Genomic DNA, 72,089 nt, shown 5'->3' on the forward strand with positions numbered 1-72,089 from the left:
GGGGACTTATCTATTTTTACGCTTTCCAGAATTGCTAACACCTCCTCCTTATGAACATCAATACCATCCAGTCCAACAGCCTGCATCTCAGTACTCCCCTCAACAACACTGTCCCTCTCCAGTGTGAATACCGACGAAAAATATTCATTTAGTGCCTCTCCTATCTCTTCCGACTCCACGCACAACTTCCCACTCCTGTCCTTGACTCGCCCTAATCTTACCCTAGTCATTCTTTTACTCCTGACATACCTATAGAAAGCTTTAGGGTTTTCCTTGATCCTACCCGCCAAAGACTTCTCATGTCCCCTCCTGGCTCTTCTTAACTCTTTCTTTAGGTCCTTCCTGGCTAACTTGTAACTCTCAAGCGCCCTAACTGAGCCTTCACGTCTCATCTTAACATAAGTCTCCTTCTTCCTCTTCACAAGAGATTCAACCTCCTTAGTAAACCACGGTTCCCTCACACGTTTGCTTCCTCCCTGCCTGACAGGTGCATATTTATCAAGGATGCGTAGTAGCTGTTCCGTGAACAAGTTCCACATTACAATTGTGCCCATCCCCTGCAGTTTCCTTCCCCAACCTATGCCAGCTAAATCTCGCCTAATCGCATCATAATTTCCTTTCCCCCAGCTATGACTCTTGCCCTTTGGTATATATCTATCCTTTTCCATTGCTAAAGTAAACGTAATCAAATTGTGGTCACTGTCACCAAAGTGCTCACCTACCTCCAAATCTAAAACCTGGCCTGGTTCAGTACCCAGTACCAAATCCAATGTGGCCGCGCCTCTTGTTGATCTATCTACATACTGCGTCAGGAAGCCTTCCTGCACACACTGGACAAAAACCGACCCCTCTAAAGTACTCGAACTATAGCTTTTCCAGTCAATATTTGTAAAGTTAAAATCCCCCAGAACAACTACCCTGTTACTTTCGCTCCTATCCAGAATCATCTTTGCAATCTTTTCCTCTACATCTCTGGAATTTTTCGGAGGTCTATAAAAAACTCCCAACAGGGTGACCTCTCCTTTCCCGTTTCTAACCTCAGCCCAACCTGGTGTTGTTAGACTTCTTACTGTGTTTACCCCAGTCCAACGTCGGCATCTCCACATCATAACCAGTTTTCTATCCAGGTCAATAAATTTCCCCCAATACCATGAGCTTTAATTTTGCTCACTAGTCTCTTGTGTGGGACCTTGCCAAAAGCCCTTTGAAAGTCCAGATACACAACGTCAACAGGTTCACCCTTATCCAGTCTAATGTTCACACCCTCAAAAAAGTCCAGAAGATTTGTCAAGCACGATTTCCCGTTAGTAAATCCATGCTGACTTGGACCTATCCTGTCACTGCTTTCCAAGTGCTCAGTTATTACATCCTTAGTAATTGACTACAGCATTTTCCTTACCACCAATGACAGGCTAACCGGTCTATAATTCTCTGTTTTCTCTTTCCGTTTTTTAAAAAAAAAAGTGGGGTTATATTATTTACCATCCAATCCATTGGAACTCTTCCTGAGTCTATAGAATGCTGGAAAATGATCTCCAATACGTTCACAAGTTCTAGGGCCACTTCCTTAAGTACTCTGGGATGCATAGCATCAGGCCCTGGGGATGTATCGTGTTTTAATCCCAACAATTTTCGGGATTTGGGGTTGTACTGAGCATTGTTTATGGCACAGCTGGAGTACTGTGCACAGTTCTGGTCACCTCACTATAGAAAGGACGTGATAACGCTAGAGGGGTACAGAGGAGGGTCTCCAGGATGCTGCTTAAGAGCTTTAAGGAGAGAGCAGATAGGCTTGGATTGTTTTATTTAGAGCAGAATAGTGTAAAGGGAGGACATACTGAGGTGTGTAAGATTATAATGGGTAGAGAAAGGGTGAGTAGGGAACAGCTGTTCCCCTTGGTTGAGGGGTGAATCACGAGGGGACACGGTTTTATGCTAAGGGGCAGAAAATCCAGGGGGATTTGAGAAAACACTTCCACTCAGATGGTTATGTGAATCTAGAATGCACTGCTTGGAGGCCGGAAATCATACAAGCTTTAAAAATATATATTTGCCAGAGGGCTTGAAATATAATATTCAAGAATATGGGACAAGTGATGGAAAATGGGATCAGCACACCTTTAGTGGTAGATATTGTCGTTAGAAACTTGATGAACCACAGGGCCTTTTCTCCACTACATGGATGGGGGTGTTCTGGTCATTCTTACCACAAGGCTTGAAACTCCTGCCCGAGGTCAACAAACCTTTGCATGCCCTGCGAATTTTCTGTCCCACCAGCTATGATTCCTGTGGCTGGCCAGATGGGAAAATTCTGCCCTAAGACTTCATGATTCTATTCCGCAAAAATACTTCCGACAGCAGGAAAATACTTTAACAGACAGAACAAAAATATCTCGACACATTGTTCAATGCAATTATCCTAATTATACCTCCATTTCAGGTATCGTGCCTCTTGTAGCCCTCCATCTCCCTCTCTTGCTTAATTGTGGACGTTACACACAGGAATTTTAGTGGGAACGGAAGGAAATAACACAGAGTGCCGTTGCTGCTGAAATAGGCACAATTGAAGATGTTGGAGCAGGTTACTGTGATAGAGAAAATGGAACATTGGAGGCGGTCATGGAGATTTGGGTTTGTAGGCGATGAAGGAGGTTTCTGTGATAGAGAGGGATTTAGTTTGCGGAGGAGGTTACCAAGATAGGGAATATTGCCACGAATGGAGCAGGTTGAAGAGATTGTATTTGCTGCACTGACTGGAGGAGGTTAGAAAGATAGGAATGATTGGAGAGGATGGGGCAAATTGTAGTACTTGGGAGGGCCCGAGTGGATGAAGCATCTGACATATATAGTGAGGTTTGTAATATTTGGAGAACGTTGCAGCATTACAAAGGGATGGAGGAGTTTTCCAGTACAGCACATTAGAGAGACTCGAGGCTGTTACAGATATAGAGACTGTTGTAGGGACTGGATGAGATTAGGTGATCGGGAGGGATATTGGAGCTAGAGAGATGGCAGAGCTAGATTGTTGTAGGTGCCGGAGGAGGTTGCAGAGGAAGAGGTTTTGTAAGAGCTCAAGTTTTCATTGCGTTGCTGACTGCCCTGGCTAGGTCATCTTTCATTCGCAATCTCCAAGTGCCTTGAGAACATGGCAGAGAGAAACCTTCTTCAACTACAGTCCATGTCATAGACTTATAGACATGTTATAGGAGGAGGTTATAGAGATAAAGAATGTTGATTGAGATAGAGGAAGACAGACATTGAGTTTACTCGAGGAGTTGGAGGAAGGTATAGAGTTTGGCAGGGTTGTATTAGTTGGAGGAAGTTGTTGAATTAGGGGGCTGGCGGGTTGTAGGGGCTGGAGGATTATATTGGCATGAATAGATAATTGGCTAACTGACAGAAGTCAGGTTGGGATAAGCGGGGCGTTATCAAGATGGCAACATCTCACTAGTGGAATATCACAGGGAGTAGTGCTGGGGCCACAATACTTACTATATACATTAATGATTTGGACAAGGGATGTGAATGTACTACTGCCAAGTGTTATGATGATGCAAAAGAAAATGGGAAGATAAGCGATAAGGAGGGATTATAAGGAGGTTCGGTGAGTGGGTAAAAACTGTGCAGATTGAATACCGTGTAGGAAATTATGAAGTTTTGCACTTCGGTCTGAAGAATAATATTATTAATATTATTTAAATGGAGAAAATCTGCACGAAACAGCAGCATAAGTGATTTGGGAGTCCTTATTCAAAATAACATCACAGCTGGCATGCAAGTTCAGCAGGTAATTGGGAAGGCAAATGGAATGCTGGCCTCTATTTCAAAGGGAATGGAGTTTAAAAATAGGGACGTTTTGCGAAAACTATCAATGCCCAAGTTAGACTACACTTGAAGAAACATGAACAGTTTTGTTCCCCATATCTAAATAAATATATAGTGTCATCGGAAGTAGTTGACAGAAAGTTTATTAGGTTGATCCTGGGTATGAGGAAATTTTCTCATGAGAGATTCAGTAGGTTGTGTCTGTATAATTTGGTTTTTAGAAGAATGAGAGGCGATCTTAATGAGACATATACAATTTTCAATGGAATTGACAGGGAAGATGCTGAGTGGTTATTTCCCCTTGTGGGAGAGTATAGGGCCAGAGGGAATAATATCAGACTTATTGGTCGCCCATTGAAGACACAGATGAGGAAGAATTTCTTTTCACAAAGGATAGTAAATGTGTGGATTTTTTTTTCTGGAAGGAGCTGTAAAAGCTAAATCGTGAGGTATGTTCAAGGCTGAGGTAGAAATATTTTAAATCAGTAAGGGAATCAAGGGTTCTGGGGATAAGGTGGGTAAGTGGAGTTGAGGGTTATATCAGATGAGTCATGATCTCATTAAATGGCGCAGCAGACTCAATGGGCTGACTGACCTTCCGCCGTTCCTACGTATTATGGTTTTGTGGAGGAGATTGTGGCTGCTGGGGCTGGAGGTCATTAGAGGTACATGGATTGGTGGCTTGAAGTGATTACAACAATAGGGAAGGTTGCAGTGATTGGAAGAGTTTAAGTTTAACTAGTGCTGGATGAGGTTTCTGAGATAGGGAGACTTGTAGGCCTGGCAGGATTGTAAGGAATAGAGTCACAGTGTCATACAGTGCAGAAAAGACCCTTCAGCTCATCGATTCTGCACGGACAATAACTACCATAAAGGCGCACTAATCCTATTTTCCTGCACGTGTTCCATAATCCTTGAGTATTGTGATATTTTAAGTGCTCATCCCAATATTTTTTAAAGGTTGTAAGGTTTTCGAACTCGATTACTTTTCCAGGTAGTAGATTCCAGATTCCACAACCTTCTGAGTGAAGGCGTTTTTTTCTCAAATCTGCTCTAAATTTGGAATGGAACATGTTGCAGAGATTGAGTTTGCTATGGTGTGTGGCTGGGTGTTTTGTCGGGGTTCGAGGAGGTTCCAGAGATACGATGGGTGCAGGTGCTTGCAGCAGTTTGAAGAGGTGTAGTGATGGGGGAGGTAAAGAGATGGGAGGAGTTGTAGGGGCTGCAGCGGTTTACAGAGTTGGGAGGATTGTAGGTGTTGTGTGAAGTTGCAGCAACGGGGAGAGTTGCATAGGCTGAAGGTGTTTAGTGAGTTAGGAAATGTTACAGCTGGAGAATACCGCAGTTATCAGGAGCATTGTAGGAGCTGGAGGAGATTACAGAGTTTGAAAGCATTATAGGATCTGGAGGGATTTACGGACATCTGCAGGGTTGTAGGAGGAGTTTACAGGGTTTGGGAATGTTGTAGTGGGGAAGAGGTTATAGTGATAGGCATTATCGTCGTCTCTGCAGGAAGTTATTGAGTTTTGCTGGTTGGAGGAGGTTACATAAAGGAAGAAGTTTCCTGATGCTGGAGGAGGTTCCAGAGTTAAGGCGGATTATTGGCAATGGAGGAGGTTACAGTCCTACTGACAATCGAAAGAGCTGTTGGAATTGTTTTGGAGATCCTCTGTGGTGACTACAAATAAATAAACTCGCATCCATGTAAATCTAACATGAAAGATAACCCGGGAGCTGCGTGAAAGTAATTTTATAGGGTCTCTCACAATAATCCCTATTTTTCCACACAAAATTTCATGTGTACATTCAGTGGTATTAAAACACAAAACTATTCAACTTGTAAAAATGTATACCACAGAGACAATCGCATGCTCATTGCTTTGCAAACAGTTCAATGGAGAAATAGAAAGGGTGAGAGAAAGTGAAAGAGAAACAGTAAGCGAGAAATATCGAGGAAAACAGAGAGAGGGCGATAGGGAGCAAAACGGAAACAATGAGAAAGTGAAACAGAGAGCAGAAGTAGAGCAGGAGAGAGCATAAAGGACATAAACAGAGTTAGGGAGATGGAGGCAGAAGGAATAGGAAGGAGAGAGAGACAGCTGGAGTATACAAGAGCAAGAGGGAGACAGAAAGGACGAGAAACACACACACCCACACAGATAGAGATGACAGAGGTATAGGCAGAATAATGGTAAGTGACAGTGAGAGAGTGAAACAGCAAAAAGACAGAGCTAGAGAAACAGCGAGAGAGAGATGAAGAGAAAAAAAGAGGAAAGAGTTGGGAGAGGTCGTAAGAATGAGGGAGATAAGCAGAGAGAATGAGACAGGTACAGAGGAGGCGTAGAGAGATGTTGTGTTATTTTCTTTGTGCTTACGGTGTAGAGAGACATCAATGCACAAACCACATATAAGGTATAGGTTCATACAAAAATATACCGTTTCTTTTAGTCAGGATAAGAAAAGCTGGTAGCAATTTTACACAGTTGGAAGACTCTTAAGTTTCGAGCTCCTTGATAATTAATTGAGACTAAAGCTGAATCATATGATCCATGCTATCAATTCAACTCTGGTGATGTATACATTATTATAACCGCATCCACTGAAAGGTAAACAACAACAGGGAAAAAGGGAAGCGAAACAGAGAGAAAACACAGGCCGAGGGGACTGCGTGCATTCTGTTGGTAGAGACAAGACGTGTAGTGTCCATAGCGCTTGTGTTTGTAAAACTGCAGTAAACGAAAAATACCGAGAGCAACGTGTGACAAGATACAGAAAAGTGATAATGTAGGAACTGAGTACGTTCAGCAATCACAGGATGGGGTTAGGTAGAGTGAAGTCTCTTCGACACAAGTTCCATCAGGCACTTACAAGTGTGTGTGAGGGCGGTGGGGGGGGGGGGGGGGGGGGCTTTGGAGAGGGGGTGGGGGTGGGGGAGAGGGGGAGCACAGCTTTCATACGGAGCAAAATACATTGTGTACTGGACTCTCAGGAGATGGAAAATATGTAGTAAAACTCACTTTATACTGTCAGATCAAAGTTGACAAGATGGCAACATGATGCAGTTGGATGCTGTGTAAAGCCAATTCTTCACTGTCGCCATCAAAACCTCCCAGGGCAGATACAGAATGGGTTTAGACACAGAGTAAAACTCCTTTGAGTTCTGATGAAGGGTCATCCAGACTCAAAATATCCATAATTTCTCCTTTTACTGTCCATAAACCAAAATACGTATTAAATTTGAGATACATTGCTGAAACAACGTATATGGGGGCCAATCATTCATATCTGGATAGAGCCCATTTTCTGTACTTTTGCTAAGTCGTTGGAACGATAGCAGCCCAATTTTACAGCTCCAGAAGGTAACAGTACATGTTCTACCAAATAGTGGGTGGGGTGGGGAGCGAGGTGGGGCGGGGGGCGGTGGTGTGTGGAGTTGGCGGGGGTGGGGGGAATGTTTTCACATTTCTCCAACTCCTGTGCTTTGGCTTCAGTGCTTAGGCTTTGCAAAGGCAGGACCATACCAGCGGCATTGGTGGCACAGGGGCAAGGAGCTGAACTTCGAGTCCTCAGCATCGATGCTGATCCCCATGGAGTCTCATGTTATCAGATCAAATATTGGCAAGTAAAACAGCTGCTGTTTACCACATACCACACCCACCACACACCATCCCCACTCAGGCCCCACCCTCGCTCTCCAAACCCAATATCCTCAGATGATGGCACATTGCTCCGCTATGTTGAATTCCAGTTGGAGGAAAACCTGATGGTGGCAAGAGCACAGAATGCAGTCTTGATGCGTGACCTCAATGTCTATTACCAAGAGCGGTTGGGTAGCACCACTAAATAATTTTTCTGAAGGTTATAGCTGCTCGACTGTCTGTGGCAGGTGGCGAGAAAGTCAATACGAGGGAAAAATGCTTGACTTCGTCCTCAACAAACTGCCACGGACGCATCTGTCCATGAAAGTATGAAAGTAGGAGTGACCACTACACAGTTCTTTTGGAGATAATGGGTGCGATTCTCTGGCTGCGCTCGCCCCAAAACTAGATAATCCCGCCCGAGGACAATGGACGTTTGCATGGTCCGCTGCCTGCCCGGTACGATTCCTGTGGTGGGCGGGATGGGAAAGTTCCCCCCTGTGTCCCATCTCCATGCTAAGTACATTCCCTATCTCATGCATGCCATGAACACCGTGTGAAATAGGATGAATTTTGAACAGATTCAGACTGGCCACACATGAGGCTCTTTTAGGGCCATACGCAGCAACCTCATGGATCGGCAGGGATCAACATGGGTTCAATTGTAAGTGGACGCCAGAAGGAGCTCCAGGCATCCCTAAAAATGAGATGTCTCTACCTCAGGGTTCCCTGCAACCATTTAGCATCAGGGTGGTAACACACCATCTGGGAGTCACGCTGATGGCAAAGTGACTCTTATCTATTTCCCTCACTAGGAATCCCTATTGTCCTTTTGCTCTTCTTCCTCTTCTGAACAGACAGGTTGCTTGCGGTGCCAGAAGCTTGGCTCCGTCTGCACTCTCTGAACTAACCAAGACCCTTATCAGCATCCAAAATGGAATACAGATTTCTGAGCAAGATCGCAGGAGAAACCTGAACTATCCGCCTGTTTCACTTTGACTGCTTGTCGGTCATCCATTCACTTCCTTCCTCAGGGCCCTTCCGCTGCGGTCTGAGAACCTCTCTAAGCGTGCTATCCACAATGTTTTCTGACCCGTGGATGTTCCGCAGTGCTTGCATTCACAGCTCAACCTCTGAAAATCGACCTTCCAGGAGCTGCTACTGGACACACTTCCTCTACACATGCTAGCCCGGGCACTGGAAACGTGCCCAGCCTTCCACATGGAGCAAGAGGAGTAAAACACGGCTTTGAACACTTCAGCCACGATACACCCTTCAAAGTTAAAAAAAAACTTCATAAAAGGAACTAAATCAAATCTGTCGCTACCCTAGCTTAAACAGTGACATACAGTTTAACATAGCTTGGAAATTCCCACCAGAAGTTACTGATCAGCTTCTCCAGTTCCACATCACTTTCTGAAATGATCTACTCCTGCCCCCACTGGACCTGTGGAGGTCGTGAGCGAAACAAGACACAGCAATACCTCTCTTCCCCACTTCCATAAACTCCCATACTTGACCCTCACCGTCTCACTCTCTGCAGCTAACTCCGTGCTGGTTGCAATTTAGGCTTTGTTTTTATAGACGATGCCTGCTCTGCTTCAAGAATCAGATTTAACTATTTCACCTAATTAGCTACGCCCCATGCGCCATGGCACCAGGTCAGCTTGTTTTACTTTCTTTAGGCCTGAGCAGTTTGGAAAGTGTCATCATGAGACCTGATGCGTTGGAGGTGAAGGAACTGAGAAATTGGGGCTGAGTCCTTGCAGGAAGAGGGGGGGGGGGCGAGGGCGGCCGGGGGAGGGGGGCGGGGGGTGACGGGGGGGGGGGGCGAGGGCGGCCGGGGGAGGGGACGGGGGGGGCGGGGGTGGCGGTGGGGGGGGGGGGGGAGGTGCGGTGAAGGGCTGTATTTGAGGTAACTCTGGGGTGAGAAATTTATTTTCATTTCTCCTATCCTTTCATTTTAACACCTTTCTTACATCTCACTTTCCATCTTTTCCCCTCACTATTGTCTCCCGTGCCCCCAGTCCACTAGGTCCATTTGTTTCATCTCACAATGATTCCTTCAACACTCTGTTTGCCTTTGCTCTTTATGGGCCACTATCAGCGCCCTTCCTAACCATGCTCACCAGCATTTGCATTCCCTTTGTATTTTTGACTGTGACATCTTTGTCAGCTCCCCCACCCTAACACTACAAAAATCATCCTATTTTCTATTGTCTTCAGCTTTGACAAAGGGTCACCGAGACTTGAAACGTTGGCTCTGCTCTCGCCACAGATGCTGTCAGACCTGCTGGGATTTTCCAGCAATTTCTCATTTGGCACAGAAGGAGATATTTGGAAGGTGGCTGAAGGTTATGCCGATGTAGTAAGATTTACGAAGTAAATTCAGGGAGGTTGGAGAGATGGAGTGGCAACGAGATTTATGACGGAATTTGCAGAGGGTCGGGCTTAAGCAGGGTTGACAGGGATATGAATGTTTGAACAACGAAACCTGGGATTGTCCAACGTAACAGACTTGGAGGATTACAGTTACCTATTTTTTTTATTCATTCGTGAGGCATCGGCGTCGCTGGCTGGCCATTTATTGCCCACCCTAGATGTCCTTGAGAAGGCGGTGGTGAGCAAACGCTGCAGGCCCCGTGCGAGGTTTGTGCTGTTGGAGGGGAATCCGGATTTATAAAGGGCGATGCCATGGGGAATTTTTCAGACAAGGATGAGGATTATAAAAAGTAAGCAATGTTTGACTTGGGGACACCAGAAAGCACAGACACGAGAGAGAGACACTTCTTACTGTAGATAACGACACAGGGAGCAAAGATGTGAATGAATTGAACTTTAGAGAGGGCTGAATGTTGGAGGCCAGCTGGGGCTCTACTGTGATAGTCAAAGTACAATGTCGTGGATGTTGGATTCAACAGCAGATCAATTCCAGCGGTGAAAAGTCGAATGGCATTGCAGCAATAGATAAAGCCGACCTCGCGATGGTGCCGATATGTGGTCAGTAGCTCATTGTGGGAGCAAATCTGATACCAAGTTTGCAACCGTCCTTGTCTGGTCTCTGCAGATTCCTCAGGGGAGGCATGAATTGGAGGGTTTAAAAGTAGGCCGCACTTTTGAGCGGGCAGCGTCGTTAGCGGGCAGCAGAGTGAGCAGGAGGCAGAGTGAAAGCAGTAGGGCTTTGGCTCACAGGGCTGGGGTGAGTTAATTCATTTTTTGCTGTTTCTACCTGGTACTGGCAGGGTATCTAGAGAGGATGGGTGTGAAGGCAGTGCAATGTTCCTCTTGCACTATGTTCGATGTGAGGGACGACGACAATGTCCCTGCTGATTACACCTGTGAGAAGTGCATCCATCTGCAGCTCCTCCAAAACCGTGTAAGGGAACTGGAGCTGGAGTTGGAGGAACTTAGGATCATTAGGGACGCAGAGATGGCCATAGACAGAAGCTTCAGGGATACAGTTACTCCGAGGAATGAAAATAGATGGGTGACGGTGAGAGGGGCTGGGAAGAAGCAGTCGGTGCAGGGATCCCCTGTGGTCGTTCCCCTTAGCAATAAGTATTCCGCTTTGGATACGGTTGAGGGGGACGACATACCAGTGGTGAGCCGCAGTGAGAGGATCTCCGGCACTGAGTCCGTCCCTGTGGCTCAGGAGGGTAAGGAGGAGAGCGGGAGGGCAATAGTTATTGGGGACTCGTTAGTTAGAGGGATAGATAGGAGGTTCTGTGGCAGCAAAAGAGACTCGAGGATGGTTTGTTGCCTAGCGGATGCCAGGGTCCGTGACGTCTCGGACCGTGTTTTCCGGATTCTTAAGGGGGAGGGGAAACAGTCACAAGTCGTGGTACACATTGGTACCAACGACATAGGTAAGAGAAGGGACGGGGATTTAAAACAGGAATTTCGGGAGCTGGGCTGGAAGCTGAGAGCAAAGACAAAACATGTGGTCATCTCTGGTACGCTACCGGTGCCACGTGATAGCGAGTTGAGGAACAGGGAGAGAGTGCACTTAAACATGTGGTTGCAGGGATGGTGCAGGAGGGAGGGTTTCAGATACGTGGATAATTGGAACACGTTCTGGGGAAGGTGGGACCTCTACAAACAGGACGGGGTGCATCTGAACCAGAGGGGCACCAATATCCTGGGAGGGAAATTTGCTACGGCTCTTCAGGGGGATTTAAACTAATTTGTCAGGGGAGTGGGAAAAGGAGTTGTAGTCCGGAAGTCAGTGTTGAGGGTGGTGAGATATTGGGGAAGGTATCAAGGTCAAGGGTGGGTACCGGTAGACAGGAAGATGGGTTGAAGTGTGTCTACTTCAATGCAAGGAGCATCCGGAACAAGGTGGATGAACTTGGGGCGTGGATTGCTACTTGGGACTACGATGTTGTGGCCATTACGGAGACGTGGGTAGAACAAGGACAGGAATGGTTGTTGGACTTTCCGGGGTATAGATGTGTAGGGAAGCTGGTAAAAGAGGTGGAGGAGTGGCATTGTTAATCAAGGATAGTTTAACGGCTGCGGAAAAGCACTTTGAGGGGGATATGCACACTGAGGTAATATGGGCTGCAGTTAGAAACAGGAAAGGAGCGGTCACGTTGCTAGGAGTTTACTATAGGCCCCCAAATAGTAATAGAGATGTGGAGGAAGAAATTGCTAAGCAGATTATGGATACGTGTGGGGGTCACAGGGTAGTTGTCATGGGGGACTTTAACTTCCCAAATATTGATTGGAACCTTTGTAGGTCAAATAGTTTGGATGGGGCACTTTTTGTGCAGTGTGTGCAGGAGGGTTTCCTGACACAATATGTGGATAGACCGACAAGGGGTGAGGCCACATTGGATTTGGTACTGGGAAATGAACCGGGCCAAGTGTTAGATTTGGTTGTGGGAGAGAACTTTGGAGATAGTGACCACAATTCGGTGTCTTTTGTTATTGCAATGGAGAGGGATAGGGCCGGACGGCAGGGCAAGGCTTACAATTGGGGGAGAGGTAATTATGATGCGATTAGGCAAGAATTAGGGGGCATAAGATGGGAACAGAAACTGTCAGGGAAAGGCACTGATGAAAAGTGGAACTTTTTCAAGAAACAAATACTGGGTGTCCTTGATAGGTATGTCCCTGTCAGGCAGGGAGGAAATGGCCGAGTGAGGGAACCGTGGTTCACAAAAGAGGTGGAATGTCTTGTGAAAAGGAAGAGGGAAGCTTATGTAGGGATGAGGAAACAAGGTTCAGATGGCTCGATTGAGGGTTACAAGTTAGCAAGGAATGAGCTGAAAAAGGGGCTTAGGAGAGCTAGGAGGGGACATGAGAAGTCCTTGGCGGGTCGGATCAAGGAAAACCCCAAGGCTTTTTACTCTTATGTGAGGAATAAAAGAATGACCAGGGTGAGGTTAGGGCCGGTCAAGGACAGTGGTGGGAACTTGTGTATGGAATCAGTAGAGATAGGCGAGGTGATGAATGAATACTTTTCTTCAGTGTTCACCAAGGAGAGGGGCCATGTTTTTGAGGAAGAGAAGGTGTTACAGGCTAATAGGCTGGAGGAAATAGATGTTCGGAGGGAGGATGTATTGGCAGTTTTGAATAAACTGAAGGTCGATAAGTCCCCTGGGCCTGATGAAATGTATCCTAGGATTCTTTGGGAGGCGAGGGATGAGATTGCAGAGCCTTTGGCTTTGATCTTTGGGTCCTCGCTGTCCACGGGGATGGTGCCAGAGGACTGGAGAATGGCGAATGTTGTTCCTCTGTTTAAGAAAGGGAATAGAAATGACCCTGGTAATTATAGACCGGTTAGTCTGACTTCGGTGGTTGGTAAATTGATGGAAAAGGTCCTTAGGGATGGGATTTACGACCATTTAGAAAGATGCGGATTAATCCGGGATAGTCAGCACGGATTTGTGAAGGGCAAATCGTGCCTCACAAATTTGATAGAATTTTTTGAGGAGGTAACTAGGTGTGTTGATGAAGGTAGGGCGGTTGATGTTATATACATGGATTTTAGTAAGGCGTTTGATAAGGTCCCCCATGGTCGGCTTATGATGAAAGTAAGGAGGTGTGGGATAGAGGGAAAGTTGGCCGATTGGATAGGTAACTGGCTATCTGATCGAAGACAGAGGGTGGTGGTGGATGGAAAATTTTCGGACTGGAGGCAGGTTGCTAGCGGAGTGCCGCAGGGATCGGTGCTTGGTCCTCTGCTCTTTGTGATTTTTATTAATGACTTAGAGGAGGGGGCTGAAGGGTGGATCAGTAAATTTGCTGATGACACCAAGATTGGTGGAGTAGTGGATGAGGTGGAGGGCTGTTGTAGGCTGGAAAGAGACATAGATAGGATGCAAAGCTGGGCTGAAAAATGGCAAATGGAGTTTAACCCTGATAAATGTGAGGTGATTCATTTTGGTAGGACTAATTTAAATGTGGATTACAGGGTCAAAGGTAGGGTTCTGAAGACTGTGGAGGAACAGAGAGATCTTGGGGTCCATATCCACAGATCTCTAAAGGTTGCCACTCAAGTGGATAGAGCTGTGAAGAAGGCATATAGTGTGTTAGCTTTTATTAACAGGGGGTTGGAGTTTAAGAGCCGTGGGGTTATGCTGCAACTGTACAGGACCTTGGTGAGACCGCATTTGGAATATTGCGTGCAGTTCTGGTCACCTCACTATAAGAAGGATGTGGAAGCGCTGGAAAGAGTGCAGAGGAGATTTACCAGGATGCTGCCTGGTTTGGAGTGTCGGTCTTATGAGGAAAGGTTGAGGGAGCTGGGGCTGTTCTCTCTGGAGCGGAGGAGATTGAGGGGAGACTTAATAGAGGTTTATAAAATGATGAAGGGGATAGATCGAGTGAACGTTCAAAGACTATTTCCTCGGGTGGATGGAGCTATTACAAGGGGGCATAACTATAGGGTTCATGGTGGGAGATATAGGAAGGATATCAGAGGTAGGTTCTTCACGCAGAGAGTGGTTGGGGTGTGGAATGGACTGCCTGCAGTGATGGTGGAGTCAGACACTTTAGGAACATTTAAGCGGTTATTGGATAGGCACATGGAGCACACCAGGATGGTAGGGAGTGGGATAGCTTGATCTTGGTTTCAGATGAAGGTCGGCACAACATCGTGGGCCGAAGGGCCTGTTCTGTGCTGTAATGTTCTATGTTCTATGGTCTATGAATGTGACTGGACTCGGATTCGCAACAGGGCCACGCAATCGCTTCCACTTTCCCGTTATTGAATGGGAAGGCGGACACTTCGCTACATGTCGAATAAACAGTCCGACAATTGAGCCATATTGGAGGAATGGAGAGACGGAAATGGGAGGTAGTGCTGGGTGTCATCAACACACTTGTGAAAAGAATTGCTGTGTCTTTGGATGTAGCCGAAGAGAATGAAAATGGAAATAGAAAGGGAAAGGGATAGGTATTTCGTGTATTTAATATGTTGCCGATTTTGCACTTAGAATTATATTTTGCACCTAATTTTGTGGTACCTTGTGTTTGCCGTGTTTAATATGCCATTGTAGAGGGATTTGTAATCCTTGTCCAGCCTATTGCCTTTTATGTCCTTGCAGTACAATATCGAATATTCTTAAACAAAATGTATTTCTAGCATTTGCAGCAATAATCTCACAATAATTTGATGGGACGATGTAGATGGGACATTAGTCTATATCTAAAGCTTTGCCGTGTTGGCCAAGTGAATGTTTGAAGTGTAGTTTGAGGTCTACTCTGTAGCAAACCAGTACAGCAAATATTCTTGGATACTTTGCTTGGCAATATGGAGAAATCATTGACGACATTGTTGACCACACAATTCCCCTTCCTGGATCCCATGTTAACTGACATTGTTAACGCTTCTTTCAATTGATGTCCTTTTCTGTGTTCCTGTTGTAAGCCAACATGTGCAAGCAATAAGCAGTCAAAAAGGTAGCCAAAGACATATTCTGTCGAGGTACAATGAAAAGGAGGCTCATTGAATATTGAAAACTACCAGCGAGATAAAATAAACTCCGGCAAGAACGAAGGTTTGCGTGGATATTTTTACTGCTCCATCTGCCTCAAATTTTCTGTCATTTCCTCGCCTCGTGATCCATGGCGCTTCTTCGATTTCCAAGATGCTTCCTAATCCCACATCTCTATTTCCTCTGAAGAGTTTTTGAATGTACTGTGACCTTTAAAGCCGAGGAATATTCGCTTTTCCAATGCTGGCGCTTCGAATCCCATTGACTTGATTCTGCCCGTCGTTGAACAGCGTGCTTCCTGCGTTCAAGACGTCAAGGCTTCGGTTCCATCTTAGAATCTTTCAGCCTCGACCTAATTTTCCTGTTTTATGATGATCCCCAAATTTATATGTTTATCCTTGTGTCTCTTTATATATCTGAGTGCCTAATTTATGTTCACGCGGCTCCAATGAAGAGACATGGATCATTTTACTATATAAAAGGTGCAATCCAAGTTGCCGTGAGGAATGATTCTGTGAGAAAGAGGCGACGACGGCGAATTGAGGGATGCAGAGTAGAATGTAAGGCGTGGCAGGCGAGCGAGTGGTTGATATGAGAAAGAAAGGGAGGCAGAACGATTCAGAGAGAGTCTGGGTGGGAGGGTGGCAGAAAGAAAGAGAACGAAGTGGCAACAGTGGTACGTCCGGCAGGAAAGTACATGAAATTTAAACTTAGTGATCCAACTGAATGTGTTAAAATAAAGAAAATGTAAATATAAATGTGTGGATTTGTAGGTAAATGTTTCATCTACATTTATCTGTCAAAGTGTTATTAAGTGCTATTAAGCAAGTTTTCTGATTCAAAGAATATGTGCTGACTTAATAGTTACAGTGAAGCTCTATCCCACTGATTGCAAATATGGGGAAAGCGTATGTGGGAGGGTCAAATGCCAACTCTCAATCCCTGGAGCAATAACATTACGGAGAAAATATCTCAGCAAGCGCTTTTAGTTTTATGTGTGGCCACTGTGCAAGTGTTAATGATTATGAGGTCGAGATAACATTTTGGAATTTACTTGACGCCTCGATTATAAGCTTGTGTTTACTCATTTATAACATAATGCATGGACATTGATGTTTAATGATTAGTTTTAGTTTAGTTCGCACAAATTCGAAGTATGCCAACCAGTATGGTTTTATGCTGTATTCTGGGACACAAGCTCATCGCATGAATTGGTTGAGGCATCATACAAAAACTTGACAATAGACAAATAAACAAATAACATATGGCTTAATGTGGTGATATAAGACGTCATGATTCGAAAAATATATTTCCATGGAGCTATCTAACTCCCTTGCCATTAAAATTATCAGCTCAGCTTTCTAAATTCAAGCCCTATTGTGGAAATGAGAACAAGTATAAGATTCAGCCTTTCGTATTATATCAGTGAAGTTTAACGTATAATGCTGAATACAACCTTCGATTTTGTAAGTTTAGTTTTAAGTTCTGCAATCAACATTTGTTTAAAATTAGTCTTGTAATTTTAGGATCTGTTGGTTGAATGTACTGTATAATGCATTGTTTAGAAGACCAATCACTTTCAAACATTGATTTATATTTTATATGGACGTTCTGTAACTTTGTCAGTTTAAAAAATATCCTGCATTAATAGACATACACCAAACACTGACAGAAACAACAGAAACATACGACAGCAAGTACAAATTAATAAGCGCCTCTTTTAATGAAGACCTATTGATAAATTAGATGTCCAATGAATCAGTGTTCCCAGTCATTGCATGCTGTCTTACGAAAAATAAAATCAGACATTAGAACAATTCCCACTTATATGTGATGCTAGTTTGTTTGCAAACTTTTAAAAATTAATTTTAATGTGATAAGCAACTTCACCACTCTACTCTTTGTTTTACAGGTGAAAGTAAGCACAGAGGAAATAACAGCAACCTTCAAATAGCCAGCACAAAACAGAATGACAGATAGGGATGTGATTTAATACAGAATAAATTAGGTTTGAGAAAATAAATTTGAGCTATCAATCATGGGGGCATGAAAGCCTATTCTCTCATTTAAAACAAATGGGTAAAGAACATAAGAACGTAACAAAAACAAAGATTAATGAGAGGGATGTTCTGAAAAATAATTGATAACTTGGACGGGGCGGGGGTGGGGGCAATGGGAAATGGCATCACGAGATGACGATCATCCTCGAGAGAACAGTTAGAAAATAATCATGCCAACCTAGACCAATCAAAGACTTATCACCCACCCTTCAGTCTAATTAAGAATTAGCCTCACCTCTTTTAGTCCGATTAAAAAGCAATAACATCATTGAGGTTATTGATGATCATTGCTCTGCTAAAGACAGCAAGAAACTACAAAGGCTGCATCACGCAAACCAGCCATCCACTGACTCTGTCTACACTTCCCGCTGCCTCGGAAAAGCAGGCAGCAAAAATAAGGACCCCACGCATCCCGGACATACTCTCTTCTACCTTCTTCCGTCGGGAAAAAGATACAAAAATCTGAGGTCACCTGTCAACCGATTCAAGAACAGTTTCTTCCCTGCTACCATCAGACTTTTGAATGGACCTACCTCGCACTAAGTTGATCTTTCTCTACACTCTAGCTATGACTATAATGTTACAATCTGCACTCTCTCCTTTCCTTCTCTATGAACGGTATGCTTTTTCGATATAGCATGCAAGAAACAATGCTTTTCACTGAATCCGAATACACGTGGCAATAATAAATGAAATTAAATCGAATCAAAATCAAATTGATTACGCTGTGTTGCGGCTTGGGATGAGTTAATAAGCAAATGTTTTCGTTGAACAAGCTGCGCAGCAACTGACCGCTATCCAGAGGTAAGCATAAGCTATGGAGAGACAAGTGTCAACCTGCGTCCAAGGCCGAACCGGAAAGCAAGAGCCATAATACCTACTCAAGTTCCGCCCTGACTCTGGCAGGTAAGTATTTATAACTTATTAAAGATTTCCTGAGTTACTTCACCAAACTGTCACCTATTGCCAAATGGTTAAAGTCTCAAATGAACATGATTGAAATTAAATTTAAAATAACGCATGATTTTTTAAATCCTCATCTATGACAAGATACATTTTCCAGAGAGTAGGCGCAGCGAATTTTAACAAGACGGACTCCCGTGATCGCAGAATTGACGTTTGAGGTGAGATTATGTCGACTCGAACTATATTCACTGGAATTTAGAAGGATGGGTGGGGATCTATTTGAAACGTATAAAATTCTGACAGGTTGGATAGATTGGATACAGCAATGTTGTTTCGTCTGGCTGGAGTGGGCGGGGGCTGGGCTAGAATAAGAGGTCACATCCTCAGGCTACGGGTAGGTAAACGTGGTCAGATGTGGGGAGAAACAACTTCACTCAGGGGTGGTGAACCTATCGAATTCTCTACCATGGACGGCTGTTTAGATTAAGTCACTGAACATCTTTAAGGAGGGATTTCCAGAATTCTGGATGCAAAAGGTGTGATAGGGTATGGGGAGAGCATTATAGTATCACATTGCGTTAACCAATCAGCCATGATTATAACAAATGGCGGAATAGACTCAAAGGATAGAATCGCCTATCCCTACTCCGATGCTCTATCTTTCTATCTTCGGAAGTTGGATACAATATGATTTCTACTGCTGGAAAGTTTTCGGTTCTTTTCATCATTTTAGAAACTTTTTTATTGATACAATGGGATATTGCACGATGATTTTAAACTGTTCCCTGAACCTAGTCTGTGTCACTGCATAAATGCAAGTATTTGTGCAGCAACTTAGGAGTTGGAGCATGAATCCAAGTTCTACTACATAAGTATGTAGAAACACTGAATGAAACCCAAAATACCACATTCGGTGCCATAGAGAATACAGAAGAAACATTGCCCATAGGAGGATGAAGTTCCCTGAAATAGCAAACAGTAAAATAATGGATTTCCTTCGGCTATCCATTTCCTGATCTCTGGAATTTCCACCTTTGCTGTGATCACGGAGTCTCCTTCGAGATCGGCTGGCAACTAATATCTGTCTGACTGTCACTACATTGAGTAACAGAATCAGGACAAATGGGACACACGGTGTAAGAATAAAATGAAGGAGCTCAATCATTCCCCAAACCGCCGATTGACGGACAAATTCAGGCGCAGAGCAAAACCAGGGTCTGTTCTGAAGCCAATACTGACCTGTTAACATAAAATACCAGGTGATGTCCTTTAGGCAGAACGATGCAGTGACTGTGCAGAGAACAATAAGAGCCGTTTTTTCGGTGCAATATTTTGTTTTAAATTTCTGACAACAAATTGCCACAAATCGATCAAATGTGAACATGACAGTGAACCAGACTGAACAGTCTGTCGTTGCAAAAAGCACAGCAGCATGAATATTACACACAGGGATAAACTGTACAAAAAGAAACTGTCGATGATAAGCAATTGGAATCTGCCTCAAAATTAGATCGATGATAATAACTAGTAGGTCGGTCACTGCCATGGCCAACAGGTAACGCGTGACACATTTGGAGAGACCACAATTTCCTCGAGACAAGATAGTAATCGTCATCAAGTTAACTGTAATAAGAAAAGAAAGAGCAGCTGGGTCATAGAGGCTGGGACCAAATTTACCGCATGACTGAATATTTATTGCGACTTATAAACCGGACAGTTTATCTAATGATACACTGAAATGATTGCCACAGTCATATACATATACAGCACATGAGAAGGCCCTTCGGCCCATCGCATCGAAGCCTGTCAAAGACAAACCACCTACTATTCTAAACCCATTTTCCAGTTCTTGGTCAATGGCAGCACTAGTTTACATCTAAATACTTCCTAAATATTATGAGGGTATCTGCCTCCACATTCCCTTCAGGCCGTGAGTTCCATGTTCTCACCGCCCTTTGGGTAAGTAAATTATTTCCACATATCACTCCAAACCTCCTGCCTCTTATGTTAAGTCTATGTCTCCTATTTATTGGTCCCTCTACCACGGAGAAGTGTTTCTTCCTGTCTACTCTATTTATGCCCTTCGTAATGTTCTGCATATCAATCATGCCGCTCCTCTTTCTTCTTTGCCCTAAGGAAAGCAACCTCATCCTATCCAATCTCTCTTCATAAATAAAAGTCTCCACCTCAGGAAACATCCTGGTAAATTTCCTCTGCACGTTTTCCAATGATATCACATCCCTTGTGCAATATGGTTTCCAGAAATGCACGCAATGCTCGATATGTGGTCGAACCAACGTTTTATAAAGGTCTATAACATCCCTGCTCTTAGACTCAATGCCTCGGCTATTAAATGCAAGTATACAATATGCCTTATTAAACACGTTATCCACTGATTGTGCTACCTTAAAGAGCCTCAACCTAAGACGAGATCACGCACAGCTTTATGGGTTCAAATAAATTCTGCTGGACAGCTGATGATTAAGAGGTGAGTGGGGGGTGATTAAAACTGAGTCAACCGATTCTGAAATAGAATTGAAAAGTTGCCAAAGCTACCAGCGGATATTAATTTCCCATTGAACTTGTGTATATTTCATAGAGCCATGGAGTCATAACAGCATACAAGGAGAAACCTAGCCTAGAATATTCATTTTGTTCTCTGTAGTACAATGCAATCTGTTCAATGTCCCACTTCTGTCTCTGTACTTAATGTGCTTAGTTAACTCAAATATCTGTCGAATTTTCTTTTTAAATCCTTGTTATTCTCTGCAATTATTTTGTATACCTTCAACAGCTCTCCACTCGGTCTCATTTGTTGCATAGAAAAGGAGACCAGCTGCTCCAAAATATTAATGTCGCTACAATTCCATATTCCTACAGCGATGCTGGTAAATCTTTCCTGCATCGTATCAAATGCCCTCACATTCTGGAGAACAACCAGGATGGACCAGATACTCTAGCCATGGCCCACCACGTGCTTTCAAAGTTACAGAGTTAATTCCATGTTATTTTACATGATACCTCTACTTACGTGGAAGAAAACATATACAGTTTGCCAACTGTTGTCTTAGCATATCTTGCACGCTTTAAATAGCCCTCGTTTCGTTTGACATTGGACGCCCTTCATAAATATGCCATTGTAACTGTATGTCATTTCCCTAAGCATTCCCCTAAAATTCATCATCCCTCCTTTATTTATTCTGAACTATTTCGGCCATCTTTTGCGCTTTTGATGGGCATCTAAGCTGAGGCAATCGTTTGATGTGCAAGGTCTTCAAAATTTAATCAGGCAGAAAGCAAAGTAGTGTTAAGGCCAAAATCATATCAAACATTAGAGGCTTGAGGGTTCGTACAGTCCACTTCTGCTCCTCTATTTTTTGTGATCTGATGATCCCATTCAAGAATATTATTACTTTCTTCATTGACAGCGATGCCTCCCAGTTTAATATCAAAGCTAAAGCTGATAATTTGATTTTCCGGGGTGCAATTATGTCAAATAGGCGATCATGAAGTACATTGCCATGTATTTTTATCAAAAATAAATTGAGTCAACCTCCTCCACGTTCGTGTCAATCTGCTCGTCCCGATCATAACTCAGAAACCAGGTCTTGTGTGCCAGAACCATCCCACATTCCTGCTCATCAATATCCAGTGAATTTGTTTCAGGTAGAGTCAACTCATGCTCAAGCACACTGCAATGCCCATTTGCCGCGGAATGCCGATATATCAGCTAAAATCCCTGCACCTCAACTCTGGATTTGTATGCAGAAAACATGTTGAAAACTCTTGATGATACATTAGCAACTGTGAGGTGGTGCGACAGAAACCGTTCCGATTTTCCACTACTATCTCTTTCAACTGAGGGAATAACCCAAGGTTACCACGCTTAATCATTGTCCTGTGGGATTGATTAGCATGGAAGAATCAGTCCAGGCTCTCTTCCCTGACAATTTCACAAAAAATACACTTATTTAGTTTTTGAAAATCAACCCGAGTTCATATTTCAGGTTGCTCTATATGGATCCGGGGTTAAAATGAACAAAGCAGTGCAAGTAAATCTTCTTCGTTATCATCAAGAGGAACGTGTTCCCTATATGAGAACCTGACCAGGACATTGCGCATAATCCTTGCCACCACTAGCTGTTAACTCACGGCTAGTGTTTGGGAAAATGTTCAAGTTTCAGTTGCTGATCAACCAACGTGACCCTGATTAGAGTTAGGGTGTCAGACTCATGGTGTTCCCCTGTTCATTACACAATGCACTGGCTTCTATTGAGAGAATCTACCAATGTTGCTGATTCTGCTCATCTCATCCCATACAGACCATAATATAAGCTGATAGAGATAGTCCACATTTTTACCTCAAAAAATTACCCAGTCAATCTGGTTGGGAGGGGGAGAATATCCAGGTTCCTTCTCCTGATCAGTACTCAGTTGATGTTCTTTTTTTCAGGTGCAATCAACCCGGTTCTTGTTATTGATTCTTACTTTTGTTGGAAGAGAATGGCCCCAGCTCAGATCGTTGCTATAATCAATCTATTTACGATGTCTCATCAATTATCATGGCCTTTCGTTTGAGTGGAGGAATAATCCCTCGCTCGTTGATGCTCGTAATCATTACCTGAACAGCAATACTGATGCTGAGTTGCAGGGTGGTGGTTGCAGGAGAACATGACCCCGGCTTCGTTTCTGCAACTAGCGATTTGGGATATGGCAGTTTTGACAGAAACGGTATCTTCCCTGATAATTGGCAGTAGCCCAATGTTAAAGTAGGGAAAGCCTGCTGTTCATTACTTCATGAATCTCAATTATGGTGGGGCATTCAGCCCACGTTGCTATACCTGTCCTTGCCCAACGACCATGAGGCATTAGGTAGGAAGCAGCCGCGACTCCGCTCTTCATTACTTGTAACTTTCCCTGATAATTAAATATTTATCGAGTTAACAGATTGGTCTGTCCTGTTACGACATGTAGTTCCTTAAAATTACCCATTGAATATTTTAGCGTGATCTCTGAGAAACTGAATAACATAAGAGTCCTACTGCAATATTTGTTCTCATTCAGAGATAATTCTACACGTTTGTAAAAAGTGAAGTGTTGTCAAATATAAACGCAAACCATTTTTTGATAATTCAGTTATATTAACTTATATATATATTTCAATAAAGAAAGGAAAACATATGAAACATTTAATTGTTGAGTTTTTGCTTTTGAGAGATTTGGTCACTTCAGACTACAGCATGGAATTCCATTACTTCAAATGGATTAGAAAGGAATACTGTGAAACATCAGTGGAGTACTGAAAAATTATAGTAAGCTTAATTATGAAACTATACTTTATGCAATTATGAAATGAAAGCGTGTAACAACGAAACAGACGTGAACCCGAACGGTGGAAAGCGAAATGAACTCTTAGAGATGGAATTTGAGTCATTATTGTGAAATGTAAAAAAAAATCTAACTATACATATCTGTGCAGGTCGGTACCTAAATCAAACTATGTAATCGATCTTAATTCTGATTTCTGCGTTGGAGAATTGAGGAATCGTCAATTTTGAAAAGTGACATCTGCTGGGGCAATTGGTACACGTCAGGAAGCATCATTTCTCGCACGCAGAAAAAAATAGATAGACGACGATGCAATAATCAAGGAAGGTATAAACAACGAACCAGAGCAAAATAAATTTGGCATATGAAAGCAACAACCAGATCTTCTGTCGTAAATTGATGATCACAGTAATATAGTGTAACACTGCCAGTACAAATATAAATATAGATAGTGACCTGGAACAGCAGCAGCAGCGAGCAGCGGATAGTAAATCGCTTGAACTTTAATGAGGAATCTTGTGATAGGCTCATCTAATTGTAAGCTCTTTTCCATTCTGCACCTCTATGTGGAGTTGTATAGCCGGTGTGCCGAAAGTGATACTTTCAATGACATTGTGAAATGACAGGTTGACGGGACCATTATTAATAGAAGAGGCTCATCCCCCAGTGACACAATTAGGATCAATGGGGAAGGAGATTAATTACAGTCATTGAACTAGCAGATTAATTTTAAACCCTTTCAATCAACATAAATTGAACCAGCTGTGAAATTAAGATGTTTGAACTGGGAATATAATCTTCAAATTGGCCTTTTGGTAGTGAAGTCTTGGTTGGCCAGAATGATACCTGAACTGCTGCAACAAAACATCGAAACTCAGCTGGATCTGACGTGAAATGTTGGACCTTCCAAAAAATATTGAAGCAATAACCATTGAGTTTTTGCTTATTCATCCCTAAAGATAACAAAGAACAAAGAAATTTAGAGCACAGGAACAGGGCCTTCGGCCCTCCAAGCCTACACCCACCATGCTGCCTGATTTAACTGAAACCCCCTACGCTTCCAGGGACCATATTCCTCTATTCCCATCTCATTCATGTACTTGTCAAGACGTCACTTAAAAGTGACTACCGTATCCGCTTCCACTACCTCCCCTGGCAACGGGTTCCAGGCACCCACCACACTCTGTGTAAAAATTCTGCCTCGTACATCTATTTTAAAACTTGCCCCTCGCACCTTAAACCTATGCCCCCTAGTAATTGACTCTTCCACCCTGGGAAAAAGCTTCTGACTACCCACTCTGTCCATGCCTCTCATAATCTTGTAGACGTCTACCAGGTCTCCCCTCAACCTCCGTCGCTCCAGTGAGAACAAACCAAGTTTCTCCAACCTCTCCTCATAGCTAATGCGCTCCATACCAGGCACCATCCTGGTAAAGCTAACGTAGAAAAATATTTAGTTGAGCAGAAAACTGAAGGCATATGGACATAGGAACTATATCCCAAAAGATGGATGTTATCAATACACCACAAACACAAACATTCCGAGCAGAGGCAGTAAATGTCTTATTTCGGCAACACCGTCCTCGCCACTGTCCCGTGTAAATGGACCCACATTGTTGGTAGATGATTGCACAATGTTCAGCAAAATTCACAGCTCCCCAGATACCGACGCAGCCCAAGCTCAAACACAACAAGATCTGGATAATGTCCAGGCTTGGCTGACAATTGGCAAGTGACATTCGCACAACACCAATGCCAGGCAATGACCATCACGAATATGAGAGACTCTAACCACTGTTCCTTGACATTCAATGGTGATACCATCACTGAATCCCCCGTTGGCAACACCCTTGGGGTTACCATTCACAAGAAACTCAACTGGACTCGCCACATAAACACAGCGGCTAGAAGAGCAGTTCAGAAGCTGGGAATACTGCGGCAAGTAACTCACTTCCTGACTCACCAAAACTTTTCCACCATCTAAAAAGCATAAGTCAGGAGAATGATGCAATAGTTCGCACTTCCCTGGATTCGTGCGGTTCCAAGAATACTCAGGAAGCTTTACACGATCCAAGACAAAGCAGCCCGCTTGATTGGCACCACATCCACAAACATCGACTTCCCCCACCACCGACGCTCTGTAGCAACAGTGTATACTATCAAGGATGCACTCACCAAAGATACTGAGACAGCACCTTCCAAACCCACGACCACTTCCATCTAGAAGGACAAGGGCAGCAGATAGATGGGAACACCACCACCTGCAAATTCTCCTCCAAGCCACTCATGGCCCTGACTTCGAAATATTTCGCCATTCCTTTGCAGTCGCTGGGTCAAAATCCTGGAATTCCCACCCTAACGACATTGTGCATCAACCCACAGCACATGGACTTCAGTGACTGAAGAAGGTGGCTCACCACCACCTTAGTAAGGGCAATTAGGGATGGGCAATAAGTGCTGGCCAGCCAGCGACGCCCATGTCCCTCGAATGAATTAAAAAATCTATGATACCAGAACCAGTGAATTGTCTCGCATTCGTCAATGAGAATAACATTTTGTATGCTAATGCTTTGTATGATGTCGGACCGTAGTCCAAAATATTACAGGCATAGCACTGCCACAGTGGTGTTTTATCAATACCAGGTTATTATCTCTGGCCTTGGTGGATCTGTTGGTAACCGATGCAACCCAGTCTAGCAGCGGGACATGTAGCATATAAATGTGCCCCGATCCATGGAAATAGGAACTGGTCAAAATGCAGCCTGATAAATTATGTCGCTGCAATATTCCATTCCGGGATTTGAATGGTTAATTCTATCAATTTACCAACTGTTGACCAGAAAGTTTGGACGTTAGGCCCACAGCTTAGAAGGATTCTCTGCAAGGGACAAGAGATTCAGAACAGACAGCTGATGTGGCACATATAATTCAGAACTTGGCCCGTGTACCAGAGAACCATTCGGGCACCATCAATAATATTATTGGGATAGGGAAGAATGTTTTGGATTCTGCAAATGGAAGCGATGTCTGCGAAACCTAGGGATAATCGGTGCTGAACAAGCACGGAAAAAAAACGAGATATATTAGTGATTGAATGGTCCCATTGTGGATTACAAATGAACATCCGTTTAATCTCTCAAGACATCCAAACAAGGGGTTCACCGGATGTCAACTACGCTTCTCTATCCAATTAATGTTGAATGTATTATGGAGACCAATATGTCAATCATCATTGTTTTAGCGTCATGGGGAGGCGATGGCCTAGTTGTACTGTCAATAGATTATGAATCCAAAAAAAACTCAGATAATGTTCTGGGCACCCGGGTTCGAATCCTTCCAAAACAGCTGCTGGAATTTGAATGCAATAAAGAAAAATGTAATTAAGAATCTACTGATGACCATGAAACCATCGCCGATTGTCAGGAAAAATAAACCCATCTGGTCCACAAATGCCCTTTAGGGAAGGAATTCTTCCCTACACAGTCTGACCTACATGTGACTCCAGACCCAAGAATTGACTGCCCTCTGAAATGGCCAAGCAAGCCACTCAGTTCAAGGGCAATTTGGCATGGGCAATAAATTTTGGCTTTGTCAGCGACGCCCACATCCCATTGACGAATAAAAGAAAAAATCTATTTCACCCATGCAAACACCTGCATGTTCTATAAAGCAAATAATTTTGGGGTAATTAGACGAAATCATGTCAAGTACTATAAGAATGCAGAAATGGAGGGAAACATGATTAGTACAGATCTAGATTGCTGCACATCCAATATACAAAACAGAATAGGCAAGGTGCGGAATCAATGTTACAGGTAATTGTGCAATGCAGGCTATGTGGGCTTCGAAAGAGCGACCCCACATTGCATGCTTGGGTGACGTGCGATATTGTATTATCACACGGCAGCTAAACATTTGAAATGGGAATATCGGTTATGCCCACTAACTGATCGGACAATACTAGTGCCAGCAAATGTAGGGAAGGTGGATTTAGTGGGAATATACAGGAGGCAAACAGTTGACCTACAAATCACAGAAAGTGTTAATGATCATTTGACGCAATACTTGAATGTGTACTGCTATGCAATCCCCTTCCTGTCGGTCCATTTGACAATGGCTCAAAATTAGACTCAAGGAATATTTAAAACATATCATGCAGTTCAACAACATGTTTGTATCATAGCGCGCATCATTAATCAGACGGACGCATCCACATGGTGGAATGAACTGTGGAACTGGGGTCCAAGCATATAAATATAACATGGATTCGCAGTATCGATCATATCCTACTCATTATCCAAAAGACAATTATTATGCAACGAACGTGTCTCATGTTCCGTATTAGAAAGGCACAGAAGAAGAGGTGATGGGGAATTAGATTTCGTAATTGGGTTAATAAGGTAAGGGACCATATGTCTGTAATACATGATTGGTTAATATGGACGGTTTGAGCACATCCCTTTACGCAACTAAGCTGGAAGCCTGGCCAGTGTCAATGGTGGCAGAGAATAAAGGAAAGAGTCGGCATCTGAGATTTGCCTACTATGGGTTAGGCCAAGGTTCAAAAGCCAGGATTGCTAGAGGGAAATAATGAGTATTGTTTATTGCAGCAATTCCAACAAGGACGGATAGCGATTCTGGCCTTATTAATGGAACTCTATGGAGATTAAACGTCTTCTCAGACATCCCGCCTCAGGGACTGGGGAATCTATATAAAGCTGTTGAAAAGTTTCAGCAAAATTCCACAATCAGGGGAAAAGAAGATGTTGGTACAAAGACTGCTTTCGCGGATGAATATCTAACTGGTGTGCCTTGTGACGGTTGTACCACCTCAAACTGGCAGTGCAGGTCCAAGTCTGGAAACATACCAGGAAGGCAGATTACTCTTGGAGCAGCAGTATGCCTGCCTCGCAGTTTTTTAAGTTGCGAAATGCAGATCTAAATTAGGCAATGCTGCAATTTAATGCGATATAGAAACATAGAAAATAGGTGCCGGATAGGCCATTCGGCCCTTCGAGCCTGCACCACCATTCAAAATGATCGTGGCTGATCATGCACTCTCAGTATCCCACTCTCGCTTTCTCTCCATACCCCTCTATCACTTTTGCCACAAGGGCTCGTCCAGCTACCTCTTGAACATATTTAACAGCTTTCTGTGGTAGAGGTTCAAAAGCTCCACAGGTTCAAAACTTACTGAATGAAGAAGCTCATCATCTTCTCAGTCCTGAATGGGTTACCACTTATTCTGACACTGTGACCTCTAGATCTGCCTTTTCTAACTCTGTATTCTTCACCAGACCCTAATGCCTTCCTTATCTCTGCAAACTCATGCAGTCACAAAAAGCCTCTTGTCTCCGTAACCCCTCCAGCTCAGAAAGTCATTGTAACGTTGCCCATCTTACGAAATTGCTTTCAGCAAATGGACCGTCACATTTACTGCAGCATACCACTGCCTGATGACTCAACACACATTTAGTCGGCATTAAAGTGATTTGGAATGCCATTTGCATTCTGAACAGTGTTACAGAAGAACACATTTTTCTTTCTTTTACAATGCAGTTATTTGTTACACAACTTTAAACAAAAGAGAGAATGAAAAGTTCAGTCATCTTTTAACAATTTATTTTGATTAGATAAATATAGAGGTAGAATTGAAACATAAAGTCACTTGTGAGACCAATCACCAAAGACATGGAAGAACAAGCAAAGCTTTCATTTCTGCATAAACGTCCTACCCATTACAAGGTGTTTGTGATAAATGTTTCATGATCACACTCAGGACCAGAACTAGAATACCATGAACAGTTCTTTGCACTTTAAGATATAGAGAATAAGATCACATCAATGACATACGGAGGTCTGGAAGGACCAAGCTAGAGGCCCAGGCTAGCCACACCGACGCCCGCCGACAGTAGCAAGGTTTGCAAGACATAACAGGCTACAAGATGGAGGCAAGTAAAATCGCCGGCTCCAACGCACCCATCCCTGATGAGCTCAATACTTTCTACGCCCGTTTTGAGCGAGAGGTCAGCGAGCATGCCCTCGACATTGGAAGCCCTGGATGAACCTATATCTGGGGTCATCATTGCAGATATCAGAGCAGCTTTCTTGAAGGTAAACCCACGGAAAGCAACTGGTCCTGATGGGGTACCCAGGCGTGCACTCAGATCCTGGGTGGATCAACTGACGGAGGTATTCACAGACATCTTCAACCTCCCTTTGCAACAATCTGACGTCCCTATCTGCTTCAAGATACAACCATCATCCCGATACCGAAGAAATACCAAGTAGGGTGCTTTAATGTCTATCGTCCGATGGCCCTGACAAAGATCACTATGAAGTTCTTCGAAAGGTTAGTCATGGCATGACTCAATTCAGCCTCCCGGACTACCTGGATCCACTGCAGTTTGCCTACCGCCGCAAAAGATCGCCATATCCCTGGCCCTGCACTCAACCCTGGAAGACCTAGAGAACAAGAAGACCTATGTCAGACTCCTATTTATTGACGACAGCTCAGCCTTCAACACTATTATTCCCACGAAACTCATCTCCAAATTCCGTGGCCTCGACCTCAGCACCTCCCTCTGCGTCTGGATCCTGAACTTCCTAACTCACAGACCACAACCAATAAGGATAGACACCTCCTCCACGATCATCCTCAACACCGGTGCCCCACAAGGCTGTGTTATCAGTCCCCTGCTATTCTCCTTATACATCCATGACTGTGCGGCCAAATCCCCCTCCAATTCGATTTTCAAGTTTGCTGACAACACCACCGTAGTGGGTCGGATCTCAAATAGTTTCGAGACAGAGTACAGGAATGAGATAGAGAATCTGGTAAACTGTACAATAATCTCTCCCTCAATGTCAACAAAACGAAGGAGCTTGTCATCGACTTCAGGAAGCGTTAAGTAGAACATGCCCCTATCTACATCAACGGGGACGAAGTTGAGAGCTTCAAGTTTTTAGGTGTCCAGATCACCAAAGACCTGCCCTGGTCCCCCCATGCCAACACTACAGTTAAGAAAGCCCACCAGCGCCTCTGCTTTCTCAGAAGACGAAGGAAATTTGGCATGTCAGCTACGACTCTCACCAACTTTTACAGATGCACGATAGAAAGCATTCCTTCTAGTTGTATCACAGCTTGGTGTGACTCCTGCTCTGCCCAAGGCCGCAAGGAACTACAATAGTCGTGAATGTAGCCCAATCCATCTCGCAAACCAGCCTCCCACCTACTGGCTCTGTCTACACTTCCCTCTGCCTCGGCAAAGCAGCCAGCATAATTAAGGACCCCACGCACCCTGGATATTCTCTCCACATTCTTTCTTCGGGAAAAAGATACAAAAGTCTGAGGTCACGTACCAACCGACTCAAGAACAGCTTCTTCCTTGCTGCTGCCAGACTTTTGACTGGACATACCTTGCATTAAGTTGATCTTTCTCTACACCCTAAGCATGACTGTAACACTACATTCTGCACTCTCTCGGTTCCTTCTCTATGAACGGTATGTTTTGTCTGTATAGCGCTTAAGAAACAATACTTTTCACATTTATGTTAATACATGTGACAATAATAAATCAAATAAAATCAAATCAATTCTATTAAATTAAGTGGCAGAGGTATAACATGAAATTTAACAATAATTGTCTCACCCAAACGCTGGAGAATATCAGAATCATAGAGTCAGTTCCTTGCATCGTATTATTGAAAATTCAACAGATCGATATTCATATCATGTAGCAACACAAGACAGGCATTATGCCAAATTCGTTTCATTTTTGACTGGAAAAAAACAAAATGTGCTCAATGCCTCATCTGTCGGGAATGTCAATAACTCTATAGTCCTACACTGCATCAGCTCACTGAATTGTATCAGCTTGTGGAGTGCTTTTAGTTTGAGGTGCCAGACTAATATGTGCCATTTACTTGAGATATCTTATTACAGGAACTGATGAATTAATTTACTTTCATCTCACGTTAATTTTTAGTGTGAATAGGTTAAGGATACCGTTAGTTTCAGGTAACCAATTAAGCTGAGTTCTAATAGATTAGGATGTTGTTTCAGTCAGAGGAGAAGAAGCAGTTTCATTGTCGGCATTGATAGCACAGTTGCTTTCTGAATTGGAGGGTGAACATCGACTGGTCGGAATGTTCGTGTTACTTGTGGCGACTGTAAATGAAATCACAGAATCCCAACACTACAGAAGAAAACTTTTCGGCCCACCGAGTCTGTTCCGATCCCAATCTCACCCAGGCCCTATACCCTGCTAATCGCCCTTACATTGGGACCATTTCCAGCATGACAATCAACTTAAGCCGCACATCTTTGGACTGTGGGGCGTAAGCAGAGCATCTGAAGGAAACCCACGCAGACACGGGGAGTACGTGCTAACTCCACGAAGACAGTGACCAAGGCCGGAATCGAACCTATGTCCCTAGTGCTGTGAGGCAGCAGTGCAACACTGCACCACCGTACTGCCCACAGCAAACGTTCAAATGGCTGCGATGTTTGAAGAGCTGGAACAATTAGAGCGTCTTTTTCAGCTGGGGAGCACATACCAGTTGAAAAGTGTGTGCCAGTCAGGGATTTTAGACGTTTCATTGCTAATTATGTTTCCATAGGCTGCTCGGTTTCATGCTCTTTATCAGTTCGAAGGTCCGCATCGATTGAAGGATCTGTTTCAATTCGGGTATTCTTTTGGTATTACGTTTCCTTGCTGTGTTAAGTTGAGATGCAAAATGCGCTTCTGGTGCATTAGTTTCTGATGCTATGTTAGATGAATTCCGCAATGCATGGATACAAACGATCAATTTTAATAGCTTAAAATACATTTAATCCCTTATAACCCCTAAAATGCAGAAATAAGTTATTCAGCCTATCGAATTTGCACCGATTCACCGAAAAAGCGTTTTACCTAAGCCCCTTGCCCACTGCTCTATCCCCGTAACCTCACGCTTTTACCGCCTAACCTACATCTCTGGACAGTAAGGGGCAACTTAGCATGGCCAATCCATCTAGCCTGAGCGAGAAAAGAGGGGCACCCGGAATAAACCCACACAGGTACAGGCAAAATTTACAGACAGTCATCCAAAAGCGGAATTGAACCCAGGTAGTGGCCCAAGGCTGGAATAGAACCCAGATCCCTGCTGCTGAGAGGCAGCAGTGCTAACCTCTGTGCCACCGTGACGCCACAATGCACCAAAAACTCCACTGTTAAAGGAACATCTGCATTTCAGATTGCAGAAAAAGAGCCCTGAAACAGGCAGGATACATTTAGAATTTCAAATATGAATGGTCACACTGGAGTGAAGGTCATATCATAGACAAGATACGATCTAGTGATGGGCTGGTTATATTTGAATGAACAACCTCATTTATGGGAGAAGACAGAGTCGACTTTATTATTACTATTATTAGTTAAAGTTGCTGGCATTGTACACTTTTATAATTGGCATTCTAAGTCGATTACAGAAATAGGTATATTCCATCCTAACACAGGCTGAGCTCAATGTCATAATCTGTTGCATCAATTTAAATAAAGACAAAAATGGTGCAACCTTAACCTGCCCTGGGGATTCGACAGGGTATAAATTAAATGCTTCAAATGGTTTAGAATTTAATGCAGAGAGGTTGGTTGCAACAGGAAGCAGCGAATCACTTCTCAGACAAAATGCATTATCCAAGTGACAGTATCCTGAAAATATACTACAATATTCTTTCTGCTCTTGGTGTGGTTGGTAAGTGACTGTGATGATTGAAGCACTTTAAACATGTTTAAGATCTGGTCTGTAGTTTTGGCCTGTGATTGCAAATGTTACATGTTGATCTAATTTTATTCCATTGCCTCAATTAATGCAACCTCTATTTGTAAATCAGAGGGTCATTGGATTGCTAAGCCATTGACATTTGGCATTGAGCGCCATTCGGCTCACTGATTCTAAATTGGCTACCATGGAACAGTATTATGTGCCATTCCCCTGTTTGATCCACATAACACACACGTTTACTTGCTTCAAATGCTTGCACAATTTCCTCCTGAAATGATTGATTGCACTTCCATCAGGCTCATGAGCAACAAATAACATGTCACTATCAGTCATTGTTAAAGAAAAATGTTCTACCTGGCATTGATCAAGTAGCTCTTGCTCAAAATGTTAAATACATATACCCTAGTCCTTGAGCCATTAGCTAATGAGAAGAGTTTCATGTTCTCTATCTAACCAAAGTCTATTATGACATGGAGCACCGCTATAAAATCAACCTTGATCTTCTTTTCGCTCCAAGGAGAACAATGCTGGTATTTCCAAACTAAACATACATCTATACTTACGACTAAAATCACCCATCCTGGAACAATCTCCAAAAACTGAATCCTTTGAAGGATCTTTACATATTTCATAACCCATAGTGACAAGAATTGGAAGCAATAGTTTAGTTAAGGACAAACCAGAGCTTTATAAATGTCCATCCAAATTTCCCTTTGTGAAGAACAGATCCATATCCATAACTGCCAATATCTTAGTGTTCCCTGGCAGCCCCAGAAACAGATGCACATGCAAGCCTTAGGTTCTCTTCACACACATATTTTGGAATTATATTATTATGTACATAGTGCCTCTCTGTATGGTTTCTAACAAAACGCAAGATCTCATGCATCTGTATTGAATTCTAACTTCCACTTGCGTTGATTCCGCTAACCTAACTTTACCTGTAGCAGGTGATTCGCATAAGCCTCACCGTTCGTCGTTCCTCCAATTTTGGTATCATCGACCACTTCTAAAATTTTACATGATATTCCAAAAGCCAAGTGAGTGATACATAACAAAAGAGCAGCTGTGCTCGGAGATACGCTGAGGAGACAACAATATCTATCGTCCTCAGGGCTAAAATCAGAATTCTAACACAATGACCCGTCAAGTTTATTTATTAGTGTCACAAGTAGGTTTACATTAACACTGCAACGAAGTTAATGTGAAAATCCCCGAGTCGCCACAGTCCGTCGCCTTTTCGAGTACACTGAAGGAGAATTTAGCATGATCAACGCACCTAACTAGCACGTCTTTCAGATCGTGGCAGGAAACCAGAGCACCCAAGGAAATTCACGCCGACATGGGAGAACATATAGATTCTGCACAGCCAGTGACCCAAGCCGGGAATTAAACGCTGCTCGTTGGCGCTGTGAGGTAGTAATCCTAACCACTGTGCCACCAACCTGCTTTCTGTCCTAAACCCATTTCCTTAACTTAAATACTGTCACTACGATTTCATAAGATTCAATTTTGAAATTCCAACTATTTTTTCCATACTCAACCATTTTGCTTTTAATACTGAATTGCTGTCCTAACTGTCTTAATGCAGGAAATGCTTGATTTGTTCATTTGCAGTCTGCTTTCCTTTCTCTCATAGTTAATTTACTGGCGATTGTGATACTATCCCGGGGAAAGTGCGGCCTCTCCACTTGCACCAATTACTACTTGGTGGCCATGGCTGTGGCAGATCTTCTATTCATTATCACTGATGTCGTTCTGTGGAAGGTTGTCTATTATTATTTCCCGCAGAGTTTCTTTTACATCACACCTGTGTGCAGTTGTATTAATGTGCTGCGTCATGCCGCCACAGATTGTTCTGTCTGGTTCACCATCACTTTCACTTTTGACCGATTTGTAGCCATTTGTTGCCAGAAGTTAAAGACAAAGTATTGCACTGAGAAAACTGCAGTTGTGGTTTTGGCAACAACCTGCACTCTGCTCTGTTTGAAAAACATACCTTTCTACTTTGCGATAGAACCTGCCGAATTAATTGATAATGTGCCGTGGTCCTGTTATATTAAGCCAATTTATTACACAGCACCGGAATGGATAGGATTTGACTGGATCGATACGGTTTTAACTCCATTACTGCCATTCACTTTGGTGATGTTGCTCAACGCTCTGACCGTCAGGCATATTTTAGTGGCAAGTCGAGTCCGCAAGAACTTGAGGGGTCAGAACGATAGAAACAATCACAATGATCCAGAGATGGAGGGCAGAAGGAAATCTGTAATTTTACTTTTCACCATATCCGGCAGTTTTATATTTCTATGGCTAGTGTATGTTTTACATTTCTTATATTATACCATTAAAGGAGTAAACGCTAGGGATTACAGCACGTCTGAATTCATATTTGGACAAGTTGGATTTATGCTGCAGAATTTAAGTTGCTGCACAAATACATTTATTTATGGGGCGACTCAGTCAAAATTTAGAGAACAGCTCATGGGTGCGGTGAAATATCCAGTTACAACAATGATTCAATTAATTAATAAACAAAACAAATGAGAAAACCCAGCAATGGATTTCTATGTGTTCACTCTATTAACTTAATGCTTATCCCAGAACTTCAAATCAAGACAGAAAAAGAAGTGCACACTGGAAAATAAATGGTGACTGGGTGTTCGAACCGTAAGGGTAGAACAGTAGATTCAGCGTGCCCGGTGCAGGGAGCGGGTGGTGGGGGGAGGGGGGGGGGGAGGGGGCGGGGGGGGGGAAACGAGCATTTTCTCCCGCCAACATTCACTTCAATTCTCAGCTCCTCAGATCTGCTAATCGACGAATACAATTGTACATTCGGAAGTCAAAATCTGCAAATGCTTGCAATATCAATGTATCAATAGATTTTTGGCACAAATTATTGGACACATCACTCTTCAAGTCCCCCCACCAATTTACCAAAGTCTTTCTGTCTCTCTCTCTCTCCCCCCAGCCCTCTCCCCATTTTCCTCACTCTATCTTTGAATCTGATGGTGAGAGGTTCAGGTGGGATTTCTTAGAACCAGCCCACCGAAGAGTCTTGGGCTAGGACATAGAAACCACGTCGACCGAATGAGTCCGGGTCTGACCCCAAAGCTAACAACCCCAGAGCCTTAGTTTTGGACTGATTTGAAAAATCTAATATAGTACTTCCCTATTCCGCACATGAGCCGGTTGTGTAAATGGTCCATTTTCTTCAGATGCAAGACATTTCCCACCATAAAATAGTTATTTTCCTCATTGGAATTTGGGAAATAGAAGCAGGAATATACTATTCGGCCCTCGAACCTGCTTGGTTAGTTCAGAAGATCATTTTTGATGATCTATCTCAATGTCACTACCCCACAAAATCATGATATTGCTTCGTGCGTTTAATATCTCATATGTATGTATCTTTGCGAGGATTTTACTCAATGACTGCGAGGCATGAATTAAGGAAGACGGAACAGAAAAATAATGGGTTATTGCTTGGTTTCAATCCTGCTGCTGATGGATGCTCACATGTTGCTGATGGCGCTGTTATGTAGAAATGAAATTGCGATAACGGTCAACAAACTTGTAAAAGTAGGGGCTACTGGGATACTTGACAGATTCTTAAGATGCCTTTTTAGGATTAACAATGATAGCAGTTAGAAAGGCGACAGGTTTCAGTCCCTCCATGTTAGACACTTGACGATGCATTAGCTGTTCTTGAGTTTTTATTCTCTTGAAAAGCTCAACTGTATCATTAACGCAGTTAGACATGTATGGGAAGTCAACCTACCCTGTACTTCTTTGGAGTGGGAAACAAAACGGAGCACCTGCAGAAAGACCAGGCAGGCACGGGGAGAATGTATAACTTCCACAGAGATTGTCGCCGGAGGCCGGAATTGAACTCGAGTTCGTGGCGCTGTGCGGCCACCTTGCCGCACCCACAATGCGGGTGACTCATTCTGAGATGCAGTCTTTGCGTATTAATTTGCCGAATCTCCGATTTAGCTCATTGGGATGATTTCTCCAGTGATGGGTTTGTCTTATGAGCTGAGGTTGAGAAGGCTGGGACTAAACTTACTGGTGTTTAGAAGGAGTGCCCATCTTATTGAAAACCATATAATTATCAGCTGGATTGATAGGGTAGATACTGACAAGATGATTCCTCTCATGGGAGAAAGTGGAACTAGGGGCCGCTGTCTTAAAAAGCCATCCATTTAAAATTCAGAGGTGGAGGAATTTCTCTCAAAAGTATTTTTTTGGAATTTGCTATTATGGAGAGCAGTGGATTAATCCAGCCTTCAACGTTATGTTAGATTATTGGTTGACAACGGCACCAACGATCTTACAAAATACACAGGAATATGGAGATTGGTCCAAATGTCAGACACTGGGATTTTTTAATCACAAGAACAGAGCTGGAGCTTCACCATCACCGATCTCATTTGCATGCTTTCTGCATAGGCAGCAGCCCTCTTCATACTGTGCACACACCGCCTCCTCCCGGCCAAGAGCAAATACTTGGAAGGACAGGAACGGGTGGACTGGAGTCATCAAATTTTCTCAGGAAAGATAAAGCGAGGAAGTGGTGGAGAGGAAATCAGGAAGAAAATACATGGAATTGGAATTGGGAGTATTATCGCGGAGGACAGGTGAATTGAGAATCGGAAATGAAAATTTGCGGTAGAAGATGATGGATAATAAGGAAGGTTAGTGGGTTAATGGGAGAGGGCACGGGGTAGAAAGTGGGAGGGGTGGTGAAATTGGGATGTGGATAATTGGAAAGGGCAGATAGGGAGTCGTGTGAGAGGTGAGTGGATATGAGAAGCTTAGATAGCGAATGGTTAATGAGCAAATCGAGAGGATGGGAACGGGCAGGGGAATAATATGTTGGACCTGGGAAATGGGGGAATTCAAATGCTGAATGGAGGACGCACAAAAGGAATAGGGAAGCATGTGAGGGGGAATCGAAATATTTCGGAGAAGGATTGCGTTGATGAGAATTTGGGGAGATGTATATGATTACTGGGGATAGAAGTGGGAACAAATGAGTGAGAAATGTTTTTATTGAGAATGGGAGGGTCGACATAGACGGGGAGGAGGTCGCGAAGGGGTGAGTGAGTGGAACAATAATATGGGAAAGTGGTGCAAGGATAGGAAATGGGAAAGAAGGAGAAAATGAGCTGAAGAGAATGGGGAAGCTGTGATGGTGAAAAGAGGCACGAGAAGGGTCAAAGTTGGAACATGGTAACTGTGGACGAGGGCGAGGGAAATGCAGAATGTTGCAGGTGCAGAGTACTAAATGATGGTGTCGTGTGGGAGCCTGGGGCATGCAGAATGATAGGAGTGAAAAGGGAAGAAATAATGGAGAAATGGGAGAGAATACAAGATGGGCAGAAGAGGAGGGGAACGGGAGAATCCAGGAATGGGTGGGGAGAATGTGACGTTGAATTAATGGAAAGAGGCAGTGGAGAATATGCAAGGGGAAGAATGATGTTTGGGGAGAACTAAAGCGGACATTGTGGAAAGGGTAAATGACGGACGTGGTTGTTAATGGTGGAATGCTCAAGGCTGAGAATGTCAAAGACACAATTTTGTGTGGGGGAGAACGTGGAAAATCGGGAACAAAACACAGTGAAGGAAGACGATGGAGGTGTTAGAATTGGTGAGACGGAGAAGGTTCTCGTTCATTTGTTAGTGTCGGAAGTAAGCTTACATTAACACTGTGAAAATTTCCTAGTTGCCACACTGCGACGCCTGTTCGAGTACACTAAGAAACAGTTTTAACATGGCAAATGCACCTGACCAGCATATCTTTTGGACTGTGAAATGAAAGTGAAGCACCTGGAAGAAACCCACGCAGACATGGGGAAGACGTGCAGCCTGTGCATCAACAGTGATCCAAGCATGGAACTGAACCCGGGTCCCTGGCGCTGTGAGGCAGCAGTGATAACCACTGTGCCACCGTGCTGTCCGTTCACGTTCTCCGGATGGGGCACATGAAGTGGATGTGATTAATTATTAGAGTGAGAAAGGAGAAGGGGATTGGGAGAAGGAGTGGGCAATTTTTAAACATATAATGGAGGAGAGGGAAAAAAAAAACGACAGCAGCTGGAAATTGGGCACAGGGAATGCAGACAAATCACACAATTGATGAGGGGATGATTTAACACCAGAGGAACCGGACATAGAGAATAACAGATTAAGTTGTATGGGGGAATGTAAGAGGGGAGAATCGTGGAGAGAATGAGGGTAGAAAGCCGATAAGTTGAGGGAGAAATGAGAAGGGTTGAAAGGGATAGCTTGTGATGGAGCCCACGAGGGAACAGGCTATTCTGGACTTAGTGTTATGTAATGAGCCAGACGTGATAAAATATCTTAAAGTAAGGGAACACTTAGGAAGCAGTGATCATAATATGGTGAATTCAGTCTGCAATTTGAAAGAAGGAAGGCAGAATCAGGTGTGAAGGTTCTACAGTTAAATAAAGGTAATTACAGGCGCATGAGGGAGGAACTGACAAAAATCGACTGGAAGCAGAGCCGAGTGGGAAAGACAGTAGAACAGCAATGGCAGGAGTTTCTGGGAGTAATTGAGGACACAGTGCAGAGGTTCATCCCAAACAAAAGAAAGGTTATCAGAGGGGGGATTAGGCAGCCATGGCTGACAAAGGAAGTCAGGGAATGCATCAAGGCAAAAGAGAGAGCCTATAATGTGGCAAAGAGTAGTGGGAAGTCAGAAGATTGGGAAGGCTATAAAAACAAACAGAGGATAACAAAGAGAGAAATAAGGAAGGAGAGGATCAAATATGAAGGTAGGCTAGCCAGTAACATTAGGAATGATAGTAAAAGTTTCTTTAAATACATTAAAAACAAACGGGAGGCAAAAGTAGACATTGGACCGCTCCAAAATGGCGCTGGTAATCTAGTGATGGGGAGACAAGGAAATAGCTGAGGAACTTAATAAGTACTTTGCGTCAGTCTTCACAGTAGAAGACATAAGTAATATCCCAACAATTCAGGAAAGTCAGGGGGCAGAGTTGAATATGGTTGCCATCACAAAGGAGAAAGTGCTAGAGAAACTAAAAGGTCTGAAAATTGATAAATCTCCGGGCCCAGATGGGCTACATCCTAGAGTTCTAAAGGAGATAGCTGAAGAAATAGTGGAGGCGTTAGTTATGATCTTTCAAAAGTCACTGGAGTCAGGGAAAGTCCCAGAGGATTGGAAAATCGCTGTTGTAACCCCACTGTTCAAGAAGGGAACAAGAAAAAAGATGGAAAATTATAGGCCAATTAGCCTAACCTCAGTTGTTGGCAAAATTCTAGAATCCATCGTTAAGGATGAGATTTCTAAATTCTTGGAAGTGCAGGGTCGGATTAGGACAAGTCAGCATGGATTTAGTAAGGGGAGGTCGTGCCTGACAAACCTGTTAGAGTTCTTTGAAGAGATAACAAATAGGTTAGACCAAGGAGAGCCAATGGATGTTATCTATCTTGACTTCCAAAAGACCTTTGACAAGGTGCCTCACGGGAGACTGCTGAGTAAAATAAGGGCCCATGGTATGCGAGGCAAGGTACTAACATGGATTGACGATTGGCTGTCAGACAGAAGGCAGAGAGTTGGGATAAAAGGTTCTTTCTCAGAATGGCAACCGGTGACAAGTGGTGTCCCGCAGGGTTCAGTGTTGGGGCCACAGCTGTTCTCTTTATATATTAACGATCTAGATGACGGGACTGGGGGCATTTTGGCCAAGTTTGCCGATGATACAAAGATAGGTGGAGGGGCAGGTAGTATTGAGGAGGTGGGGAGGCTGCAGAAAGATTTAGACAGTTTAGGAGAGTGGTCCAAGAAGTGGCTGATGAAATTCAACGTGGGCAAGTGCGAGGTCTTGCACTTTGGAAAAAAGAATAGAGGCATGGACTATTTTCTAAACGGTGACAAAATTCATAATGCTAAAGTGCAAAGGGACTTGGGAGTCCTAGTCCAGGATTCTCTAAAGGTAAACTTGCAGGTTGAGTCCGTAATTAAGAAAGCAAATGTAATGTTGTCATTTATCTCAAGAGGCTTGGAATACAAAAGCAGGGATGTACTTCTGAGGCTTTATAAAGCACTGGTTAGGCCCCATTTGGAGTACTGTGAGCAATTTTGGGCCCCACACCTCAGGAAGGACATACTGGCACTGGAGCGGGTCCAGCGGAGATTCACACGGATGATCCCGGGAATGGTAGGCCTGACATACGATGAACGTCTGAGGATCGTGGGATTGTATTCATTGGAGTTTAGGAGGTTGAGGGGAGATCTAATAGAAACTTACAAGATAATGAACGGCTTAGATAGGATGGACGTATGGAAGTTGTTTCCATTAGCAGGGGAGACTAGGACGCAGGGGCACAGCCTTAGAATAAAAGGGAGTCACTTTAGAACAGAGATGAGGAGAAATTTATTCAGCCAGAGAGTGGTAGGTCTGTGGAATTCATTGCCACAGAGGGCTGTGGAGGCCGAGACGTTAAGCGTCTTCAAGACAGAAATTGATAAATTCTTGATTTCTCGAGGAATTAAGGGCTATGGGGAGAGAGCGGGTAAATGGAGTTGAAATCAACCATGATTGAATGGTGGAGTGGACTCGATGGGCCGAATGGCCTTACCTCCGCTCCTATGTCTTATGGTCTTATGGTCTTATGGGATTGTGGGGCGCACAAGAATGGTGGTTGCGGGTGAATGGGAAAGTGGTGGGGAGGGGAACCTTGAAGAGGAAAAGGTTGGAAAATTACTCATCCACCCCTTCCCCACCTGCAATACACCCAGACTCTGCACTTCCGTGCTGGATTTTGTTACTTACTGCATTGATCTCTCAATTTATTATTGCTGATTCATTTTCAAATTATTCTCAGTAGGATACTACTGGACAGGTCAATGAATCAATTTGTGCCATTCAATATTGCAGTAAGACTGGCATTTTTAATCCAAAATCTGTCAACTTGCTGCTTTGGCTCCAAGTCTGGTAATCAACTCCTCAGTTTCCTTGTCTCTCAATTTTTATTAACTGATTATTGACAATTATCACCTTTCCCTGGAAGAAGTCTCCGCAAAAACACCACTCGTTACATGATGTGAATGGCAGTGGCCTATCTCGTGGTCATGATTGCTATCGCTATATTAGATTATTTGCAGTTTGGAATATTGTCTTTGCCAGATATAGTCTTATTCATTATACCGACACATAAACTTATCCAATTCCTCTCTTCTTGAAGAGTCACTATTTCTGTCTGGATTTCAACTTTAAGGGATATTCTATATTTCTGGATCATTGAATGGCCATTTTAAATAAATACTACATAATTTACGTTCATAGGACGTCACATTTGCTCTCTCATTCGAAACATTTCAAATGGCCCCATGCAGGAGACGGAGAGTTAAATGGTTGACTGAGGGTTTGAAGTTCGTTGGCGGGTGCGTTAGTGAGTGGGTGCCTGAGCGCATGTGGAAGAGAGTGACTTGGAGATTCGGTTGGTGAGTGGATGAGGGGATTAGTGGGAGAGTAAGTGGCTGCACTGTTGAATGAGAGGATTAGTGGGAGAGTAAGTGGCTGCACTGTTGAATGAGTGACGACAAGGCAAAGATCAGATCTCTTGTGATGAACCGTTGAACTGAAGTTTGTGTGTTGAAATATGTTATGTCCTTAGTTGGAAGACAATGTGCCTCTCTCCAGGTTACATCGAGGACTCAAGAATTCGGGTCTAAAAGTTTTGTATTTCTCTTTTCTTGTTTGCTATATGCTCGTTGGAGTCTTTCTGTTCACACCTTTGCTTTCAGACTGAGCCGTTCATCATTTTGGCATTCATTATCATGCTGGCGAGGTGCGTTGCCACTTTACTACTGAGATTAGCACACCCTTAACCTTTTGCTTCAGTAGCCTAATGGTCGTTTAATCTCATCCACTCGCACACCTACTCCAGATGTTCCATTTATTATCACTTCTTCTATACCATTCAGTGACATAAAATGATCAGGTTTCTACCTTCCAACAGTAATGACGAATATTCAAATCTAACTCTGTAATACCAGGTCAGAAACTCCGAAGTGTTTTATGAAGTCAGCCAAGACCATAAGTTTTGCACTTTGAATTTGGCCCGGGTAACCATAAGATGTTTCAATTCAGGTCTGACTCAAATGACTCACTAGGGAGCTTTTATCAAACAAATTTTAATTAGGAATACAGTTAACACATACAAATAAAATTAACAATAATCTCTATTAATTACAAACAAGTAGAACAGAAAACAATCATGATGTTGTATAACCAAAAGGGGAAACGCTGGATAATCTCAACAGGTCTGGCAGCATCTTCAAGGAGAGAAAAAAGCTGACGTTTCGAGTACAGATGCCCTTTGTCAGAGCTCTGACAAAGCGCTTTTTTATACTTTGTTGAAATTCTGCCACCGCTGACGATGTCGGCAGTTGTCGTCTCCAATTGCCCTTGAATTATGTTCTGGAGTGCAGCACTTAAAAAAGGCTTATAAACAGATTTCTACCAAAACTCTGAAAGGAAATATACTGCACTTGAAATTGACAGGATTTCAGTGTAACTTGGAAAAAGCTGAGATGTGGCAGTACATTTGTCAGCACATCAAAATACCCGCCCGTTAATGATGGATCGAATACTTTGTTGCTGTCCGGTAAAACACCCTAATTCTAGGTTGGAGAAAAGTTTGCACAGACCTGACTATTATATTTAAAATATATATTGATTAAGGAATGACAGTAGTGTGTAAGACTATATTTGTTCGATAGCGTTGATAAAAACGTTTTTTTTTCCCAAAAGAAAATGTGTCCCGGGCATGTCCCAAATTTCCAACAAACGGACCCTGGAATGTGGAATGACACAATAAGTAGGGGTTGCACCTGGATCGGCTCAGTCGTAAAATGCAAAACCACTTGAAAATGCCAATTGACACGAACTGCGTTCCTGAGGTTTTGCGCTTCCAAGAATCAAGAAACCCAACTAACAGTTCTCCTCCATGCCGTCTTCACCACGAGTCTAATTAGCAGCATGCATTCAACTGGTTTCCATCTTATTCATTCAGACATAATTAAAATTTCACACAATTACACTCAGATACTGTCGGAATCCATGAAGGACTTCAACTGATTTTCTCCCGTTAAACTGAACTGGTTCCATGTCAGCCTGAAAGAGATTGATGATTGAACAGGAAATGAACAGTTTGAATGGCTGTTTCAATAATAGAGACGGAAGTTAACATTAACAAATATTTCAGGTAAAAGAAAATGCATACGGGTGACTGAAACCATTAACACTTGACCTAACGCATTAAAAAGTTATCACAAACACTCACCGAATCTGCTTTAGACTGTTGCAGGTCCGTATGAAGTGACGGAGTTGAGGGACAGATTTGTCTGTGAAGCCGTTTGATCCTAATGACAAATCAGTCAGTGACCCAATTGTACTGAGGGCTGAGGTGAGATCTTCTATGCAACAATCTGTTATTCCCACATTCGATAGCCTGTGTATAAGAGTGAGAGTACCATTAAACTGATTAAACTCCTGCAGTGCAGAGGGTGGCCAGTCTGCCAATCGAGTCTGCACCCACTCTCTGACACAGTATTTTACGGAGGCCCTCTCCCCCACTTTCTCACTGTAACCCCACACATTTGCCATGGCTAATCTCCCTAGCCTACACATTTTGGAACTCTGAATAATCAGGATCAATTCATTAATGGAATCAATGGCCCTGTTACTGATAATGACGACGTTAAATATAAAACGTTTCTTAATTAATTAATGTACCAGTGAAAGCTGTATTCATCTAGAAACTTTGCTTACTGCAGTTCTTGTATTTTACAGTGCGACGCCTTCAGAGCCATGGACAGTCGTTGCACTCCTGAATCTCCAAGTTTATTTTTACCCAGGTTCAGAACCGTCAGTGGCTGGTTTGTACTGAGAACAGAAGCGAGATCTTCAGCACAATAATCTGTGAGGTGGTTATTTCATAGCCTAGAGATTCGGAAGAGAAAAAAGTCGAGTAGTTGTCACGACAAATTTCCAATGCTTATTCAACACACTGTGCGGATAGCGAAAAATCAAGTTCAATGTCAGACATTGATTTAATAGAAATACTGTTTCAAGCAGTATGTTGATTACCGCAATTCCTGGATTTTAGAGTCCCGGCTCCTCAGCGCTTCAGATAATAGTTTCACTCCTGAATCTTCCAATTTATTGTTACCCACGTTCAGAACAATCAGTGACTGGTTTACAGAGAGAGCAGAGGAGAGATCTCCAACGCAAGAATCTGTCAGGCCATTATTCCACAAACTTAAGATAGATCAGAAATACATGATTAGAGTAATTGCTCTGTGTGCATTATTCATATTATGACTGACATAATTTTATTAATGACAGTGTGCACTCTTTGGATTGAAACAAACTGTGTTTTTAAATGACGCTAATGATATTAACAACATTAGCTGCTCGCAAGTTAGTTGTGATAAACAGATATTTGAACAGTATGGTACTTACTGGAGTTTCTGAATTTTACAGCTTGGGTTCGCCAAAGCCGCAAACAGTAGCTTAACTCCAGAATCTCCGAGTTTATTATTATCCAAGTTCAGTTCCATCAGTGAATAATTTGCACCAATAGCGGAATAGTGATACTTGTTTCCCATATCTGTGAGGCCATTATTCTCCATCCTGGAGAAAAAATAAAGTGACACATTTTTGTATTCAGCGTAAATATATAGCGTTTAGTAATAAGAATGTTACTGACAGTCACTAAAATGAAAAGTGGAATATTCTAATATGAATTGCATTTTATGTGGCATGTTCGGCGTTGTGAAAACATACCCACGTGCTGCACACAACTGATTGCTTGACAGAATATGACAAGAGCCACTTCCCAATATATCAGGTATACTAAAAGAGGCAGGTTGAATTATCAGCTCTTAAAACACAGAAGAATAGAGACGGGGAGGGTTATGCACGGAATGCCCGAAGTACCGGCCAAGGCAACTGTGGATGCAGTTGGCAATGGTTGAATATAGGAAATTTGGGATGAGCAAGGAGACAGAATGGGAGGATTCCAGAGAAATAGGAATGCTACAGCAGATCGGGCGGGGGCTTGGGGAGGCTTGTGGGGAGGGGGGGGGGGGGATGGGTGGCTGGAGGGGCGGGGGTGTGGGAGCTGGGTGATGCGATGGGATCCTGATACATAAATCAGGATCTGACATTTTACGATGGAAGCAAATTTTGGCACAAGGGTTAGATGTTCAACCAGACTTAATGCATGCATCATTGCAGGCAGCAGGATTTTCAAAGCACTCGCGTGTATTAAGGAAATGCGCAGGAACCACAGTAATAGCCCAGCATAAAATCGACACATGTATTGGACATACAAAGAAAAGCAGATGGGCTGAGGCCTGAGCGGAATGTTAATGTTCTGGCGCTCGAAGAAATACGAGCTTATAATGGACATAGAGGGAAAATCTCACATCAGTGTCAGAAAGGCGGTCAAGCGAGTTAAAAATTTGCTTCTGCACAGTGGATAGCACTGCTGTCCCACAGCATCAGGAACCTGTGTTCGATTACGGGATTGGGTGACAGTTTGAAGTTTGCAAATTTTAACCTGTCTGCGTGTGTTTCCTCCGGGTGCTCCCGTTTCCCACACACTCCAAAGTCGTGCGGCGGGTTTTTCCGACGGTGCTCGCCCCAAAACCAGAAAATCTCGCCAGAAGAGGGCGGACCTTTCCATGATCCACCCGTCGTTCGCTATGATTCCCGTGGCATGCAGAACGGGAAAATTCGCCCCGTATAGTTTAGGTGGATTAGCCATGGCAAATGCGCGGGGCTATGGGGATGGGGCAGAGATGAGGGTTTGGGTAAGATGGTCGTTGGGAGAGTGTGTGCCAGGCTCGATGGTCGAATGGCCTTTTTCTGCATGGTAGGGATTCTATGCTCCCTAATGTGATGAGGAAGGGGTATGAAATTGGTAGTATGGGTGAAAGGAAAATCCAGAGAAGACTAACGTTATTTGCTTCTGAATGCCAATTGTAATTTCTGTATTGTGGTTGGCAGAAAAACCTCGCTAAAGATGTGCAAATGTGGAAACGCAGCGAATATGCATATGACTTTGGAAGGCAGCAACAGAACCCGGGGTATTGCTTGGGAAAGAGCAGTTGGAGGTGCTTCTGCAGGCCAATAGTTTTATTTTCAAGAGGAATTGATGACAGGCTTGAATGGGCCAATCAGTACCTGAATATAGGGAACTGTTCAGTGGTTATTTAACTTGATCAACACGAAGGGAGTTTGTGTGATTTGGACTTCAGAGTGAAATAATGGTCATAGCAAGGACTGGTCGCATTGTTAGGCTAATTTCTGAGATGCGATTACTGGATATAGGAAACAAATTGGAGACAAAGACGAGTTGAGGGCTAGCCCATGCGCTGTGTAGGAGGACGTTGGTTCAGTTAGATAGGCTGAGTGTGAAAATCTTCAGAAGAAGCCTTAATGACAAATAGGATTGTGAGGTCCTCACATTCGCCGTTGGAGGTGTGTATGTAGAGAAAAAAGGGACATGCATAAAACAAAGTTGGTTGTCTCCAGAAAAGAGAACAGCTGACTTATAGATGGATGCCAGAATGGTCAACAAATGTTGAACAGTTTTAGCAGAAGGGCTGGAGATCATAACACATTATGTGGGCCAAGGAATCATGGGTAGACTCGCTCAAGCAGTTACCTGCAGTAAATGCTCAAATCTGTTTGAGTTCAACTTCACTGATAAGAGAATGAGATCATATCAAAAGACTAACTGTGGTGGCAATAGAACGAAGCCAGTGGGGACAAAGGCATGGAAAGCAAAAGTGCAAGTGTGATTCAGACATGCCAGTCATGGATGAATTAAGTGTTGTGAATATAAATTGTGTTTGAGAAATCAAAAATACTCTTTCCCTTGGCAACAGCCAGGTAACCGCAAAAGATCAGTGCCAAAGACGTTGGTGATTGCATGGGCAATGATGTCAGGCAGCCTGCCACAGTAGTAGGCAAAATAAAAGAGCGACTTCTGCGCACCTGGACATGACCAATGCTAACGTTACATGGAGGCAGATTCAATCAGATTAGCAGATTCAAGAAGGAGATAGTTATGTTTCTGCTGAAAAGCTGGATAAAGGGCTTAGGGGAACAGGCAGGGTAGCGGAGTTCAGGCAAGGAAAAAATCAGTCATGATCATCTTCAATGGCGGAGCAGGCTCGACGGGGCAAATTACCTACTCCCATTGTTAATTCCTATGTCCCTACATATCAGTTTGAGGAGGCGGGGTGATGTCCATCAGCCAATCAGAGCCACGGTCTCTGGACGGATTCAATCATTTGTGGTTTTAACAATACAGCGCCGATTGAATGAAAACAACGTTCTTTCCAACCCAGGCCCATAATGGAATTTTTAGCATGTTAACGTAACCAGTGCTGGGCCCGGCATAACGTCCCACTGCGTCCTTCCCTGGTCTTCTCCAGGTTTGGGAGCTGTGAGGCGAAAATGGATGCGCGCGATGTTTTTATTTTATTTTAACTGGTTCGGAGTACAGGTCGTGGTTGTTTTCATTTCTTTTACATTTGCTCACATCATCTTTCAAAATTTGTAGCAAAACGTCTTTACTAAGTGTTTGATAAGGACGTCTGCTTCTGTCCGCTTTCTGCTTTGTGACTCGCGATTACGCTTCTGATAAAACGCGAGAAAAGTGCATGAGCGGCGTTTGCGACCAACACTGCCAAGTCAAAATCCTGTGCACGCTAACATTTCATTGGCGAATGTATATGGGATATGGAAAAATTGAATTGCTCAAAAATGTCATTATCTATATTGCAGGCCTGGGAATAGGAAGAACATTAGAACAAAGTGTTTTGTTGAATAGGCGGGCCTATGACTCAGAAAGGATGCAAGCCATAGAAACATACGCTCAAGTATTGAAACTTACTGCAATTTCTGCATTTGGCAGTTTGGATTTCCCAGAACCATTGACAATATTTTCATTCCTGAAGCTCCCAAATTATTTTTATTTAGGTTCAGATCGGTCAGTGATTGGTTTGAATCCAAAGCAGAGACGAGATCGTCAACACAAGATTCCGTGAGACCATTCTTATCCATGCTCAGAATGAGGGAGAGACAGAAATATTTGTGAATCACAACGTAGTTCATCGTCACTTTCACTGTAACAGCATTAATTATTTTCATGTTCATGGGGTCTGAGAATTGATTGGTTAGACAAGAGTTTATTTCCTGTGCCTAATTGTGCTTGAGTCGCGTGTGTTGCACAATCTTTTCAACCTAATTTCTAGTAATATTATTACTGCTAATGCTGTACCGTGATAGATAACCACTTAACATAAAAACAATCTGACAAATTGTTCTTTACCCTAGCTCCTGTATCTTGCAGTCCGGATTCCTCAGAGCAATAGCCAGTTGTTTCATTCCTGAATCTCCCAAATGATTGTTACGCATGCTCAAACGTTTAATTGATTTGTTTGTGCGGAGCGCGCACGCGAATTCCTCAGCAGACGCATTTGTGAGGCCATTGTTATCCAGTCTGGAGTGAAACGCAAAGACAATAAATGTCAGGGTAAAACATAGTGAGGGTACAGCAAAGATGGGCATCAAAACAAACACGGGTTGATTGATCTGCTAAATATTAAGTTGCAGTCGGACTGCAAATGGATCTGAATATCATGTGTGTATATAACAATCAGTATATATTATACTCCCTGGTTTGAGTCTCGGACTATATCCAATTTTACATCTATGATTTATAATGAACATAAATAATAATAATTTTGCATTGTTATTACTAATCAGATTATTCCACGGTGTTCATTAGTAACATTACCATCGACATTAACATTACTAGGAGGGTGCATTAATGGCAGGAACAGATATCAATAACAATGTACAATATTTTATAGTACTCTCAAAAATAATACCCATAAAATAATATTTATCATACACAGTGCCTCGCAACATATGTGATGATTCTGTGATATTGATATATTTCATGTTAAAGGGGGACGGGGTTATGATTCACTGTTATACGACAAACAGTCAGTCTGGTGCAGCAGTGGCTAGAAAAATAGAAACATCGAAACATAGAAGATAGGAGCAGGAGGAGGCTAGTTGGCCCTTCGAACCTGCTACGTCATTCATTACGATCATGGCTGATCTTCCAACTCAATAGCCCAATCCTGATTTTCCCCATAACCTTTGATCCCATTCTCCCCAAGTGCTATATCCAGCCGCCTCTTGAATTCAGTCAATGTTTTGGCATCAACTACTTCCTGTGGTAATGAATTCCACAGGCTCACCACTGTTTGGGTGAAGAAATGTCTCTTCACCTCCGTCCTAGGATAGTAGGATAATAACGCATTTTAACTACACATGTGTTAATTTGTAATGTTAATGCACTTTTGTTTACTTAAATTCTGCCAGAAATGAAATCTCTGTTTATATTGCAGAGTGCAGCATAATTATGTCGTGAATACTTGACCATGATACTATTTTAATTACATCTGTCACATGTCCATCTCATCTGAACATGTCTCTAAAAAAACTGTTCTTATTCTAGCATTCTGCCGTTTGAAGCATTTTATGTATAGACATTTTGTCCTTCAGTTTGATACCCATTTTATTCTGCATTCAGCTCATGTGTGACATTTCCAACAGCTTAATTTTCCACATTAATATTACAATACAAAATTCAATTATAGGATTACTGGTTCTGGGAAATGTACTTTGATTACTTAGAATATTGTCACTCAAAATAAGAATGCTGTGTTACGGCTAAAGACATAATCAAAGCCTGTTTTTATTCATTACGTTTTATTGATTCCAATGATGTGACAAAATGATCAATAATATAAATTTATCTTAACCATCGAATATATCACTGATACAAACAATAACGCATCACACTCGAACTAAACATAGTCAAAAAAAGACACACCTTGCATTCCATTACTAACCTTAGGTTCTGTATCTTACAGTCTGGGTTCCTCAAAGCCATAGACAGTGGTGTTACTCCTGAATCTCCGAGATTGTTTCCTTGAGTACTAAAGAAGCAAAGAAAAACATTCAGCCAAAACACGTCGTTAAGTTAAATTTTGACCTTCCAATAAAGTCCTGAAATTGGAAGCAATATCAGGAAATTAGTGCAATCTAAAACTGAACTCCATTGGACAGCTCTTTATCACATTGTAATGTGTAAATCGAATGGTACCAAGTAGTGTGTGTGCTTTAGATACTGCTGAAAATTTAGTTACTTATTTGTCAATTCCAGCAAAATCGCTTACTGATAATCCGGATGTAATTATTTCTGTATATTGAAGGAATCTTCTGGATTGTCATGCTCACACTTCGGATAAAGCAGTAAATTACCGGGACCCTTGGCTAGAAATTTATTCCAGGTGTTGGCACAAAATTGTTGCTAACACATTAGCTGCCGATTATATGCAGCCTCGATTAATGGCAAATATGTTTAATTCTTTTAACTAGGGATAAGATTAAGAAAAAAAAATCCACGAGTGTTGCACATTATGCTCAACATTTATACGTCAAGACAAATGATTACCTCAATACAAGACACTTTTGCAATACTGGTCCCAACCGCTGAATCCCTTCGCCTTGAATGTAGCAGTCCGTTAGATGAAGCTCTTTTATTGCATTACAGAGTGTAATAGCATGCTTCAGAGCTGCACAGTCAACCGGGGTTAGTCTCAGTCCCTCAAAAGTGAGTACTTCCATAGATCCTACTGTGGACTGAGCAAGTGCTTTATTCTGAGACTCAAACAAGTAATGCAAGGTGTTCAGGAGGTTTCTTTTACCACCTTCATGTTTTGCCTGTTGAATATGTTCTTCAACAGTCTCCTTCACCCAGTTAATCACTTGGCAGGTCGTTTGATGAGTAAAGCGACCCAAAAGCTTCTCCAGGAGCCAAACTGCCTGTGGGGAAGAGAGACCAGCAACAAAACGGAGAAGTATCTCAAATCGACCATCTTCCATGCTGTGGGCATGCTTGAGGAGCTTCAACATATCCTCAGGATCTGGAGTCAGGAATTTTGCGAGAGCAGCTCAAACTCGTGAATGGTGAGGTGCGGGAATGTGTAAACAGCATTCTGGGCAGATTCCTTTCTCTCCAAAATTTCCAGCAGGAACCCAGATATGAACTGGCAAGGTTGCAGATCATATGCTATTAAATCACAATTTCTAAACACAATCTTCTTCTCGGAGACACCTTCGAAGGCCATCTTACCAAGCTTCAGCAACACATCACGAGGGCTTTCAATATCTCGGCCATGGTTCTTCAGAATGTTGTAAATATAATAGGAATATAGTTGTGTAATGGTTTTGGGAACTTGCTGCTTTTTCTTGTCTCTTTGTGCAAAGAAGGGGCCCAGCGACAGACCGAGGATCCAGCAGTAGGAAGGGTTGTAGCACATAGTATACTGACTCTCGTTCTCCTCCACGTGTTTGAAAACAGCTGCTGCCAGTGCCTGATCTTCAAAAAACTTGTTGAAATATCTTTTCCGTTCATCACCAACAATTCCCAGTATTTCAGCCCAGACACTTATCTCAGCCTTCTCCAAAAAATGTAATGCAATGGGGCGGCTGGTCACCAGCACTGAACACCCTGGGAGTAGCTTGTGCTGTATTAAGCTGTACACAATGTCAGACACTTCACACTGGAAATCGGGATCTGTGCACATGGACTGTGCTTCTGTATTTCTCCGATTGTCAGCAAAATCAATACTGTCCTTGAATTCATCCAAACCATCAAATATAAACAGCAATCCCTCTGGGTTCTTCAGAATGTTTTCCAGGCTTTTATATAAGTAAGGATAGGAATTAAGTATCAGATGTGATATGCTCATTTTACAGTTGAATATGTTCAAATCCCGAAACTTAAAACAAAAAACAAATTGAAACATTTGGTAAATTTTACCAGTGGCCCAGTCATCAACAATTTTTTGTACCATTGTGGTTTTTCCAATCCCTGGGACCCCTGTCACTGCTGCTGAACCCCCGGAAATTGATTTTCTCTGCGAAACACTTCTCTGGAACAATTGGTCAGTTCGGATTTTCTCTAATTCTTTCCGCAGATGTTTCTCTCTCCACCTCTTCATGATGTCGACCTCTTGCCAGCAGTTCATGTTCTACAAATGTCCGATCTCGAGAGTTAGAAATTATTGTCAGTTCAACGTATCGATCTACCAGCTGGAAAATCTTAACCTCCTCGTTTATGAAGATCGTGTTCACACTCAGTTTTTCATTTTCTTTCCGGAGAGCTTCTTTGTGTTTTTGCTGAGCAGCTAGAATTAAAACAGACAGGCAGCGTTAATTGTATTGAATTAAGCTTTTCTTCCGAGGCCTATTGCACCTCCATTGCATGTTACAATTTTTAAATTACATCTGTACCAGATCATTTCCTGGATATCTCGTTTCAGTGAATAATTGGCAAGAAAATTCTCAAATCTGCACTTGATGTTCATGATACCAATCGCGAAGATGACTATGGAAGTGATAGTTATTTGGTGATGGTCAATGACATCAGTCTGCAATGTACTCTAGTCATCAAATAGCAGTTACAAACCATATTTTTTCCCAAGAATCTATATACCAATGAAGAAACCTTTGAAAGACTACCTTCGGAATGAATCGGTAATGATATAATTGGGTATCTTTGGAAAGTTGTAGATTGTGGGTGGATCGAAGCTCCACTGTGTCAAATGTTTCATCTATGCGTATTTGGTACTGGGGATGTAAATTACTACCTCTGTATGATGTTCCACTCGATGTCCTCATTGTCCCTAATTATGACTTAGAATTTTAACACGGCTTTCACTCACTTATGAAGAATTCCCACTTGTACTTTTGTTATGCGGCCGGATCCCGTCTAGTCAAGGAATGATCCATTCAGATTCCAATATGCATCTGCTTTTTCTGCCGGCCTGTCAGTGCAAATAGTCAATAAATTGGAAGTGTCTCAAACTCTGTTGACGGCAACCGAGCGCGAACTAAAACCCGTCCCATCAACATCCTTGTGCGCCAATATATGTTGGTTAGATGCCTGGCGCTGTTGAACATGAAAACTCGCATTCAAAGGGATTCCTCCTTTCATGATCTGACCCAATTTCATTTCCATAATACCTATAATTCCACAATGCTTTACTTTATCTATGCTTCTTCCTCTCTCGCTTATTGTGGGGCAGGATAGTAGACCCAAAAGAACTCATGCTCCTATTTTCAATTTTTTTCTATCGCTATTTGTCATTGCTCCATCTTTACCACGATGCATTCAGATTCCTGGGCCCTGAGCCCAGGAAGGATATTATTATTAAATAGTTACGTTACACAGCAGATTATTTTATTGCTGCAAATTGTTTATCGGCACCGATGGAGAGGGAGATGATGAATTAGACCAGATAGTTCGCTGCTTATTGTAACCGGACTCAATTAGGTTGTTCGATAAATTGATTGTAATTAGTGCAGATCGAGAGCTGTGAAACAAAACAGGATTGCAGGATTAATTTGATTATTTTATCGGACTTTGAGCAATTATGTGCGGTGCCACCTGCACTTCTAATTCACCTGATTATCGGTAAAGATTAATGCCAATATGAAAGTTCGAATTAGAATAAGGGGAAAAAAGATTCAAGTCATTTTTTTAAAAGTAAAATGTTAGGGAATTTCCTGTATATGATTTTGGGCGCGGGAAGAGAGGAAGAATATTGATATTGCATTCACTGACAATGACATAAAGCTTTAACAGCTCGAAACAAAAAAAAGAGGATCAACAATGGAAATTGCTGCATTTAGTTACAACAAAGGCCTAAAGGCTGAAACATCGGTTGCTTATTTAAGAGGCGGCCGCGTGAGACGGAGGAGGGGTGGAGGGGCGGGAGGGGGGTGGGGTGGAGGGGCGGGAGGGGGGTGGGGGGGAGTGGATGGTTATTATTCCCTGCCTTATTTTGATTCAGAAATTGAAAGTAAGTTTCAGCATTGTTTTATAAACATTCATTAGTCGTTTATATATGTGTGAAAATCAATATTCATCCTGACTATATTTTCCAGTTACTTCTTCCAGCATGCATGCCTGAGAAAGTACAACTGTCTCCCCAGTATTTGGTATGTGCATTTGAAATGGTTCCACTACTAGAAAGCTATTCTTGGAGTGGAATAAAATTGGCGATTTTCTTGATTTTATAATATTAACAAATTATTTCCGAATTGTGATTTATGCAGATTTATCCACCTATTAATATCCTAATGCGTGAACGTCAGTGCAAATTTTCAAACTCATCAAATTCCCCAACACTCAACCGTGTGCTACAATTTTCCAGCTTTCTACATTACGTTTTTTTGCGGTCTCTGCTGGCTAAATTTAATAACTCAGTATAGCTACTTGATCACGGACTTGTCTGTCCAAAGCAATTACACAGAAATGTAGGGTTTACGTAAGGATGCAGCTGCTTGCCTATACGAGGTAGTGCACTGTATTATAACTGTATCAGAAGTACTATAAGCTCATTGATGGATCGGGAACATCCACAATTGTATGCAATTTTAGAGAGGCTCACGATCCTGCCAGGGTGCATATGGTTTCACAATTCTTCAGGGTCTAACCAGGTGTGCATGGCAGATTTTTATGGGGCATTACAGTACATCAGGATCCCTCAAGATGTGCATCGGAGTGCTAACAGTTTTGTATCGGAGTTCACAGTGATGAGAATACCTCCATGCATCTCTAAATTTTCATCGTGTATCAATAACCTGCCAGATGTCAACGAAGATTCACAGTGTATCAGTAGCCTGACAGTTTCTTTCCCTGATTTTTCACAGTAGTTCAGGATCTCTCTGGGTATCTACGGTTTTCACAGTGGATCATGATCCTGCAAAGTGTTGTTGGGGTTTCCAAGTGTAAATGAATCCTCATCGATGTGTATCAGTTCCACAACATTTGAGAAATGTTTAATCGTGTACTGAACTTCACAAACAATTTCAAGATATGTACTGGGATTTTATTCGATTTCTGCCAGGTGTTTATGTGCTTAGAGAATTCATCGGCGTCGCGCCTGATTGTGAGCAATTTTAGTGTGTCAATGTCCGTGCAGGAATAAATGGACAGTCTTTCTGGACCCTGCAGTTTGTGTACCCAGTTTCACAGGGTATCAGAATCATTCCATTTGAGCATGTCTTTTCCCTGTGTATCAGGAACCTGCCAGGCATGAATGCAGCGTCGGCGTATCTCAAGATGCTACCAGTGCTTACTGAGTTGCACCGTGTTTCAATACACAGCAAGGTGTGCATGGAGTTTGCCTGTCTATTAGGATTCATCCAGTAATGCTTGGGAGTTTACAATGTGTCTTGTTCGTTCAGATTTGTATGGGGTTTCAAACGGTATCAGGAATTGGCTGAGAATGAGTGGGATTTCACAATATATCAGAATCATGCCAGGTTTGTACGCAGTTTCACAATGTATCAGAATCGCGCCAGGTTTTTACGCAGTTGCAAAGTGCATCCGGATCATGTCATTGTGTTTCGGATGCCACAAAGTTTTAGAAAAATAACATGGTTATGAAATGTCACAATTGATCAGGGTCCTGTAAGATATGCATGGACGTTTCGATATATCAGTGTCCTGCAAGGCATGTATCTTGCCTCACAGTCTATCGGGTTCAATGCAGAGATATGGTTTATCAGAGTACTGCCAGATGTGTATGGAACTTCGCAATGTTCCAAAATTCTGCCACGTGTGTTTTGAGCTTTACTGTGTCTCTAAATCTTTTATTTTGTGTTTCGCAATGTATCAGGATCCTATCCAATGTGCATGAGATTCGCAGCCAAATCATAATTGAACAACTTGCGTTTTTATTGTAACTGATTTCCAGGCTGAGTGAAATGGCAAGAAAGCTGTATATTTACAGCAAAGGTAAATCCGAAATTTGGAATCCACAACGATTATACCACCAGCATTAATATCAACTTTTTGAAAGGCATATTTTAGCTTTACTTTGAGAGGGAAAGTAACCTACGTGTAATTACATAGGCGAGGCGATGGCATAGTGATATTATCAACAGACTATTATTACAAAGCCTCAACTATTATGAGCACCCGGTTTCAAACCCCGCCACGGCAGATAGTGGAATTTAAATTTAATAAAAACAGAATCTACTAATGACCATTGTGGATTGTCCAAAAAAAATCTAGTTCACTAATGTCATTTAGGGAAGGAAATTGACGGTCCGTACCTAAATGCGACTCCAGAGCCACAACAGTGTGGTTGACTCTCAACTGCCTTCGGCCAACAAGGGATGGGCAGTAAATGCTGGCCAGCCAGCGAAGCCCATGTCCCATAGATGAATGAAAAAATCCATCCATATATTCTTTCACAGCACTTGTTTCCACCTCATTGTGAACATCGTTTCGTTCAACTCAACGTCATTTCTTTCTTGCTGGTGGACGTGAATCGTCCAATGCACACCTGACAATGGAAGATTATTGTTCGCACCCTCCAGCCCACCCCCGCCAGTTGGCTTTTCCTTACCTTTGTCACAATCGGGTACATCGTCCAAACCTCGACTGGTGTCGATGGAACAAACTGAATCGGAACCTGTTCAAATCATTAACAAATGTTGAAACCAAATCTGCGTAATACTATTGCAAAATGTGCAGCACTTGAAACTGTTCTCATTGTATGTTTTGAAACCACCGAAATTCTGTACTTCTTTTAAGATTTTGTCCAGTTTTGGTACCCCATGGCGCATGTTCATAAACGATTCCCACATCACCCTTCGGGCCCGCTAGCCTTTCTCCATAACCAGATTTATGAGAAGTTTGGAACTCTCCGCTCGTTTTCCCTTCTCTACGAGCTCTGTGACTTTCTGCAAAGAGTAATAATGGAAATATTGAGCAGCGGGGTGAAATAGAAATAAGGAGAATGAAAAGCAGAATGGACCTGCTGAGTGATAATATCTCAGATTTAAAAAAAAAATTAACCGATATTAAGCAAGCAGTCGACCAGGCATCATTGGACGAACAGAAAATAAATAATATAATCATGAAAAATGATTCTGAAGCATCGCTGTAAAATGTTGGACAATTCAAGAAGAAAGGCAAAATTTCTCCAGAGGGAGACAGACTTCAGGCTCGGGTGATTTCGTCAGAAGTGACACTTACAAACCAGATATCTGGGTTGAACCTGCTAAACTGTTGGGCAAGATTGCGGGATTTTAAAAAAATGTTACAAATTACGGTGAAAATTCCCTGGTTGGCACACTCCGATGCCAGTTCGGGTACATTGGGAGAGAATTTAATATACAAAATGCACATAACCAGTTCCTGTCCCGGACTGTGGGTGGACACCGGAGAGCATGAAGAAACCCAGCAGACACAGCGAGAACGTGCAGACTCTGCAAAGGGAGTGACCCAAGCCGGAATCGAACCTGGGTCCTTGGCGTTGTGAGGTAGCAGTGCTGCGCCACCACCGTGCCGCCCCATACTGATATATTGCAGGAGATTGTTAAATTAAAGAGTTCACACAGATCTTTCAGGATCCTGGTCAGTTGTGATACTCCTTCCCTTCAAAGGTGTAGGGGTAGGAGAAGTTCATTCCGCCCATTAAGCCTACTCCGCCGTTCATTCTGCTCATTGCTGATCATACAGCTCAACTATCTGTAGCCGCTTTTCCCTCTTGTCCTTTGATTTCTTTGACCCCAATCCAATTTCTTCATGAAAATCAAATCATGGACTGCTGCGTGTCTGAATGGACAGTAAATGCGAGTCATTTGTGGAGGCCAAATGGCACATGATATATTGAAGTTACCATTAAACTTAATTACTCAGCTCATGTTCTGGGGACCTGGAACCAAATGAGAAAACGCTTTGACAAAAGGTCATTTGGACTCGAAATGTCAGCTCTTTTCCCTCCTGACCGATGCCAGAACTGCTGAAATTTTCCAGCGTTTCCGCTTTTGCTTTCAGATTCCAGCATCCGCAGTAATCTGCTTTTATTCTGGGGACCTGGGTTCTAGTCCATCCACGGTAGGTGGTGGAATTTAAATTAATTAAAAAAAATCTGGAAGTAAAATTCTAATGGTGACTCTGAAACCATTCTCTTTGTCGAAAAAAAAACACCTGGTTCACTAATGCCCTTTAGGAAAGGAAATCCGCCGTCGTTTCCCGTCTGACCTACATGTCACACCAGAGCAACAGCAATGTGGTTGACTCTCAACTACCCTCGGGCAACTAGGGATGGACAATAAATTCTGGCCAGCCAGTGACGCCCATGTCCCACGAATGAATTAAAAAATGCTCCTTCTGTTTACTAGGCCTGTGTTTTGAAGATGCGCACAACATTTGAACGGTGGCATGAACAGAATTTGAGCAGGACCGAGGTGGGACAGGGTACAGGCAGCAGATTTGAAAGAGGGCAGAAGGGGAAAAGATAGGCACCGACTAGATGAAATATCATACCTGAATTTGTTAAAATAGCGGTTGAGATTTTCAGTTCGAGACAGAGTAACATAACAACGAAGGCCGATGATGTCTTTGGCCTGTAAGTATGAAAGATTGAGATTTAAAAAAAAACCACTGACAATATCAGGGAATGATCAGTAAAAAAAAAAATATTGCAGATGCTGGAAATCTGAAATCTAATTTCAGAAAACACATAAACTGAATAGGCCTGGTAGCAGCTTTGGAGAGAGAATCAGTGTTACCGTTTCCAGTCTATATCACGTTTCTACGGAAGGATCAGACAAGAGTCAGTGTCGGCCATTTTCTGCACCTGATATTCCACAGAACCCTTTTTATTGGGTTTGGTTTTCTTATTTTTACTGATATTTCCAACAAGCCAGCCCTGCGCAGAGCTGTTGAGATTTGTATAATCGGAGCAAGCGACTATGCAGCTCCTTGATAGATTGGATGGAAGATCCTTTCAAAACACACGGAGAAGAACCAGGAAGTATAATTCCGAATATTTCAATCGAATTAGATAGAGGGAGGGTACGCATGAGAGAGAGAGAGATAACGATTCAATTAAGTAAAATATAAATAAGTTAAAAAAAATGTTTCCTTTTGTAAGTTTATAGATTTTGAAGAATAATTGAACGACATCTGACTGATGTGTCGCAGCGATGGATGTTAATTCAAAAACGATAGAGATTATTTGGCTGCAATTAACGCTTCAATATCTGAGTTACCGGTTCGAATGAATTGCAAAGCTATTATTTTAGCGACATTGTCTTTATCTACCAGCTTCGCACAGCAAATTCAGGCAGATGAAACTATTGTGTAGTGACGTCTTCGTCGATATATAATTCGCACAGATTTATGATGATCAAGAGAACTCAGAAAGCAGTGTCCTAATTTGCATATTGAACTGTGCAGGGGACGCCGCTGGAAGTGGTTGTCCAAGGGAGCCAATAAATACTTTGAGCATTATTACCATCGCTAATGCTTTCACTGAGACATTCCACTCATAAGTAAGATATCACTCCATCAACTTTCTATCCTGATGTTATGGGCGCAGTGATATTTTCCAAATAAGATCATAAAATAATTGAAAGAATTCGGTCAATTTCAAAATGTGTATCCCAGTAATTATAGTCTTGTTCATGAAAAATATGGAAAGTAAATATTCTTAGATGGCTTCCTTTGTATGCTCCATTTGTCGGAGGTAAATGGAATAAAAGAAGAACGGCTGTGTTTCCTCTAGGACGTGGAAATGTGGATATAATCTTACAAAGAAGTATTTGGAAATGCAAGAATCATTTCACGATATCTGGGTAGATGAAAGACAGTCGGCGGTATGGTTGCCTTGATAATTGACGAGGAATGCTCTGTGGTCTCGCAATCGAATACGACAGGTCGTGGATTAGAATTCGCTGAATTAATCTGGAATTAAAGTCTATTAAGGCCATGTCACAATTGTCAAAAGTTGAAACAAATGTCTTCCCCTTAGGGAAGGATATCTGCCACCCTTGCCTGATCTATATATGAGGCCAGACCCACAGCAATTTGGTTGACTGTTAAATGCCATTTGAATGGAAGCCAATTAATTGAAGGAAAATTAGAAATGGAGAATAAATGCTGGTTCTTGCCAGCGATGCGTAAATGATCAACAAATATAAGGATCTGCTACAGATGTTGTATTCTAAGTACTATGGTCAAATTTATAGTATTTGATCGTTTCCACTGATTGACCGGTTTATTGATGACAGGAGAACGGATTAGGATTGGCTTGATGAGACATGAATGCAGTGAAACGGACTAGGATTGAATCGATTTGAAATCAATGTATTAAATTTGGGAGACATTAACTGTAATAGGAAATTAACAGCAGACTCACTCGACTAGGCAGGAGATAATCGATGATTATTCATAAACATGCGCTGGCGATTTGAATAGCTGAAACAGTCAGGCAAAGGGTATTTGCAGTAAACAGGAGGTTGGGATTAGACAACATGCATTGTCAAAGATATTGAACAATGAGTTGGAGGTTGACATGCAAATTGGTTGGTTACTTGGAATAATGTATAGTTAGCAGGAATTCGGGTTCGGATTAGATTGAGTACCAACGCTACTGGTTTGGAAGAGAGAGCCTGGCATAGGAATAGTTGCAATTACAGGTGCAGTAGTAAGTAAAGATGCAATTGAGACGAGAATGGGTGGCTAATAATATTGTGTATGAGTGTCGCATATGATTAACTAAATTATTAATGGTAATGGGTAGAGGAAAGAGCATATGAAGTGGACTGAATGGCTTACTCGTGGTACTGGGCAGCAGCATAATTTGGGGATGATTAACGATACGGAGCACAGAGCAGAACATTAAGATTTGACTCTGTGGAATAAGAATAGCCACGACTAATGAACAAGATACTGGGATTAGACAATGTCACCTATTAATTTGAGAAGTTAATAGAGAGAAGTTACAGGCAGGTCGTCACACCAGGGCCACGAGAGGAAGGCACGTGGGTCACGGTTAGGAAGGGTAAAGGTCACGTACCAGAGTGTACTCCGGTGGTTGTCCCCCTTAACAGTAAGGGATGGGTGACAGACAGGAGAGAGGAGGGGAGAGAGCAGTCAGTGATGGGATCCCCTGTGATTGTCCCCCTCCAAAATAAGTATACCGTTTTGGATACTGTGGGGTGGGGGGGAGGGGGGGCGGGGTGGGGGGAGTTGACCCTCCAGGGGTAAGCCACGGTGACCAGGTCACTGGCACGGAATCGGGCTCTGTGGCTCAGAAGGGAAAGAGGGAGACGAGGGGAGCCATAGTAGTGGGGGATGCAATAGTTAGAGGCACAGACAGGCGGTTCTGTGGGCAAGAACGAGACTCCAGGATGGTAGTCTGCCTCCCTGGTGCCGGGGTCCCGGATGTCTCTGAGCGGGTAGGAAGCATCCTAAAAGGGGCGGGTAACCAGACAGATGTCATTGTCCACATTGGTGCAAATGACCCAGGCAGAAAGAGCAGGAAGGTCCTGCGAGCAATTCAGGGAGTTGGGTAGTCGGCTAAAAAGCAAGGCCTCTAGGGTAACGATCTCTGGACTACTCCTAGTGCCACGTGCTAGTGAGGCTAGGAACAGGGAGATTGTACAGCTGAACGCGTGGCTAAAGGACTGGTGCAGGAGGGAGGGTTTCAAAATCGTGGATCACTGGGACGTCTTCAAGAGAGAATGGCACCTGTACAAGAATGACGAGTTACACCTAAACTGGAGGGGCACGAATATCCTAGCTGGGAGTTTTGGTAGTGTGGTTCGGGAGGGTTAAACTAATGTGGTAGGGGGGGTGGGGATCAGAACAATAGGTCAATAAGCATAGAGGCTGGGGACGAGGTTGGGGCCAAGACAAGGCCATCTAAGAGGAAGAGCATTCTGGGGGAGGATGATCTCAGTGGGCCTGGAGGTCTGGAGTGCATCTGCTTCAATGCAAAGAGCGTCCCGGGCAAGACAGACGAGCTTAGAGCCTTAATGCTTGCACGGAACCTGGATGTGGTTGCAGTGACGGAGACTTGGTTAAAAGAAGGACAGGACTGGCAGCTGAATATTCCGGGGTACAAGTGCTTTAGGCGAGACAGAGAAGGGGCTAGGAGAGGTGGGGGAGTTGCAATGCTGGTTAGGGAGCATATTACAGCTGTACAGAGTGTGGGCAATTTGGAAGGGTCAGGTAACGAGTCACTGTGGGTGGAGCTCAGAAACAGGAAGGGCGCAGTCACTACAGGCCTCCCAACAGCCCACGGGAAGTTGAGGAACGGATATGTAAGGAGATTCTGGACAGGTGCAGAAACAATAGGGTTGTTGTAGTGGGAGACTTTAATTTCCCTTGCATAGACTGGAAATCCCTTCGGGCTGGGGGCCTGGACGGGGGAGAATTTATAAAATGCCTACAGGAATGTTCTTTGGAACAACATGTTGACAGTCCAACTAAAGAGGGAGCTATACTGGACCTAGTACTGGGGAATGAGCCCGGTCAGGTCATCAAAGTTTCAGTCGGGGAACATGTGGCAAATAGTGACCACAATTCTGTAAACTTTAGGATAGTAATCGAAAAAGATGAGTGTTGTCCTATGGGTAAGGTGCTGAATTGGGGGAAGGCTAACTACAGCTGGATTAGGCAGGATTTGGTGGCTGTTGATTGGGAGAGGCTGTTCGAGGGTAAATCCACATGTGGCATGTGGGAGTCTTTTAAGGAGCAGTTGATAGGACTGCAGCACAGGCATGTGCCTGTAACGAGCAAGGATAGGAAAGGTAGGATTCGGGAGCCGTGGAGAACCAGTGAAATTGTGGGTCTAATCAAAAAGAAATAAGAGGCATACATGAGTTCCAGGCAGCTAAAAACAGATGGAGCACTGGAGGAATACAGAGAACGTAGAAAAGAACTCAAACAGGAAGTTAGAAGGGCAAAAAGGGGTCACGAAATGTCCTTGGCAGACAGGATTAAGGAGAATCCTAAGGCATTTTATACATACGTTAGGAACAAGAGGGTTGTTAGCGAAAGAATCTGACCTCTCAGGGACAAAGGAGGGGAATTATGCTTAGAACCAAAGGAAGCAGGAGAGATCCTAAACGAATACTTTGCATCAGTATTCACAACGGAGAGGGACAGGTTGACTGGTAGTGTCTCAGAGAGATGCGTTGACCCTTTAGAAAAAATCTCAATTACAAGGGAGGAAGTGTTAGGTTTTTTTGGGAACATTAAGACAGACAAATCCCAGGGCCAGATGACATCTATCCTAGACTCCTCAGGGAGGCAAGAGTTGAAATTGCTGGACCTCTAACAGAAATCTTTGTCTCTTCACTGAACACAGGTGAGGTCCCAGAGGAATGGAGGATAGCAAAAGTGGTCCCGTTATTTAAGAACCGTAGCAAGGATAACCCGGGTAACTATAGGCCGGTGAGCTTGATGTCCGTGGCAGGGAAATTGTTGGAGAAGATTCCTAGAGATAGGATATATGTGCATTTATGACTGAATAATCTAATTAGCGATAGACAGCGTGGTTTTGTACGAGGGAGGTCATGCCTCACAAATTTGGTTGTGTTTTTTGAGGAGGTGAAAAAAACGATTTACGAGGGAAGGGCCGTGGATGTCATCTATGTGGATTTTAATAAAGTGTTTGACAAGGTCCCTCATGGCAGGCTGGTGCAAAAGGCTAAATCTCACGGGATAAAATGTGAGCTAGCTAGATGGGTGGAGAACTGGCTTAGCCATAGAAGACAGAGGGTAACAGTGGAGGGGTTTTTTCCGGTTAGAGGTCTATGACTAGTGGTGTTCCGCAGGGCTCTGTACTGGGACCTCTGCTGTTTGTGATATATATATATATAAATGATTTGGAGGAAGATGTAGCTGGTGTGATCAGTAAGTTTGCAGACGACACAAAGATTGCTGGAGTTGCGGATAGTGATGAACATTGTCAGAGAATACAGCAGGATATAGACAGGCTGGAACATTGGGCGGAGAAATGGCAGATGGAATTTAATCCGGATAAATGCGAAGTGATGCATTTCGGTAGATCTAATGTAAGGGGGAGCTACACAATAAATGGCAGAACCATCAGGAGGATAGACACACAGAGGGACCTGGGTGTACAAGCCCACAGATCCTTAAAGGTGGCAGCACAGGTGGAGAGGGTGGTCAAAAAGGCATATGGGATACTTGCCTTTATTGGACGGGGCATAGAATATAAAAGTTGGCATATGATGTTGCAGCTTTTTCGAACGTTCGTAAGGCCACATTTGGAATACTGCGTCCAGTTCTGGTCGCCACACTAACAGAAGGACGTGGAGGCTTTGGAGAGTGTACAGAAAAGGTTTACCAGGATGTTGCCTGGTATGGAGGGTCTTGGCTATGAGGAGAGATTGGATAAACTGGGGTTGTTCTCCCTGGAAAGACAGAGGATGAGGGGCTACATAATAGAGGTGTATATCATTATGAAGGGCATAGATAGGCTGAACAATGGGAAGCTTTTTCCCAGGTCGGAGGTGACGAATACAAGGGGCCACGGGTTCAAGGTGAGGGGGGCAAGGGTCAACACAGATGTCAGGGGGACGTATTTTACACAAAGGGTGTTGGGGGCGTGGAATGCACTGCCAAGCAAGGTGATTGATGCGGACACTCTGGGATCGTTTAAGACTTATCCAGATAGCCACATGAACAGACTGGGTATAGAGGGATACAAACGAATGGTCTAATTGGGCACATGAGCGGCGCAGGCTTGGAGGGCCGAAGGGCCTGTTCCTGTGCTGTATTGTTCTTTGTTCTTTGTAGTGTTAGTTCGTAGCGAACAGGAGATTGGGATCAGACTGGGTTGCCTCGATTTTCAAATTCTGCAGGTAGTAATCAATCGACCGTCCATTCCACTCGCTTAGTTATAATATAATTTTCTTGCTCCCTTCTGTTGTTGGGAACTGAAAATATCATATGCATTTTGCATGGATTTTCCGAATCGCTCCTTCCTGTTAGCGGCATCCCTGATTCTGGCGAATTTCGAATCATCCCCCCTGATGTTTCGTGGAGTATACACTATCTGAGCTCCACATTTAGAATCCCTACTCTCTGTTTATGGTTAGTACCCCTGTTTTGGTTTCATGAATTTTAACCATTTAAAAAATATTTTTATTGAAACGCGTGAGATTCACATTGCGAACTGCTGTTATCTGTCAGTTATGCAATTTCTTCGAAGCATTTCCAGTTCATATAACTGGTTTCTGTTGCCTCTTAGCTTTCCCTTTGTCCATTCCCATTGAAATTATTTGTCATTGATTTAATTCCACAGAAGCGTTAAAACGCAATAGTTCGTTTTTACTTTGCGCAAATCCTGATTGATTCAAAACGTGTCACTTTTCCTACGATATCTTCGGATTCACAACATTTGCAATTGCACGCATTTATTTCTTCTTTGCGTTGCCTCTCTTCTCCAGGCTTCTAAGATCTGATATCCTATTTCTCAATGATGTCCGCATAACAAAAAGTCAAACGGCATCCATCCAACTTACCCAATGTTCTTGTCCACTGAAATGCCTCTTATATGTTAACAAAGAGCTGACGCCATCCACCCCTTCCTCGATTGCCTATTCTAGCCTGTCTCGGTAGAAGTTCGTGAACTGGAACAGCTGGTTATCATCCAAATTGATCAAAAAATCAACGACGTCGGAGTTTGAATCTGTGAACAAAAATTCGGAAAACATAAAAACTTTATCCGGACCCTATCCAGGAGGCTACATTTCTATTTATTTCAAATGACTAAAGGCTCCTCGAAGTCACATTATCTAAACAAAAAAGTACAACAAACAAGTTACACTGTATCGACCGACAGAACTAGTAAACAAAACAGCTACATCATATTTATTATGTATGCCGTGATGAGCGATAATGAGTTAGATCCCCACAGAATCATCCGCTGTATCTCTAAATATTAACTATTTGGACCCCCAGCTGAACATGAGAGGAGTATTCCCACAACAGATCTCTCTATTTAACCACATTGTATTCTGCACTTATGACAGCAACATCATCTCTGACTTATCTGTGTACTGCGGTCCAAACCTGTAATTATCTCAAGCAGATATTAACCTGATCCTGATCTATTTCGAGGCAAATCGCGCATAACAAAAAATAATTGTGAAAATGCCTGTGTCCGTTCTCATTCCCGTTGAAGATGTTGGATCTTCTCCTCTGTTTGAACTTTCAGCCATGGTGGTCACAGAGGTTCCGAAATTCTGATGTTCTGTAATCGATGAAACATTAATTGGAGATTTAGATGAGGATGTTACATTAAGATGATTACTCCCTTGCTAAACATGTTATCACCCGTTTGTGTAATGTAACTCCTGCGATGTAATTTATTTATCTGTTTAGATAATGTGACCTGAGAGCGGCTTTAGTCATTTAATGTAAGAGGAAATGTAACTACATTTCCTCGGATAGAGTGTGGATTAAAAAAAAAATGCCTTCATTTGTTCACAGGCTCCGGTTTGATTATCGCGAAATTCTTGACAAATTAACCCATGGACTCAGTACGGTGTCAGGATGGGGCAAGGGGCTGTGGCAGCTGCGGGTGTTCGGTGGAAGGTGCACTAATTAAAATAGTGCCAAATACTAAGCAAATAGGAAAGGAGGACTTGGGAACGAATTAAATAGCTGAAGGACCTCCTGCTCAGATGGCAGGTATAGTTACAAATGGGGCTACCAGCACATGAAGAGGCCAAGTTCCATGACACGAGCTAAACTCCTTATGCAGCATTTCGCTAAATATACAATGAGAACATTGCGAAGGTACGGACATTGCCTGGACTACTTAGAGGTGGCTATAAGAAAATCGATATTGCCAATTCAAGACTTAAATGCAAACCACACTTTAGAAGCTTTGAGAATATAGGAAGGAAACACAATAGTAATAAAATAAAGAGCGTGGCTGTCAGAAAGGTGCACGGATTAGGATAACCTATAACGAAAGTACCACTACCCTGCTGAGGGCAAAGGGAAGCTATCATACCAATGGAAGAGTGGGAAGATGGATGTAAGAACATGAGTACAATGGGGTAGAAAAGAAGGTCTCCTGTGTTAATATTTCACTCGACTTATACATCAATTGGGAGGAGGGGATGGGGATTGGAGAGTGTGGGTTGGGTGCTGCTGGCTGTGGAGCTTTACCTTATGAGGTGGGGTTGGACGGACTGGGGGTATTTCTTTATGATTCTACCACCAGAGTACATGATAGGGTGTTTGGCGAAAGTATATTTCCCCATATGAAAGAGACTCGAGCCAGTGGACACAACTTCAATTTTTAAAGCCTTCTAAAAAAAATCATCGGCTACTAGACGAGGAACCAACAAGGTTGGTTCGAGGAGAATGGCCACACCATCCAAGACCTTATTGATAAGAAAAGGAAAGTTATCTGAGCCTACAAAAGCATCATCACCTGCAAGGGAAAAAGCAGAGCTCATCAGTCAGCAATGGCGGAGGTACAGAAGGGGACTATGGAAATCAATAACCAATGATGGACTAAGGAAAGTAAGGAGTACAGGCCGATAGGCATGACAGCCAAAACTTCCTCATTGGCATCAAGGCAATATATGGACCCAAAACGTTAGGCCTGCAATCAGTGCAGAATAAGGACGGAAGCATTCTGAGCGACTGAGAAAACATCAGACTTCGATGGATGGAACACTTCAAAGAACTCCTAAACCATTATACAGTCGTAGGGGAGGACATGTTCCCCCATCTTCCCCCATCTTCCGATGATCTTGGGCTCTCACAAAGCACGCATGATGATGAAGCCATGATTAAACATATGAATAATGGAAGCGCCGCAGGAGTGGTCAGGATGCCAGCACAGATTTCGGAACTTGGAGGAGCAGAAATCCGATCACTTCCATATGCTGTTCCTGAAAATCTTCGACGAGGAAGACATTCCTGTCGACTTCACGGATTCCAGCATGACCATCACCTTCAACAAGAATTCAAAGCTGAATTCTGGAACTACTGCAGTATCCCCCTACTCTCCATCACCAGGGACATCATTGCCTCACTCCTCACTGGTTATCACCTCTCAATCTCTGAAGTAAACATCCTGGAAAGCCAGTCTGGCTTCCAACTAAACAAGAAACAACGGAGAACGATTTCACTGCTCAACAACTGTTCCTGCCAAAGAAGCCAGAAACAACATCAACCACATTGCATGGCATTCTTTAACTTAACGAAGGCTTTTGAATCAGGTCTTTGGGATACACTACGGAAAACCCTGTCAACGGCCGGCTATCCATGCAATTCATAAAACATCCTGCGACTCCTCCATGACAAGGTATCGGTGACAGTTCTCACAGATGGACGTAAGACAAAATCCTTCGAGGTCAAGACTGGAGTCAAGCAGGGATGTGTTATCGCCGCACCATTTACGCCATTCCCATTACTATCATACTTCGCCTTGTCAAGAACAATCTATCTAGTACACCGGACATCATCGACAGGATAGATTGGAAACTTGTCAACCTCAACCAACTGAATTTTAAGAAGAAAACGGCACGAACATCTCACATGGAAATTCAGCATGCCGATGGCACCCTGAACTTTGAGTTTACAGAAGGACATTTCCAGGCTACGATTTATGCCTTCACGGAAGCATATTGAAGAATCGGTCTCAGCCTGAACCTCAAGAAGACTCGAATCATCAGCCAGATCCGATCTCTCATTCCATCAAGATCAATGGCGAAACCCACTAATACTTCAATCATTTCCCCAAGCTGGGGAGCTAGCTTTCATCGAAGGTTGACAGTGATGCAGAGATCCAACACTGTGCCCAATCCGAAGCGGCACCTTCCCATGCCCAAGGACGAGACTCTTTGATGATCATGGCATCGGTGCTGATACCAAGATCATCATGTGCAAGGTAGTCGTCCTCCAATCATTTCCTGTATGGCCTAAAACTTGGTCGATATACAGACACCATCTCAAGGCCCTGTGGAGGTGCCATCAACACTGTCTGAGATGGAATCGCCACAAGAGCTAGCATCAGGGACCAAGAAGGAACCAAGAGCACCAGAATCGAGGTCACGCTCATCCAAAACCAAGTCCTTAGTCCAGCTAAATGCTGAGCGTTGCAAATTCTCGACTGCCAATGCAAAGCTTCTTCGCCCAACTCAATAAAGGTTTCTGATTAAAAGGTGGACAATGGAAGAGCTTCAAATATACCCTGAAGGCTCACTTCGAGATATACAACATAGATGTGGGAGACCTTTGTTCTTGCTTGGTAGGAAACTACTAATTGAAGGGACACAATACTTCGAGAATTTCCGCCGTCAACAATAGGTTTGGAAAATGAGACTGGGATAGCAAAGCCTGAAATCCAAGACGAAGGACCAACTCCACCTGCTGAAATATCTGCAAATGTGCAGTTGGAGATATGGCTTTTGGATCGGGTTGATCAGCCATGGAAGGGCCCACAGAAGCCAAAGTTACTTAGGTGGAAAAACATACTCGTTAATGAGCGATCGCCAAATAAGTATATGGAAGAATATATATCACATTGTTCAGAATATTTACCTGGTGCTGAGATTCCTGATTTTCGTTCCAGAACGTATTGTTTAATTAGCACTTTGTATTCAGCAGAGTAATAAGCAATGTCTGGATAAATAGAAGTAACAGATTATAATTAATGGGCACGACTTTCATCCTAAATGTTAGAATCCTTCCCCGGCATATTCTCTGGTAAAGAAATCGATCAGACCACACACGGATAATTTCAGTTTCAATTGGCTTGATAGTTGACTGATCTTTCAAATAGTGACAAATCCCGTGTGTGCGAATCGTGATCAAATGACCCCACTATTATTTGATTTACGATTGAGAAGACACCACAGTGGAAACCTATTTGGCATTCAGAACTACTTTGGTGTCCTCGACTAGATTTCATCATTCCCCATAAAACCACTGTATTATAGCTACAGAGGGTAAAGATTTGAAACTGGCAAAAATTACTGTTAACATGTCCTGGTTGATAGCCGTAACTTAATGATTAACGGGATGATCCAGTTGTTCCATGCAAACACAAAGCTCCATGTTTGAATAGCTGCAACTGAATTATTCCGCATAAATCCTGTATAATCGGAACAGAGGTCTAAAGTTTGAAACTGGGAAAGATTGCTGATAATTTTTCCTGGTTCATCGGCGTACCAATGTTTAACAGGATGGTTACATTGTTCCACACAATCACCAGACTCCATGGTTGATTAACTGGAACTGAATAATCAAATGCGTCATAACATATAATCTAGCCGCTGTTCCGTATCATTCTCATGTTAAACTTTAGTGGCAATGGTTTTATTTCAAGTGGTTATTTCAAACTTGATTCTAAAATCTGACAACATATTCAGTTGCTGACAACTCTCAGGAACTCAAAATATAGGTATCCCGTAGCATCGTTCTTAAGACTCATATTATAAATTGATGCAAAAGACTTACTCCTCCGCGGTTAACTACCTTCCGTGCTGCTTTGTACCGCTGCGCCCTGTCTGTTTACCCTCTGCAACCACTACCCCCCAGCCACCCTTACCATCTCACTGCTATACATTATTGTCCCCGTGCCT

The 72,089-nt window shown here is 42.9% G+C and overlaps 1 protein-coding gene across 1 annotated transcript; it reads right to left on the reverse strand.

The window, feature by feature from the left end:
* Nucleotides 1–19,533: 19,533 nt before the first annotated feature.
* LOC144505396 (NACHT, LRR and PYD domains-containing protein 3-like) lies at nt 19,534–58,325 on the reverse strand. Its single transcript, XM_078231507.1, is given in 14 exon segments — nt 19,534–19,611; nt 21,158–21,298; nt 24,547–24,653; nt 25,664–25,680; nt 44,812–44,979; nt 45,618–45,788; nt 49,441–49,611; nt 49,879–49,965; nt 52,081–52,582; nt 52,585–53,623; nt 53,625–53,818; nt 53,917–54,073; nt 58,055–58,120; nt 58,233–58,325. Coding segments are annotated over 14 exon segments (2,991 nt in total).
* Nucleotides 58,326–72,089: the final 13,764 nt, after the last annotated feature.

Source organism: Mustelus asterias, chromosome 16, assembly GCF_964213995.1.
Source record: "Mustelus asterias chromosome 16, sMusAst1.hap1.1, whole genome shotgun sequence".
NCBI classification, from domain to species: Eukaryota; Metazoa; Chordata; class Chondrichthyes; order Carcharhiniformes; family Triakidae; genus Mustelus; species Mustelus asterias.